The following is a 72,089-nucleotide window of genomic DNA, read 5'->3' as shown; positions in this document are numbered from 1 at the left end:
CAAGATGTATTTAATTAGTCATCATATGATGTATAAGACAAGTGCTAGCGATTACAAAGATTCTAGCATCTTCCCACCAGTATCAGATAATGCCATACAAATTTCAGTTTTATTAAAGCTTAAACTTTCAATCGTAGGCTTTTTGGGATTATTTGTAGTGATATGGGCACTACGTTCTAGAACCTAGACGAGCTTATGTGTGTTTGGAATTCAAGGTCCAAATGAATTACAGCTATAGATTAAAGTGCCAGTAAAGATATGAAAACAAAGCTTAGACTCAATACACAAATTAACATAAATCTCATTGTTTTGAAAATATGAGAAAATATCTGACAAAATGATTCCTCAGGCACCTGGGATTTTAAAATGAAACCACTTAACATGTCATAATTTAATAATATATGTTTGAAAATTATTTCTCCACCACAATGGCAGTCTGAGGATAATGCTTACTGATTATCTCCACACTGAACACATAAATTAAGAAATGTTTGTGGATATTATACTTAATAAATATTGAAATGTCATTTTTCTTTCAAATGCCTTTTTTTGCTTTCCCCAGATGTGATAACTTTTCTTCAATTTACCACCATCAATTTGCTCAACTCCGTGGATACTTGAACCTAGGCAGGCCTTAGTGACTCATTTGATTAATAGAATATTTTGAAAAGTATCTTCAGAACTTCTGAAGCTAGGTTATAATAAGACTTGCAGATTCTGCCTGGGTCTCTTGAAACACTCACTCTTGGACCTCTGAGCCACCATGCAAGGAAGTTTAGTCCCTGCCAGAGTGACCTCATGGAGAGGCTCTGAGTCTGTATGGAGAGGGAGACAGGCCCAGCTGAGCCTACCTCCTCCCTGTGCCCACTAAAGCATCAGACATGTGAGTTTGGTTATTTTGACCACCCCAGATTAGGTCATCTGTGACTTGAGTACCATTGAAGAGTGACTCCAGTTACAGCCACATTGACCAAAAGAATCAACCAGCTAGATTTTTGCTTGAATTCCTAAATTTCAGAAATTGTCATTTTAAGCCACTAAGTTTTAAGGTGGTTTGTTATGTTATAATAGATAATTAGAACACTGAAGAATAATCTGAGATAACAAGGTAAGCTATTAGAAAATTATTACCACTTCCAACGATTTATCTTGTAAATCAGGCAACAGAAATGGAGAATACAATATACAGAAATAAACTGGGCGTCCTGTCTGGTTTAAAACTACATGTCTGATTTAAGACTATAGCTCACACTAATAACTTCTAATTTTCAATTGCTCTGCATTTATAAAACAGTCTATCATCATTGGTCACTTGTATAATTAATACATATTATACATTTGAATTAAGAATAAAATGTTGGCCGGGCGCGGTGGCTCACGCCTGTAATCCTAGCACTTTGGGAGGCTGAGGTGGGTGGATTACCTGAGGTCAGGAGATCAAGACCAGCCTGGCCATGATGGTGAAACCTCATCTTTATATATATATAAAAAAAGAATAAAATGTTGTTAACATCATATCATTTTTAATCCATGCCTATGTTGGGGGTCTCTAATAATATTCTATTTGGAATATTCTATTTGGGAAATAGTATTTGAGCTTAAAAAAGTCTGAAAACCACTGAAGAAATATTCTTAGTGTTTCCTTCTAGCTCTAATATTTACAAAATGTGTCACAGTGGGCATGGTGAATTTTGAGTCACAATCTCTATCAGGGGCATGAAACACATTTTTTCTTTGTGCTTAGGCAGGGTATTTGTCTTAGAAAGGAAAGTAGAATCATTTAAAAATGGCACCTGCCCCAACAGTGGTGAAATCACTTCCATTTTATGTGCAGTCATAGCTGGTTTAAATCTTAGTCCACAGAAGAAATTATGTAAGAAATGTACATTTATTTTTCAATAACCCAATTTAATTTCTATTTTAACACCTGCTCCTCCAGCATGGTGAAAACTTAATCGTGGTCAGTTTCCCCATGTCTTTTACCTCCCCTTTCCTTGGATTGCATTTAAGACCTGTGTGCTTGCTTAGTTCTAAGCCTTTATGACTGAAGAGGACATTTGATCACACATGCATTTCTAGATTATCATCCCATTATCTACCCATTATCCTGTCTTGTCCACGTATGTTATGAACTAAACATTTATCCCAAAATTCTTATGTTGAAGTGCTAACCCAATGTGATGGCATTTACAGGTAGAACCTTTGGGAGGTAATTAGATTTAGATGAAGTCATGAGGGTGGGGCCCCATGATGGGATTAATGTCCTTATCAGAAGAATAAGAGAAACTAGAGCTCACTCTTTCTCTTTCCACCATGTGAAGGTGTACTGAGTAGGTGGCCATTCGCAGCCCAAGGAGACAGCCCTCACCAGATACCGACCCTGCTGGCACCTTGATCTTGGACTTCAAGGCTCCAGAACTGTAAGAAATAAATTCCTATTGTTTAAGCCACACAGTCTGTGGTATTTTGTTATGGGAGCCAAAGCTGACCAAGACAGTGTACATTGTCATGGGTGCATTCTTCATTCCTGTCTGAATGAGGTCTTCTGGGCTCTCAGCTACTTTCATGCCTTTCTAGGGCTCATGGGAGTGACATTTTAGTCCCGTGTCATGCTGATATCTGTAAAGTTTGGGGAAGGCTAAGACCCTCTTTTGCCAATTTCTAAGAAGCTACTAAGAAAATAGGGCTCAAGTCTCCTTTGCTCTAAGATCCCACATACTCATCTGGGTTTTTTTTAAATGTCAAAGAAGTGGGCTCTAGGGAAAAGTCCTGGGCTCCTCTCTTCTGGGTCCACTCATTCCTCCCTTTGCTTCCTCCACCTCTCTGTGCCAAGGAATCTTGTGGTAGTCAGGGGCCCAGGTGAAGGGCAAGCCTTGCTCTTACTCTATGTTTTCTCCTAAATTTTTTCTGTGCCATGAGTCCCTACTATTCTACAAAGGTTCCCTGCCTTTCCAGGCTCATAGTGTCCTTACTATGTCAATCTTTTTCAGAGAATCCTTAAACTAAGGCAAAGAAAGAAAGAAACGGTAAGTAAACAAACAAAATGCCAAAACCCTAATGGTTTCATTTATTAAATAGGTTCAAACAACTTAATAGTAGTAGTTTGTGTGCTGTCTGATAGTTCAACAATTTAAATATCCCACAACACTCCTGTGAGTTCATGATGGCATCTAGCAAACGGTGGGTTTACGCTACTGAGACAAAAAACCCAAAACGAGTTCTCTCTTTGCTGTTATATGCCTTAGCTTTTTTGTTTTGTTTTGTTTTGTTTTTTGAGACAGGGTATTGCGTTATTGGGCAGGTTGGAGTGCAGCGATGTGATCATAGCTCACTGCAGCCTCAATGCCCTGGGTTTAAGCCTCAGTCTCAGCCTTCTAAGTAGCTGGGACTATAAGCTTATACCACTATACTTTGCTAATTTTTAAGTTTTTTGTAGAGTTGGGGTCTCACTATTTGGCCCAGGTTGGTCTTGTTTTTTTTTTTTTTTTTTTTTTTTTTTTTTGAGATGAAGTCTCACTCTGTCACCCAGGCTGGAGTGCAGTGGCATGATCTTGGCACACTGCAACCTCTGCCTCCCAGGTTCAGGCAATTCTCCTGCTTCAGCCTCCTGAGTAGCTGGGATTACAGGCGTGTGCCACCACGCCCAGCTAATTTTTGTATTTTTAATAGAGACGAGGTTTCACCATGTTGGTCAGGCTGGTCTCGAACTCCTGACCTCGTGATCCACCTGCCTCGGCCTCCCAAAGTATTGGGATTACAGGTATGACAGGTTGGTCTTTAACTCCTGGGCTCAAGAGATCCTCTTGCCTTGGCCTCTCAAAGTGGTGGAATTAAAGGCATGAGCCACTGAGCCTGGCACGCTATATGCCTTCTTATGCAAAAAAGTTCAGAAGGGTCTGCTTTTGAGTACCACTTGGCAGTAGTGAATGGTGTGGTTGTGGGAGGAGAACAGGATATCATGGAAAGTAAATGCCATACAAACAAATGGTTTGGTTGGGGAATCAGAGCCATTATAAGTATTGCTGGAACAAGAGATGTATTATAGAAAGGGAAAGGAGCTTGGATTTATTACAGAAAAAAGAAAGTACTGCCGGGGCGTGGTGGCTCACGCCTGTAATCCTAACGCCTTGGGAGGCAGAAGTGGGTGGATTGCCTGAGCTCAGGAGTTTGAGAACAGCCTGGGCAACACAGTGAAATCCTGTCTCTACTAAATTCCAAAAAGTAGCTGGGTGTGGCATCGGGCGCCTCCCAGCTACTCGGGAGGCTGAGGCAGGAGAATTGCTAGAACCTGGGAGGCAGAGGTTGCAGTCAGCAGAGATTGTACCACTGCCCTCCAGCCTGGGCAACAGAGTGAGCCTCCGTCTCTTTAAAAAAAACAGAGAGAAAGAAAAGAAAAAAGAAAACGTGGTGAAGTGAAGTTTTGGAAGGGGTAATGAGAATGATGGAGAGTCACTGGTCAATCTGTTGCATGGGTGACAAGTCAAAGACTGCAGAAAAGCTCAGGAAGCCCAGCATGCAGCTAACGAGGGTGAGCTCATGGAGAGGTCTATGGATACCTGTCAGCCCTGTGGGTCCACTGTCAACTGTCTGGGGCCACTGCTAGCAAGCGAGACCAAACTAGAGGAAAAATATATCTACATGCATGCAGTGTTAGCGCTGGGGAGAAGTAGGAGGAGAACTGAACAAATAAAGAAGAGTTTTATTTAGGAAGATTAGGAGATGACAGCTTTCTCAAGTAGCTAAGCAAATAAGCCCAAAAGAGAATTTAAAACATTAGATTCTAAGGCTAGAGAGTGTTTTAGGGAAAATAATTAAACAAACAAAAAACAAAAAAAGAAAGAAAAAAACCTCTCGCCATCATTTGTACCTCTTTTAATTGTCATTTATTAATGTCCTCAACAGGAATGATTGGCATGTCAGTTGTGATGAATGAGGGAAATAAATGAGAGAATAAATGGTGTAAGCACATTACTTTCCTCCAGTTTATTCACATAAAAAGAAAACTTCAAATGCTCTGGTAGTCATGGCAAAGGCAGTTGGTTGCGATACTGTCACATTTTCAGACAAATGAGTCTATGAGTTCTATTTAAAACTGTAAAAGCCATTGCGCATAGAAATACCTTGGCTTCTGACCTTAATTACATAGAGTCATATTGTAGTGTAAATATGAATTAGGCATTTGTACTTTTTTTTTTTAAGACAGCCTCGCTCTGTTGCCCAGGCTGGAGGGCAGCGGCAGGCGATCTCGGCTCACTGCAACCTCCGTGCCCCAGGTTCAAGTCGTTCTCCTGCCTCAGCCACTTGAGTAGCTGGAACTACAAGCACGCGCCACCACGCCTGGATAATTTTTGTATTTTTAGTAGAGATGGGATTTCAACACATTGGCCAGGCTGGTCTCGAATTCCTGACCTCAGGTGATCCACCTGCCTCGGCCTCCCAAAGTGCTGGGATTATAGCATGAGCCAGCACACCCAGCCAAGCATTTGTATCTTTAAGCCACTTTACCGTTACTAAAATGTTGGTAATCTAATGGTTTGATGCTATAGTGAATTGTAGTGATGATTTTCTGGGTTGAAAACCATAGCCTGTACTTCTCAATGCCTAAAATCCTGACTAATTTTAACGGAGTCTGCAGAAGATGTACATTAGTCAGCTAATGCTGGATGACAATCACAAAATCTAGTGACTTAAAATTGTAAGTATTTATTTCTTGTGCATTCATTTGTGTGTCAGTTCTAGTTCAGCTTCTTCAAGCTCTGGCTGAGGGTTGGGCTTGAGTGGCCTTCATGAATATTCCTTCTGGGACTTGGTCTACGAAGTAATAGCTATTCAACAGAAGTTTTTTTCATGGCACTAGGAAGGAGAGCAGGAGGGCAAACTCAGTCACACAGACACAGTTCTGGCCTTGGCGCATGTCATGTATGCTAACATCTTATTGGTTAAAGGAAGTCACATGGCTAAATCTATCAGTAGGGAAGTGTGTTCCTTCTACAGAAAGGGGAAGAATGAACATTTCCTTAGCAACAATCTAATTTAACTGTAAGACGCTTTATATATTGCTATTATTCCTAAAATTTCTTTGGCTTCTTAACTTTTCAAATTATATAAGTTTGAATTTAGTTGCAAGTGACAGAAAACCCAAGATAACAGGAACTTAAATAATGTAAACTTTTATTTAATACCTATAAATAGAATCCACAGGAAAGCAACCTAAAATGGCATAGTATCTTTATAATCTTCGAGAATGCAGCACCTTCTCTTCAGCTCTGTCCCTATTCCCAGGCTACCTCCTGATCCAAAAAGGCTGATCAAGTTCCAGCCATCACGTTCACATTCCAGACAGCAAGGTGAAGAATGAGATGAAGAAAGTCACATCTCTTCTCTTTCTAGAAGTCGCACACAGAAGTTTGCTTATGTTTTATTGGCCACAAATTATTCACATAATTACACTAGCAAGGAAAGTTAGAAACTTAGACTGTGTTCCTGGAAGTCTCGAGGTACCTATATTTGCTGTCAAAAATAATGGATTTTATAATGTTAATATACTATTAGAGAAGAACAGCTGTTGGTGTAAACAATTGATAGTTTTTGCCACAAATTCCAAAGAAACTACATTCTCAGCACTACCTAGCCTTACAGTGAGATATTTTATTTCTTCTTCTAAGTTCTTATAATAAAAATATGATTGTTAGCAGATAAAGACACCATAGATATCATCCCTTAAATTAGCATTCTGAGTTATTTTTAGTTATGACTGGCAAGCTGCCAAAAAGAAAAAGGGCGAGAGAATGAAGTTTCTAATGTGGACGTCAATTTTCAGTGGAATTATCCACCTCTACTACCTTCCAAGTTGATCCTGAGAATGAATTCTAGGGACAGCCATTACTTTATCTTTACTACTGTAATATGTAATTTCAGTACATGAGTTCTTGAAAGACTTCAGAAAAGAGAACATTTCCTGTTATGAATAAATGGTTACCATTTGAATTAACCCACAGACACTGATGGATTACTGCTTTTTGTCATCATCATTAACCTGTAATCAAGGTTATCCAAGATCTCTTCCCAATATGCCTTTCTAGGTCTGTCTCCCACTACTCTTTTTCATGTATCTTTATAAAATTTATAACATGCTGAAAAAAATGTCAAGTATTATAGATGACTTTCTCAAACAAATTAGATTAATTGTGCCACCCAAATATATACTGTATCTTACTTTTTTCCTATGCTTGAGCCATCTCTGTAGAGTGACCCTCATCATACCCACTATAAGCAAATTCATTAGTTTAAGACTTAAACCAAAATCTTTCCTAAAAAAGTGTCTCTAGAATCCCACAATCAGAAGTGATTTTCTCTAAAGTCCAACCAATATAACTGTACATTATATTCCCTCCTTCCTTTATTAATTCATAATTAATATTTATTAAAACCTATTATGTGTCACTGTGTTAGGTTTCATTCATAGCATTTATAGTCTAGTGGAAGGCATTAATCAAATAATATATTTGTTTTGTATAGCCCATGACCTATCTCACATTATACTGCTATTGTTCATCTTGCTCACTTCCCCAAGCACTGAAAACAAATGGAAAAGCTGCGTCTCACTATGTGACTACCCTTTTGACATCTAGGACTGTGCCTTGCACTGTGAGTTAAATGTTCAGCAGCAGCATTTAATGAATATTTCATTTATTGCCTTACTCTTCAGCCCGAGGGCAGCATTTCAAAGGATGTGAGTTACCATTAACTGCTATAGAAAAATTCATTTGAAATTGAAACAGACATTAAAAAATATATACATGTATCTTCATAACTGGAGTGTTGAGGATGGAGAAGAACCTATAAGATGAAAATCCAGTGTGTTTGCCTTATTAGAAATGCGAATGTGTACTAATATATGACTATGAGAATATCACGTGTCCAATGTCCAGATGTACAAAAATCACATAGATAAAAACAAATCTCTATCTCATCTTTCTTTGCCTTGCATGATTAAAAGACGGAAAGAGCAAACGATAAACAAATGACATTCAGGCATTTTTAGAAATACTTGCATCCTGGTACAAGCACTGCTATAGTATTATGTTTTCTAGGCTCTGCAGCCTTTTCCTTGCTTCCTACTTATTCAGGCTTCAGATCTATGGAGTAGATCGTAATTAGGAATCTGCTGGTTCTTTCTCTAACTTTGATTCAATTAGCCATATGTTGCAGGCAGCAAACACAGTGGCTGTCAAACTTTCGCAATTACCAAGGGGGAAAGTCTGTGAGGTCAAAACTATGAACTTATAGAAAACTCTTGAAGTGAAGGCGAATCTTAATTGTGGAGCATTAATCAGAATTTTGTCTGACCATTCATTAATCATCTCACATGGACCAGCTCTGGAAATAGCAGCCTTCCATACACGTGGGACAGAAGCGCTGAACTCTCAGAGCAAAGGTATCAGAAAAGGCCATGAGTAAATACGCAATTCTGTTTACATTCTTCATCCCAACAATGAAGAAAAATCAATAGGCTTACAGAACATGGCAACTGTCCTTTGAAATAAAGGCTCTGTGAAGGGTAGTTTTTCTAGCTCATAAGGGCTGATTCCGCATAAGTGATTTACTCTTTGTGGAGTGCCACATGCTTAACGAGGGCTGTGCTGGGTTACCTGGAGGTGGAAAATCCTTAGAGGGTCACTGTTAAATTCACTTTATCAAAAAGGCAGAGCATTTACATTTAAACGTTTGAGATTCAAAGCTGTATTAGTTCAGAACTTCTCTGTTACATGCTGATTTGTTGGAGAAAGGGGGTTGGAAGTCCTGGGGAGTAGATAACATTAAAAAAATACTTGAAAGAAAATGAGCATTGAAGCATGTCATTCTTGAGGAAAAACTCACATAATTAGGTAGGCTTTGTGAAGAAATCTACTGCTTTAAAAAAAACCTATTAATTTTTTGGCTAACCTACCCATTCATGCTCTTCTCCATAGAAGGAGGAACTGAGTTACAATACAGCCACACTCCACTTAAAATAACATTTATTCAATAGCGGGTCTGCCTCGTAGGCTTACCTCCTCATAGAAAAGGCCTATTATAAATCCTGGTAATTTTCCCATGAGTTCTACAAAGAGTGTTTCTTTGTGGTGGGTTTGAGTACTTTATCCACTATAATTTGAATGTCTCAAATGATGTCACTTCAAACTGTTTCCCTCAGGAGGTTGTTCTAGTCTGAAAAATATCTTCATTAAGAGATTTCTCTAGTATTTAACCTGGAATTTAAAAACTCTGCTTTATCTGTTATCAGAAATAGGTCCTTCCCCCTCAGCTTTAACCACTGAACTTTGTTCAAGAAGCCAGTGTGTTCTAGCATGAGAAAGATTGTTATCTTTTCTTCATAAAATAAGTGACTTTTAGCTCAACTGTAGTGAGTGCATTAAAATTCCCATTTGATTTATTTGGCTCTAGGTATGTATCATTGTCTACGGACACTAGTGGAGATTTTAGCCCAGGAAAAGTTAAGGTTTGGTTGGGGGAGGGTAAAGGTGAGTGGAGAGGATTTTAAAGTATAAATGTTTACTCTCTCATATCAAATAGAAATTAAAAAAATATATTGAGAGAGTAAACATTCATCTAGTGGAATAGAAACTGGGGAAATCAATGAAGCCACATGAATATAGGTGTGACCTTTAGACTGTTTTCTTTTTGAGGTTAACAAAGTAGAAAAGCGTCTTGCTAAGAAGTCAGGGCACAAATTTCTGACCCCTTGAAGAACATCTACCATAGCAGTTTAGCTTTAACTACTTCTACTTATTTATTTAGAGACAGGGTCTCACCCTGTCACCTAGACTGGAGTACAGTGGCACTATCAAAACTCCCGGGCTCACGTGATCTTCCTGACTCAGCCTCTCCAGTAGCTGGGACTACAGGCATACTCCTGGCTAATTAAAAAAAACTTTTTTTTCTTTTGTAGAGACAGGGTCTCTCTGTATGTTGCCCTGGATGGTCTTGAACTCCTGGGCTAAATGCTTCTTCCTCCTTAGCCTCCCAAGTAGCTAGGACTTCTGCGTTAATTTTACTAGCTTAATTGGAATGACAAGGGAAGTGAGGGTTGCTAGAGCCAACACGTTAAATGCCTGTCTTGGGTGGCAGGCTGCTCCACAGTGAAGAGAGGACTCACTGGGCTCCTTCCTGTGATGAGCTGCCGCACAGGGTGAGGATCTTTGCCACCGTCTCTCATCGGTTTCAAGTGTGCGTGCACATTGACAGTTCTCCTAAGGAAAGCAGAACACTCCTCCAGAGGTCCTCGAGGGTACGTACAGCAGTTGATAACTTTTTTTTTCTACTAGGAGAGCTTTAATTAAAACTACATGTGGTTTGAAATGTTTGCTGTTCTTTCTCTTCTGAAAATCCTTACAATTCACTTTGCATAAAAAGAAAAATTCTGAATTTCATTTAAATTAGTGAGATGATAGCTTCTGTAAGAATTGCTGTGTTGTGAAAATTAGCTGGGTGTGATGACAGGTGCCTGTAATCCCAGCTACTTGGGAGGCTGAGGCAGGAGAATTACTTGAACCTGGGAGGCGAAGGTTGCAGTGAGCCGAGATTGCTCCATTGCACTCCAGCCTGGGAGACAAGAGTGAAACTTCGTCTCAAAAAAAAGGAATTGCTGTCTTGTGCTTTAATGTATGATTATTGAAGGCACAATGCAAAGGCCAGGGCTGAATTTAAGAAGCCGTTTGCTGCAAGTAGCAGTGTCACTGGATACCACCAACAGGTTCTTGTTGAAGGTTTTTGTTTTTTTAAAGCTTTTAGATTTTGCAATTAAAACATATACAGGCCAGGCACAGTGGTTCACGCTTGTAATCCCAGCACTTTTTGAGAGGCCAAGGTGGTTGGATCATTTGAGGTCAGGTGTTTGAGACCAGCCTGACCTACAATGTGAAACCCCACCTCTTAGCTTGGCATGATGACAGGTGCCTGCAATCCCAGCTACTCGGGAGGCTGAGGTAGGAGAATCACTTGAACCTGGGAGGCGGAGGTTGCAGAGATCTGAGATTACGCCCCTGCATTCCAGTTTGGATGACCTCCGTCTCAAAAAAAAAAAAAACCCCAAAAAACAAAAACAAAACAAAAAAATGTGTGGCCTAACAATTTATCATCAGGCGTGTAACCACCACCCAGAGCAAGAAATAAAATCTTCATTGCAGCATTATTCACAATAGGAAAGCTATGGACTCAATCTAAATGCCCATCAATGACAGATTGGATAAAGAAAAATGTGGTACATATGCACCATGTAATACTATGCAGTCATGAAAAAGAACAAGATCCACTTTGGGAGGCCGAGGTGGGTGGATCATGAGGTCAAGAGATCGAGATCATCCTGGCCAACATGGTGAAACCCCATCTCTACTAAAAATACAAAAATTAGCTGGGCATGGTGGTGTGCACCCATAGTCCTAGCTACTCAGGAGGCTGAGGCAGGAGAATTCCTTGAACCCAGGTGGCAGAGGTTGCAGTGAGCCAAGATTATGCCACTGCACTCCAGCCTGGTGACAGAGCGAGACTCCGTGTCAAAACAAACAAACAAAAAACAAAACAAGATCATGTTCTTTGTGGGAACATGGATGGAGCTGGAGGCTATTATCTTTAACAAACTAACACAGGAACAGAAAACCAAATACCACATGTTCTCATCTATAAGTGGCAGCTAAATGGTAAGAACTTATGAACACAATGAAGGAAACACAGTAGACATTGGGGTCTACTTGAGGGAGTGAGGAGGAAGAGGAGCAGAAAAGGTCACTATTGGGTACTGAGCTTAATACCTGGGTGATGAAATAACACGTACAACAAACCCTCGTGTCACACGTTTACCCATGTAACGAACCTTCACATGTACCCCCAAACCTAAATTAAAAGTAACAAAAAAGAAACAAAATCCTGTCAGCACCCTAGAAGTCCAACTTATGTTCCCTTCATCTTCCCTTGGCCATTACTGTAATCACTTCCTGTCTTGCGTCATAGATTTATCTCTAGGCATGTGTTGCCAAACTCTATAGTTTAGTTTTGTCTGTTTTGAATTTTATAGCAAGAAGTTACACAATATAAATGCCTTCATGGCTGGCTTCTTTTGCTCAACGTATTTGTGAAATTTACCCAGGATTTTATTTTAACTGTGATTTTTATTTTTCAGTATTTTAAAATCTTCCATTATAGAATTACACCTACAATTCATTTATCAATTTTATTGTTAATGGGCATTTGGGTACTTTTGGTTTGCGGCAAGAACAAATAGTAGTGCTAAGAACATGCTTCTACATGACACTTGGTGCACACATGTACACATTTCTGTTGTATCTGTTCCTAGGAGTGGAAGTGCCAGATCCTATAGCGTGCTTGTATTCAGTCTTTAGATACTGCTAAACTCCTTGCTAAGCAGATTGTACTAATTTTATATGCCAAACGACAGAGAATGCCTCAACGACTGGTATTTTCGGTCTTAAGTTTTAGCCACACTGATGGGTTTGTAGTGGTACTTTATTTACTTTTGTTTACATTTTCCCTGAGTTTACATTAACCAATGAATTCAGTACCTTTCATATGTTCATACATTCATTGACTATTTGGATATCATCTTTTGTGAGGTGGCTGTTCAAATCTCTTGCACATTTTTCTATTTGTTCGCCTTTATTATTATTATTGGTTTGTAGGATTGTTTCTATGTATTAAAAATATTGTCTCCTACTTGTGTTTTACGTTTTACTGTCTTATCGGTGTCTCCGTAAACTTGATATAGTAACATTAATTAGTCTTTCTTTTTATGATTTTGCTTTTCGTGTACTGTTTATGAAGTCTTTTCCAATTCTATCTAGGTCATGAAGAAATTCTACTAACATCTAGAAGCTTCAGAATTTTGGTTTTTTCACACTTAAATTTGCAATCTCTCTGGCACTGGTTTCTCTGAATGGTGTGTGATTGAGTTTAAAGTCCATTTTTTTTCACCTCTGGGGAGATCCAATGTTATCAGCAACACTTACTGTAAAGTTTTGCTCTCCCTACTATTCTGAAGTGCCACGTTAGCTGTAATTCAGGATCTAGGTATGAACAGGTTTATTTCTAGCATTTTGTTTTCATTTCACTGTTTTATTGTCTGTTCTTTAATCAATACGATATTGTCTTAATTATTTTTACATTTAGGGTGTATCAATGTCCTGTTAGAGTAAGTCCTTGCATTATGTACTTTTTCAAGAGTATCTTTACTATTCTGAAACTATTGCATTTCCATATATTTCCATTTTGGAATCAGATTGGCCCAATTGCATTTTAATGCATTTTCATTTTAGGACCAGCTTTTCCAATTCCATTAACAACAACAACAAGACAACTATACATGCACATAAATATAAACACACACATAACATATATAAACACACACACATATAAGACAAATTTTAAAATGGGTTAAGATTTTAGCCGGGATTGTACTGACTCTATACAGCAGTTTGAAAAAATTGACATTACATTATTGAGTCTTCAAACTCATGAACGTGGTATGTCTCTCCTTTCGTTTTAGTCTTCTTTAATGTCTCCCAGTGTTTTGTAGTTTTCTGTTTAGAGGTCTTACATGTCTTTTGTTAGATTTAATATTTAATAATTTAACATTTTTGGTTTATAATAAATGGTATCATTTAAAACTTTTATTTTCTGTTTATTGCTGGCATAGGGTAATATATTTAGGAGCCTCTGGAGCTTCTGGATGGTATCAGGAGAATATTCTTCCTGACCTAAAGTGGGAAAAGGAATACATTTATTTACTTACGTAGCAATTTTGATGAACTTATTAATGCTAATTTTCTGACATTCTTTTGGCACTTCCGTGAACGCATGCACATATCATCTGGGTTTTATTTCTTCTTTCTTTCTTTCTAGTCTTTTCCCCCATTCCCTATTCCTCGTCTTCTTTCCCTTTTGTTTTTCTGTATTAGCTGGGCTCCCTTTCTGTACTGGTGGCTATCTTCTTCCAGTGTTGAAAGGAAGTGGTGATGACAGACATATTCATCTTTTTCCAGATCTCAGTAGAAAGCTTTCACCATTTCACCGTTAAGCGTAATGCTTGCTGTATCTTTCCTTTACATACTCTTTATCAAAATAAGAAAATTACCTTCTATTGCTAGTTTGATGCAAATTTTTATAATGAATAGATTTTGAATTTTATCACAGTATTTTCTCCATCTATTTAAATGATCATATGAATTTTCTCTTTTCCACTAATGTGATAAATTGCACTGACTGATTTTTAAATCTTTAACCAATCTTGCACTCCTGGAATGAACTCAGATTTTTATATTTTGCTAAATTTGATTTGTTAGAATTTTGTTTAGGATTTTTTTCAATCTGTGCTCTGGCTTAGACTTTTGCTTTCTTGTAGCATTTTTGTCATGGTTTCATATCAACATTATCATAATAACTTCAAAAATAAAGTGAAATAGTGCCTCTCATTTGCTGTTCTCTAGAAAAGTCTGTTTAAACGTTTGGTAGAATTTACCAGCAAACCATCTGGGCCTGTCATTTTCTCTGTGGGAAGAATTTAAATTGAGAATCCAGTATCTTTAACAGGCCATTTAGACTTTTTATTCTTGTCTTAGTTTTGGTGGCTTGTGCTTTGTCCATGTCATCTAAATTTTATTTTATTTATTTTTGAGACAGAATCTCACTCTGTTGCTCAGGCTGGAGTGCAGTGGTGTGATCTTGGCTCATGGAAACCTCTGCCTCCCGGGTTCAAGTGATTCTTGTGCCTCAGCCTCTCAACTAGCTGGGATTACAGGTGTGCACCACCATGCCCAGATAATTTTTATATTTTTAGTAGAGATGGGGTTTTGCCATGTTGCCCAGGCTGGTTTCAAACTCCTGGCCTCAAGTGATCTGCTTGCTTCGGCCTCCCAAAGTGCTGGATTTCAGGCGTGAGCCACCATGCCCAGCCATGTCATCTAAATTTTAAAATTGATTGACACAAAATTTTTAAAATAATATCTTCTTCTTCTTTTATTCTTTTGTAGAGATGAGTCTCATTATGCTGTCCAGACTGGTCTTGAACTCTTGTGTCCAAGTAATCCTCCCGCTTTGGCCTCCCAAAGTGCTGGGATTACAGGTGTGAGCCATTGTGTCTGGCCTAAAGTATGTTGTTACGATCATTTTAATGTCTGTATGATCTAAAGCAGGAGTTGGCAAACTGTAGTTCTCACGCCAAACCTGGCGCATGGCCTGTTTTTGTTTGGGCCAGTGAGCAAAGAATGGTTTTTAGATTTTGAAAGAGTTATTAAAAACAGAACAACAACACCCAAAACACAAGAATATGTGACAGAAACCAATTTCTGCTCTTAGCTTTAATATTTCCTTAGTTTAAATTTGTGACTTAATTTCCTGTTCTTCTTTTAATTTCTTGAGAACCCAGTTTTCACAAATACTATATTCTGTGTGTACTAGAAAAGGACAGGTTTGCTATACTGTTATTCAAATCTTCCATATCCTTACTGATTTTTTGTCTTTTCATTCTATTGGTTAGTAAGAGCTGTGTTACAATCTGCCCCTTTTATTGTGGATTTATATATTTCTTTTTGTAGTTCTGATGTATTATTGCTCTACATTTTTTGAGGCCATCGCATTAGACACATATAAATTTAGAGTTGTTATAACTTCCTGGTGAATAAAATCTTTTATCACTATTAATTGGGATGGAAGGGAAGTACATTTTAAGCAGTAGCAACATTCTAACAACGCATAGATAAAAGAAAATGTAAAACATATTTTGGAAGAGGAAGTAATACTATTTAATTATATTGTGAGGTCTGTTTAGGGGAATAGAAAAAAGGCTATAAAAATAAAGGGGGGCTTTATTTTGGTTTGCTTCAAGCGACAGAGTGAGAAGTTTGTATCTAAGCCATCCATACATTTTTGAATCCAGTTTTTTTCACCAAAATTCAAGTTTGTCACAATCGTAACCAGTAAGAAAGACTTTGACTTAAACTTTTCTACATTGTTATCTAAAATAAGTTATCTTAACCACTTATTCTTTAACATCCAATTTTAGTAATTATTCTACCATCTTATTTCATTTTTCCCAAGAAAGGAGAGTAGGTTTTTACAAACAAAAATAATGAATGAGTGCTCATTTATTATCCTTTCCTGAAAATATCCATGCTAGGTTTTCCGTTGTTTTCTTCCAAACAGTGACTTTCAAAAGAAAAGAACTGATGGAAAAACAAAGTGAAAGTCTTGTCTCAGAATTTAGCTCAGTGTCAGAGTGATGTATGCTCCAGTTTTACCTTAGACAGAGAGAGTGGCTGCAGTGCGATTCTGATTTGGTGGGTGGCTTAGGTTAGAATTCAGAACCCAGTCAGCTGAGCTGAAGTTGCAGTGTGACTTGCTCGGCCACTCTGGGCTCGAGGCTGGCTAAAGGCAGGAATGGGGGAAGGCGCAGTAGAGCAGACTTTAGAGCACACAGATGTTCACCTAATGGACAGAAAACTGCTCTGTCCTTTAGCCTCAACTTCTGGCTCACCTAGCAGCCACCAAATCCACAGCAAGCTTATCAGCAATGATTTATCAGAGACTGAACTGTTCATTTTTATTTCTCTGAATAGGACCCTCCATCTTTCCAGTCTTCTGTTAGTCTGTACTGAGGATTCAGAAAAAGGCAGGTGCTAGCTGGGATGGGATGCTGATGTCCTTATCTGACAGGAGAGGTATCTATTACATGACTGGCTCTGTTCCCTGCTCAACCACTTACGTGTAGTGAGGGCACAGATAAATTATTTTATCTGTCTCTGCTTTCGTTTCTGTATCTGTAATCTGCAGATAATAGAGTTATACGTACTCCTTACACACTTTAGTGACACACTTGTGAAGATAAATTGAGGTTGAATTGTAACGTGTCTGCAAAGTCCCAAGAGAATAAAGGCTATCTATAAATAAAAATTGTATTATGAATGCTTGAATTTTAATAAAAGCTTTTATATTTTACCCTCATGGCACTTTAGAAAGTCATAACTGTTGAATATTGAACAGATCTTTTTTTTTCCTCTCTCCACCCTGCCTGAAATAACACTTTCTCAACTAAGTTAGATCCTGGGAGATATTCATAAAGAAGATAAACTTTGTTTCCGTGCTTCCCGGCTTCCCATTTTGCCCTGTTTTCCTTCTCAGGATGACACATTTATACCACTATTCCAAATGGGTTCAGGACTTTCAATGACTTTTTACCCCCATTGAAATACACTCTCAGTCAAAAATTTAATAAACTTATCGATTGGGGCATACATAACTGACTGACAAGCCTAATGTGTTATCTTTCAGTGTTTTTAATCTTTTAAACCAGGACATTCTTTAGCCAAAGGATTTAATCTAAAGTGGGAAGTTTGGGTTTGAATCTAAGAATGGAGTGGAGGCGTTGATGCTGACAGGGACAAGGAAAGACGGCAAGTAAGTTGAAGCTTCTTCTGTTTTTTCTTTTCTTTTCTTTTTTTTTGGAAATGAGGTCTTGCTCTGTCACCCAGTCTGGAGTTCAGTGGTATGATCTTGGCTGTCTGCAGCCTCCGCCTGTCGGGTTCCAGTGATTCTCCTGCCTCAGCCTCCCAGGTAGCTGGGATTACACGCATGTGCTACCACGCCTGGCTAATTTTTTTTGTATTTTAGTAGAGATGGGTTTTCACCATGTTGGCCAGGCTAGTCTCGAACTCCTGATCTCAGGTGATCCGCCCAAAAGTGCTGGGATTACAAGCATGAGCCACCACACCCAGCCATAAGTTGGAGCTTCTGAAATCTTACCAGATAGATACAGGCATTAAAAAATAACTCCAATATCAAACACTTTATATATAATCAGGCACGATGAAGAACACTAGGGAATGCAACCCTCACTGAAGTAGATATTATTTGTTACATTTTATAGATGAGGGTACTGAGGCTTGAAGAAGTTAAATAAGTGAGATCCCACACTTAGAAAGTAGCTGAGCTGAGCTCAAACAAGCTTGCTTGAGTCCAAAGTAGTTTTCTTGCCATGTAGAATAACAAAACAAATCATAAATATGTAGAACTATGTCTGGGATTAACTTGACTCAACTTGTTTTGATCTTTTGATGCTAGCCAAGCACACTTATTTTTGGTGCCAGCAGTCTCGATGTCCCTGACTAATTTTTTTTGGTGGGGGACGGAGTTTCACTCTTGTTGCCCAGGCTGGAGTGCAATGGCGAGATCTCGGCTCACTGCAAACTCCTCCTCCTGGTCAAGTGATTGTCCTACCTCAGCCTCCCAAGTAGATGGGATTACAGGCATGCACAACCACGCCCAGCTAATTTTGGATTTTTAGTAGAGATGGGTTTTCACCATGTTTGTCAGGCTGGTCTCAAACTCCTGACCTCAAATCATCTTCCTGCCTTGGCCTCTTAAAGTGCTGGGATTACAGGTGTGAGCCACCGTACCTGGCCCTTGACTGTCATTTTTGCCACTAAAATACACATACGTGTTCTCTGGAAACAATTATATTGTGGTAAAATATCAAAATAGATCTTTGGTATATTCCAAATGCTTTTCAGTATATTACCAAGTTTAGCAATAAATGTATTTTAATTAAAAATCAGAAAAACATTGCCAATGCTGTAATAATAGATTTATGCACAACCCAATCTGGAGGCCTTTCTTTATCAGCAATTTCTTTGATGTGTGCAGCATTTCTCTTGAATAGTGTATTTTCTTAGTTCCCTTGATACTTCTTCAGCCAGTTTCCCTGATATTTTTTTTTTGCTGCCTTTTCTTTCTCTTTAACGTGCATGTCTCTCAGAACTCTTATATCAGAATTCTGCTATTTTTTCTATTCCCAGTACTCCTTAAGTATGCATCATTTCTTATAGTCTCAACTACAGCCTTTATGTTGGTTTCGTTTCTCTCCAGCATGAATCTTGATTCAGGCAATTCAAGCTTAGGTTTCCATTCATTCGTCTTGCTTTTCTGTATATTTATGTTCAAAACACACGCACACACACTCACCTGCTCAGTCCAAGCTCTGTGTTGCCCATGATACAGTACATTACTATAACACAGAATTCCTCATCTTTGCATTTTTTCCCTATCATTTCAAAAAATTAAAATATCAGGCATATACATGAAAAGTAATTTCCTAATAAAGTCGGTGATACCTACATACTGAAGTTTATCAGTAAAAATTAATAACTAGCACTAACTAAGTGGAGCCATTATCAAGCTAGGAGTGTATCATTTGGTTTTCTTATGCTGTCTTCTCCTACTCATGGATTCTCTTCTCATTTACAGTTCTTTGTTCACTGTCATTTAATGACTCAGCTGCCTGTCAACAAGAGCATTAATTGGGGCCATTGATGACATGTCCTCTTGTCACATCTGCTCACTCCACTGCCATGACTCTGGTCATTTGATCTTTGATCCAGCACTCTCCCTAATCTAGATAAATTTTAGAATTTTTCAGGCTTCACTCTGTCAAGTTTAAAATCTCTGGTATTATTTATTAATATCCTCCTCCCTAACTCTGTCATAAAGTGGAGGGACAGTCCTTACATCATTAACTGCCTCCTTTTCTTTTAAAATTTGATGGCTTCCATTTTCCCAGGACATACTAAAATTATTTAAAAGAGAAAATAGTTTAAAAATGTTTAAAGTTGGGTGGTCTGTTTCTCCACATAGCAAATACCTTATCAAATTTTCCCTTCACAAGTAGTTTGTTTCAATAAAAAATAGTTTGCAAATTATCTTTTGTCATTTCACTTTCATCTCTAGAATATTCTATTAGTTACCTTAATTGTGATCAACAGAAACTGACTACTGTTAGCTTAAACCAAAGTACATTTATTTGGGAACTTCGTTGTACGGGAAGGGATGGATATGGTGCTTGTGTATGTGGGGATAACAGGATAGGAGGCTGCAAGACAAGGCTTGTGAACAGAGAGGAGCAAAAGAGGATTTAGAACACCAGGAAGCAGGAAGAACAGAACCATCTCATGGCAAAACTTGTCTGGATAGCACACCTCTTCTTTTTTATTGCCACTGAAACGAAATCAACTCTGCAATGTTTATTTCATTCTTGTATCATTCGCTCAATATTCATAGTCCCAGAAGAGAGAGAACTGATTGGCTGGGGTTAAGTCACACAACTGACCCTTGGGACTACCAGAAAAAGGATCTGGAACACTTGGTTTCCAAAGACAGGCAATTGCCTTCACTGCCATGACCACACACAATGAGGAAGGGGCATTTTCCCAAAAGGAAATCAGGGGAAGGTGAATGGATTGGACAACCGGTAAAGACTAACATCCATGAAGGAACTAATATTTTTTGGTTGAGTTTTTCACCAGCTGAAATATTGTAGGGAAGGCTAAATAGAACTTTATAAATCATAGGAAATAATAATTTGGTTTTTTTTTTTTTTGAGACAATGTCTTGCTCTGTCATGTAGGCTGGAGTTCAGTGGTGGCATCATGGCTTGCTGTGGACTCAAACTCCTGGGCTCAAACCATCCTCCTCCCTCAGCCTACCAACCATGCCCAGCTAATTTTTCTTTCCTTTAAGATTTTTGTACAGATGGTTTTGCTATGTTGCCCAGGCTGGGTTTAAACTCCTGGCATCAAGCAATTCCCCAAATCCTGGGATTACAGGTGTCACCCACTGCCTCCAGCTTTGAGGAAACAATCAAGGAAATAATTTTAAATAACAGTATGTCTGCCCAACAAGAATTTACAATAGTATACATAAGTAATTCCCAAATGAGCATAAGAGATAGTTTCTTTGGTTTTTTTTCATTGTCTTTTATATTACATATAGGGTGCTGTTGAGATGTAGAAAAGGAAGAGAGAGGAGAGGGAATAAATTTGAATGGGAGAAAAAGACAAGAGAGGCAATATGGGGAACAGATACGGGTGCGTCAGCATTTTACATGTGTCATCTGCAGGTCTATTCCTAGTTCTGTGGACACTTAGAATTGCTTTTCAAACCTTTCAGAGCATCTGCTTTATCTTTTCTCTGTCCGACTTCCATCTTTCTCTCTAGCAGCTAGGGTTTTCTGCATATTGGTTCAAGCATGCATATTGGTGAAAAAGCCACATATTTTTACTCTCCACTCTTCTCGTAAGCAATCTTTCTCCCCATCAGAGCCATTTTGTACATGCTGCTCATGGGTTCCAGTGGTAATAAAGATTCATTTTTCATAAAGGAACATCAAAATTAAGAGAATTGTAAAACCATTCAGCATCCATCATTCTTTTTTATAGTTAGCAAGAATGGGCTGAGGGCAAGATAAAGCACATGTATTTCTGACATCTTTTCTTTGAATTCCTTTTTTTTTTTGGATACAGATGACAAGGCAGATTTGGCTGTTTCTGGTCTAATTTGACAAGCTGAGTATTGTCAGGCAGATGTCTTCATTAAGTCTGTGTAGGAAGAGGGAAGAGAATCAAAGGCAAGAAGTAGTGAGCTTTCCTTATGGTACTCTGGATAGGGGTCAGATATCTTGCAGGCTGATTTGTGAGTATAAGGGTAGTGTATAGTGTTTTGTGTAAAATAATATTTTTAGGATTAAAAACACCCATGGCAATCATCTGTTGGGTCCTAACACCTCATTCTGTAGTCTTGGAATACGCAGTGTTATGACCCACTTTAGGAAGCAGTAACAAATGCAGTATTTAGGTCGTGAAGTATAGCAGAGGGGTATATGGTGAGCTTACTCACGGTTGGGGAAGGCTGAAAATGAGTGGTGTAACATCTTCACTTGTAGTGAGGTTTGATCTAAAAGACATCTACCAGTTAAGTTATTTCTGTAAACAATACCTATTTAATTTCAACCTCGTCCATTCCATGCAGAGGAGATAACTATCTGATGGCGAGCTCTTTAGCCATTTAGTATTCCTCTTTTCCCTTTCTCCAGCTCTACTCCCAGTTGGAAGCTCAGAAAAATCTTCCCTCTGTAATTTCTTACATTGCTTCTTTTACGTTCCTAAAAGCTTTCAAATCCCCCTTCTCAGGATTTATTCTTATTTTTGGTTTTTTGGTTGTTTTCAACTTATCTCACATCCCTCACATAGATCATATTATAATGATTTCTTTAAGCAGCAAAGCATCTTAGCAACTCCTGAGTCAGTTTTCTTTCTGTAAGCAGCTAGGTTACCTCAGCAAGACTGGATGAGAAAATGGCATCACAGCAAGAAGCTTATATTGTGCTAGCTAAGTACCAGCAATGACCAGTAGCATGCAATCAGAGACGGGAGATGAAACAACAGTGCAGCTATTTTGGACAAATTTCTGCTCTATTAATTCAGTTATACATTGTGCTAACCACGATGCATCCTTGACAATCGACTGCAGGTGATCAAATTATGCCTCCCAATCATCATGATAATGGAAGACATTATAAAAGCAGCAGCTATAAAATGCCATGTGCTATCTGAGAAACCAGAGAATCAGGGTTAAGAAAATAGTGCTGCCAGGAAGAGCTATTTTTCTTTTCTTTCCTCCTTTCTTCTACGTTTTTAGTGTTGGTTCCTTCCCAAGCTACTAGAAAAATGCCTACTGTACATTCTGAGCACTGTGCATCTGACCCTTCTTCCTCTCCCCAGGTAGTACGAATTTTGAGAAATGAAGTAGAGAAAATGGCATAACACTTTGGAATAGCACAAGGATATGGATCAGGGAGCATTGTCACATTTAAAAATGAGTGACTGATAGGAGGGCTGAGGGAGGGAAGAAGTAATAGACAATGACACCTCATGTTAAAACACAGCACATACAAATATGGAACAAAATAAATGTAATGTAAAGGGTCCTCACTTAAAATTACTTGTAATATGTCAGAAAACATTTATCAATTTGTCAAAAGGTTAAAGATTAACTTATTGTTAATAAAGATGCACTTATTAATGCATCCAATCAAAAAGAATTTATTGAACGTCCATATGCCAGGTACTAAATTTAGTTGCTGGGAGATACAGCAGTGGACAAAGCAAAGTTCTTACTCTTATGGTGCCTATATTGCGGTGGTGGTAAGGAAAAACAGACAATAAAGAAATAAGTAAGGGCCGGGCACAGTGGTTCACACCTATAATTCCAGTACTTTGGGAGGTTGAGGCGGACAGATCACCTGAAGTCAGGAGTTTGAGACCAGCCTGACCAACATGGAGAAACCCCTTCTCTACTAAACAAATACAAAATTAGCTGGGCGTGGTGGTGCCTACCTGTAGTCCCAGCTACTCAGGAGGCTGAGGCAGAAGAATTGCTTGAAGCTGGGAGGTGGAGGTTGCAGTGAGCCGAGATCGTGCTATTGGACTCCAGCCTGGGCAACAAGGGCAAAACTCTGTCTCAAAAAAAAAAAAAAAAGTAAATAGATAGTATGTTAGATGGTGAGGAATATTACAGAGAAATAAATCAAGGAGGGGCACCAGGAGTAATGGTAGTGGTGAGAAGCTAGTTATTTTACATAGAATTGTTCAAAAGAACCCCTAATGAGAAGATAGCAGAGATCTGAGGGAAGTGAAGGAGCCATCTATGTGGATATGTGGGCAAAGAGTGTGCAGCCAGAGGAAATGGCAAGTGCGAAATCCCCAAGGAAAGAGCATGCTTGGTGTATTTGAGGAAGAGCAATGAGATCCTGTGGCTGAGCCTGATGAATGTAAAGGAGCGTGGTAGGAGATGATGTTGGTAGATAGGTGGGTGGGTGAAGCAGGGCAGATCAGATCATGTAAGTACTCAGGTAAAACTTGATGCTTTAGAAAATCTGGCTGCTATTTTGAGATTACACCGTTGGGGCTGGGGACCGGACAGAAGTAGGGAGATAGTATAATAATTGAAGCCAGAGATGATGTGATTTGAACTGGATGTCACATGAATTGAGGTAGTGGAAAATGGCTGTTATAAATGAAATTACTGTGAACATTTATGGACAAGTCTCTGTAAGAACATAGGCTTATAGTTCTCTTGGGTGAATACTGTGGAGTGGAATGGCTGGATCACATGATAAGTTTATATTTAAGATTTTAAAAAATTCCCAGTTTCCAAAGTGGTTGATCCAGTTTGCATTCTCATTACTAGTGTGTGAGAGTTCTAGTAGCTCCATATCCTTACTATCACTTCTTATAATCTTTTTTATTTTGGCAGTGCTAATAGGTATGCAGTGGTACCTCATTGTGGCTTTAATTTCCATTTCTCTAACAACTACAGAAGTGGAGCATTATTCCATGTGCTTATTTGTCATCCACACATCTTCTCTGGTGAAACGCTGTTCAAATCTTTTGCCCATTAAGAAAAATTGGGTTGTTTGTTTTCTTACTGTTTCTTTTTGAGAGTTCTTTATGTAATCTGGATACACATTCTTATTAGATGTGTAACTTACAAACATTTCCTCTCAGTCTTTTGCTTTTTAAAAAATTCTTTAAACAGTGACTTTTGAGGAGCTGTAGTTTTAAATTTTGAAATAAAAATTAAAAAAGAAAAAATTGGTAACTGAGCTTAACAACCAAGTGATGTAATAATCTGTACAACAAACCCCTGTGACATGTGTTTATCTGTGTAACAAACTTTCACATGTACCCCTAAACCTAAAATAAAAATTTAAAAAAAGGAGAAACTTAAAAAAAAAAACAAAGAAAAAAGCTGGGTCCGGTACCCAATCTAGGATCACATGCTGTACTTAGCTGTCATATTTCTTTAGTCTCATTCTATCTGGAATCATTCTTCAATTCGCAGTAGTCACTCATGTCCTTGACATTTTAAGGCCAGTTATTTTGTAGAATGTTTCTCAGTTTGAGATTAATGATGTTTCCTTATGCTTAGATTTGGGTTATGCATTTTTGGCTGGAATACTGTAATACAAAAGGGATATTGTTTACTTCTCAGTGCATTGTATCATGAGACACATGAATTTGATTTGTCTTAATACTGGTGATGTTAACTTTGATTACTCAGTGAAAGGGTTCTCCATTGCAAGCTTTTTATTTTTCTCCTTTTAATTAGCAAGTATTTTCTGGGGAGATAGTGTACTGTAGGACTATGTAGATCTCTAATTCACCCACCAGTTTAAGTATTATTGATGACTTTTGCCTAAGTCAATTATCAGATTTGTCGCATAAAAGCTTTTTTTCTTTTATTTTTCTGAGACAATCTTACCCTGTCACTCGGGCTGAAGTGCAGTGGCACAAACATGGCTCACTGCAGCTTTGACCTCCTGGGTTCAAGCAACACTCTCATCTCAGCCTCCCAGGTAGCTGGGACAACAGGCATGCACTACCACACCCCAGTAATTAAACAAATTTTTTTGTAAAGACAGAGTCTCACTGTGTCTCCCAAGTTCTTTTTGCTTTCTATATTAGTATGAATTCATGCATTTATATTTCCTTTAATGGGCTTTCATTTAATATAATTATTTCCTGCTGAAATTATTCCAGATTTGGACACATAAGACATCTTCAAACTGGCTCCTGTGGTTTTTTTTTTATATCCTCATCACTTTTGAACCAATTCCTTACTTTCCGCCACAATAAGATACGATTCATTTTATATTTTCTGGGTCCCAGGCTAGAATTAGTCATTTCTCCAAAGAACTGGTTCTTTTCAGTGAAAATTATAGTTAGAAGTCAAAATCTAGGCACATTTTCATTGCTTTAGGGAAGTGATTACTGCTAGGATTTCCCAGAATACAGTGCTGAGAAATATGTATGTATGCACATATATGCACACCTATACCCCTTATGTATTTCTTTACTGCTCTCCCTCTTTAAAAATATATACATTAAATATCTAACTACAGCTCATTGTCTTTAGAATGAAGGTGTCGTGTCAAAATGCCGTGTTAAAAAGTTCTAAGTATAGCTTGTCTCTTGCAGGTTTTGTTCTAGAACACCACAATAAAATGAATATCACAATAAAGAGAGTCATGTAAAGTTTTTGTTTTCCCAGTGCATATATGAGTTATGTTTACACTATACTGTAGTCTCTTAAGTGTGTAATAACATTATGTCCATAAAAAGCCAACGTAAATATTTTCATTAAAAAACACTTTATCGGCCAGGCGTGGTGGCTCATGCCTGGAATCCCAGCACTTTGGGAGGCTGAGGCGGGTTGATCATTTGAGGTCAGGAGTTTGAGACCAGCCTGTCCAATATGATGAAACCCTGCTTCTACTAAAAATACAAAAATTAGCTAGGTATGGTGGTGGGCACTTGTAATCCCAGCTACTGGGAGGCTGAGGCAGGAGAATCACTGGAGCCTGGCAGGGGAGGTTGCAGTGAGCCGAGATTGTGCCTGTGCATTCCAGCCTTGGTGACACAGTGAGACTCCATCTCAAAAAACAAAAAAACCAACCAAACAAAAAACCAAAAACGCTTCATTGCTAAAAAATGCTGGCAATCATCTGAACCTTTAGCAAGTCATAGTCTTTTTGTTGGATGAGGGTCTTGCCTCAGCGTTGATGGCTGCAGACTGATCAGGGTGGTGGTTGCTGAAGATTGGGGTGGCTTTGGCAATATCTTAACAGGACAACAATGAAGTTTGCCACATTGATTGACTGTTTTTTTCACAAAAGGAAAATACCCTTCTGCGGCTTTATCAACTAAGTTTATGTAATCTTTTACACTTTCTATTGTCATTTCAATAATGCTCACACAACTTTACCAGGAGTAGATCTATCTCCAGAAATCACTTTCTTTGCTCATCCATAAGAAGCAACTCTTATCCATTCGAGTTTTATCATGAAATTGCAAAAATTCAGTCGCATCTTCAGGTTCTACTTCTAATTCTAGTTCTCTTGCTATTTCCACCACATCTGTAGTTACTTCCTCCACTTGTCTTGAGTGCCTCAAACTCATCTATGAGGACTGGAATAAACTTATTCCAAACTCCTTTTAATGTTGATTTTTTTTGACTTTCTTCCTTGCATCACAAATTGCTCTTAATGGCATCCTAGAATGATGAATCCTTTCCAAAACGTTTTCAATTTACTTTGTCCAGATCCATTAGAGGAATCACAAATCCATGACAGCTATGGGCTTATGATATATATTTCTTTCTTTTATAAAAAAATTTTCAACTTTTATTTAAGTTCTGGGGTACATGTGCAGGACGTGAAGGTTTGTTACGTAGGTAAACGTGTGCCGTGGTGGTTTGCTGCACAGATTATCCCATCACCTAGGTAGTAAGCCCAGCATTCATTAACTATTCTTCCTGATGCTCTCCCTTTTCCTGCCATCCTAAGACAGGCCCCAGTGTGTGTTGTTTCCCCCATGTGTCCATGTGTTCTCATCATTCAGCTCCTACTCATAAGTGAGAACCTGAGGTATTTGATATTCTGTTACTGCATTAGTTTGGTAAGGATAATGGCTTTTAGCTCCATCCACATTCCTTCAAAGGATATGATCTTGCTCCTTTTTATGGTTGCATAGAATTCCATGGTGTATATGTACAACATTTTCTTTATCCAGTCTATCATTGATGGGTGTTTAGGTTGATTCATGTTTTTGCTATTGTGAATAGTGCTGCAATAAATAAAGACATGTATGTGCCTTTATAATAGAATAATTTTTTCTTTCGAGGGGTATATATCCAGTAACAGGATTGCTGGGTCAAATAGTATTTCTGTCTCCAGGTTTTTGAGAAATTACCATACTGTCTTCCACAATGGTTGAACTAATTTATACTCCCACCAACAGTGTAAACGCATTCCTATTTCTCCACAACCTTGCCAGCATCTTTTGTTTTTTGACTTTTTAATAATAGCTATGCTGACTGGCGTGAGATGGTATCTCATTGTGATTTTGATTTGCATTTCTCTAATGATCAGTGATGTTGAGCTTTTTTTCATGACATATATTTCTTAAATAACAAAACTTGAAAGTCACAATGACTTCTTGATCGTGGACTGTAGAATGGATGTTGGGTTAGCCAGCATGAAAACATTAATCTCCTTGTATGTCTCCATGAGAGCTTTGGGTAACCAGGCATATTGTCAATGAGCAGTAATATTTTGAAAGCAGACTCTATTTGAGCAGTAGGTCTCAACAATGGACTTTACTATTCAGTAAACCATGCTATAGACAGATGTGCTGCCATCCAGACTTCGTTGTTCCATTTGCAAGAGTAATTCTTAAGGATTTCCAGAACAATAAATGAACACTGGTTGCAACTTAAAGTCATCAGCTTCTTTATCTCCTAACAAGAGTCAGACTGTTCTTTGAGGCTTTGAAGCCAGGCATTGACATCCCTCCATCTATGAAAGTCCGAGATGGCATCTTCTTCCAATAGAAGGCTGTTTTATCTATACTGAAAAATCTGTTGTTGAGTGTAGTCTCCACCAATGATCTTAGTAAGATCTTCTGAATTACTAGCTGTAGCTTCTCCATCAGCACTTTCTGCTTTACCTTGTGCTATTATGTTATGAAGACAGCTGCTTTTCTTAAAACTCATAAACCAACATCTGCTAGCTTCAAACTTTCCTCTGGATCTTCCTCACTTCTCTCAGCCTTCATGGGATTGAAGAGAGTTGGGGCCTGGCCCCAGATTAGGCTTTGGCTTAAGGGAATGTTTTAGCTGGTTTGATCTTCTCTCCAGACCACTAAAACTTTCTCCATCTCAATAAGGCTATTTTGTTTTCTTATCATTCATGTGTTCACTGGAGTAGTACTTTTAATTTCCTTCAAGAATTTTTCCTTTGCATTCCCAGCTTGGCTAGCTGTTTGGCACAAGAGGCTGAGCTTTTGGTCTGTCTTGGCTTTTGTCAGGCCTTCCTCACTGAGCTTAACCATTTCTAGCTTTTGATTTAAAGTGAGACACAGGGGACTCTTCTTTTCATTTGAGCACTTGGAGGCCATAGTAGGGTTATTACTTGACCTAGTTTCAATATTGTCCTGTCTCAGGGAGTAGAGAGGCCTGAGGAGATGGAGAAAGACAGGGAATGGCTGGCCAGTGGAGCCATCAAAACACACACATTTATTGATTAAATTCACTTCTTATATGGGCACAGCTCATGGTGCCCCCAAACCTCTACAGTAGTTACATCAAAGGTTACTGATCACAGATCACCGTGACGGATATAATAATACTGAAGAATTTTAAAATATTGCAAGAGTTACTGAAGTGTGCTACAGGGACATAAAGTGAGTGAGTACATGGTGTTGGAAAAATGGTGCTGGATAGACTTGCTTGACGCAGGGTTGCCACAAACCTTCTATTTGTAAAGAACACAGCATCTGGAAGCGCAATAAAGGGAAGCACAATAAAATGAGTGTGCCTGTACTTGAATTGCCCTTTCCTGCCCCACACCCTCCCGCGTGTTCATGTTATTCTTTTGAAACATAATAAGGTTCATTTGTTTTCGTTTGCATTCCCTCTTAGGAATCAAATGTATTCATTGTGATTTTATAAATATTAAAACATGATCATGTGTAATTGTCCAACTGATAAAGATGATAAGGAAGTATCACTTCTCCCAAATTTTCTGTCTTGGTTCTATCTCAGGAGTATTTTTTTTTAAAGGTTTAAATCAGACTGTGCTGCCTTTTGTTTAAAATGCTGTAATCACTTGTCCCAAATCCTGGAAGTGTCTGCAAGATGTGACCTGCCTGATTTCTAGCTCTGTCCTGTGCTGTGCCCCTCCTTGCTCCTTGTGCACACAAGCTTTCTTTTAGTTCTTTGAGTGATTCTACTCTTTGCTTTCCTATGACCTTTTCACATACTATACCCTCTACCTGCAATACCTATTTCCTCCTCTTATTAACTATGTTAATAACAATTCATACTTTAGGCCCAAATTAAATGCCATTTTCTCAAGGAAATCTTCTCTGTCCTTGTCTCTTCTTGCCCCAGTGAAAAATAAAGCCAGTTAGATCTCCCTGTTATTTTATCCTCACAATGTTTCCTGCATAGCAAAGATCACAGTTTGCCATTATAATGTTTATTTGTTTGATTCCTTTTTTTTTTTTGAGATAGAGTCTTGCTCTGTTACCCAGGCTGGAGTGTAGTGACGAGGTCTCGGCTCACTGCAACCTCCGCCTCCCAGGTTCAAGCAAGTCTCCTGCCTCAGCCTCCTGAGTACCTGGGATTATAGGTACACGCCACCACACCCAGCTAATTTTTGTATTTTTAGTAGAGATGGGGTTTCATCATGTTGGCCACGGCTGGTCTCAAACTCCTGACCTCAAGCGATCTTCACACCTTGGCCTCCCAAAATGCTGGGATTATAGGCATGAGCCACTGTGCCCAGACTGTTTATTACTTGAATCACAGCTATCTGATCTACCATGCCGTGGGTTTCATATATAGCAAATATTTGTTGAATTGATAAATGAGGAGTAGAAAAAACTGTGAAGTTTAAGTTAGTATGTCGTTTCAGAAAACAGATGACTTTTTATCTGTAGATATTTGAAATGACTCACAGATATTTTAGTTTTGTTCACAAATTTGTATTTATTTGTCCCACCCTAGTTGTATGAAATGTTTGTGGTCTTGCATAATACACCATAGAAAGTTGGGGTCTGATTGGCACATTCTAAACCATACCTTTTACATAACAAAATTATAGGAAAAAGAGATACTTAAGAACAGAGGGGTAGATAAGCGAAATAGTTACAGTATTTTCTTATTGCTAAGTATAGGAGGCAGACGGAACAAAGTGGGTAGAAAGCCATTATTTGTCATAACACAAATCAGCTACTTTGCTATATGACTGAAATTCTTTTTCATTGTTTTTTCTGTTTTCAATATGTTTGCAAATATACTTATAGATTTTGTTTTTTGTTTTGTTTTGTTTTTTTGTTTGAGATGGAGTTTTGCTCTTGTTGCTCAAGCTGGAGTTCAGTGGTATGATCTTGGCTCACTGCAACCTCCACCTACTGGGTTCAAGCGATTCTCTTACCTCAAACTCCTGAGTAGCTGGGATTACAGGCGCCCACCACCATGCCCTGCTAATTTTTTGTATCTTTAGTAGAGATGGGATTTCACCCTGTTGGCCAGGCTGGTTTTGAACTCCTGACCTCAGGTGATCTGCCCTCCTCAGCCTTCCAAAATGCTACAATTACAGGTGCGAGCCACTGCGCACGGCCCTTATAGACGTTAAGGCAGAATAAATGCCTTTAATTAATATGATTAATATGTAGATTTAATCCATGATAAATCAAAGCAATCATTGTATTTTAAAAGGTCAAGTTAGGTTAAGAATTTACCAGAAGATTCTATACATTTTGAGTGTGAATTTAGCTTCCGGTTATGTTGTATATATTTGAATTATAAATGAACAGAAATTGGACTATAACAAAAAGGAAGAACTTTTAACTACCCCATCCTTCCACAATGGGTCTTCTGGAATTTCCTTTGCCAAAGGTAGGCAGCATCCTCTGGAAGAGAAGTCAGAGCTTTAAGCCAGCTTGGAAAAACAGGGAGATGGCGTGGGATCAAGGACTCAGATGGAATAAGTGAACATTGGGAGAATCCTACATTATAGAAACAGATAACTATCAGTATTAGTTTAAAAAAATATAGCTAGATAACACTGTGCCTGTAGGATATAAAAGACAAATACATAGCTAGAGCTTATCAGATGCCTAGGAATAACCCAATGAATATAAAAAAGCAAAAAACCCCAAAAAACAAAAATCACTGACTTTTGTTTGAGAAATTATGAGAGCCAGAGGCTTAAGCATCTGTGTAAAATAAACAAAGGAAATAAAAATAATAGAAGACAAAAGATGAACTGAATGGAGGGCACATCATTAGGTGGGAAGCTCTCTTGGAAATTATTTGAAAAGAACAATTGATTCTCTCCTGACAAATGTGCCATGGGAAGCTGAAGCCTCTGGTACTGCTCCTGTTTTTCTCTAGCCTCAGATTTTGGTCTCCCTGACACGATGCTCATATATCTAGTGAGCAGAAACATTGTTCTTCCATAATTCCCACAGAGGCTTTGCCACTGGATCTCTTTGAGGCTACTACTCACCTCTCCTTTTGGGACTTACTTATTTCTGCTTAGGTAGAGCTGGGAGTTGCAATTTCCAACTGGCAGCCCAAGTGTCTGAAGATCTTTGACTTTTACATCATTGCCAAAATATTAAACTAATCTACAGATTATGAAATACATGCTAGAAGAGCACTTAGGAGAAAAGATAAAGAAAAATTCCTAACTGAGGACAGTACAAAGTGCTAAAGTAGTCAAGTGCTGTTGGGAACTCTAAAACAGCGTAAAGGTCTCCCAAATAAAAACTCCTGAAACTTCATCATTCACTCTTATACATCTTTTTACTATCATTTGGAACTTAAAAAATAATGATTGTTTAGCGTTTTTGACAGCCACTAAGTTAGCAGAATAAAATGTAAAACTAGTGTTTCAAAAAATTGATAATTCTGAGCTGCATTCAAAAAAAGTATTTTAGCAAAACATCCCCAAGTCTTTGCTCTACAAGTTACCTCCTCTGGAGAGCTGTAATAATATGACCTGTTCTGCTGAGTGTCACATGATGCTTGTTTTGAAAATATTTTGCATTTCTTAGATGAAGGGCACGCTTTAACACTTCAGATTATGACAACATGGGGTTACATTTCAGCTACTTCAATTCACATCAGTCTCACAATTTGGCAGAAACATTTTTCACCCAATCTGCATTTGTTCTGGTCATGTTGAGAATTCTATTTTTAGAAAAAGGTCTTTAAAAAAGAAGCACAAGCACAGATTTTTAAAAGATATTATCTTGAAACTTATTGATGTTTTTCATATTTCTGTCGTATGAGATTCTAGTTAATTTTTATGGAGAGTCCTATCTTGCCTGAGCTGGAAAAGCAAAAACAGAAATAAAAGAAAAAGCAACATAGACCAGTGAACTTAGGGAAAACTTTTCTCCTCTAACTCCTTTCTTGCAGGAGTAAAGAAAAAGTAGGGGTGGAGAATTATTTGTAGAATTATATTTCATATTTTGATTTAAATTTTGTTTATAGAGAAACAAAAAAAGACCCTGACTACCCAGAAATGCTTATTAAATCTAACAGCACACCTGCTACAGATTAAATGCCAGCAGCTCCTTGACTCATAACACTTTTGACATCCCAATATCTTTCTGCACTGAAGTGTTTCACTTTTACTGCAAGAAATCAGACAAATATGGGAGTTAGACACACAGGTCTGTTAAAAGCAAACAAACCGAAACAATTAAATATTTTTTTGAGAAAAAGCTTTGAGCTTGCAAAGCTAACAACACTTGCCATAAAACACAACCCTGATTCTTTTGATAACTGTGTGCATCAGCGCTTGAAGAGCACTGGAATGGTACTTTCAGTGGAATTTAAAGAAATCTTACCTGGTGACGTCAAAAGAGTAGGAAAGCTCTCTTTTGTTACGGGGAAGGTCTTCTAGACAGATACTTCACCATGGTAAGGTATTTATTGTAGTCTATTTTTATGAATCCAGCAGCCTCAGCTCAGAGGCATTTTTGGAGAGTCTTGAAGAGGGCCCAGTTAAGGACTCTGACATGAGGCAGAGGGGAGAACAGTGAAGGAATTAACAACTGAAGGCGCAGCAGCTGGGGAAAGGGCTCTATTTGGGAAGGCACCGTTCTCCTGGGAGGCCAGTCTGGCTTATGGTGAATGACTATGGAATTTAGGGGCCTGTGAAGGTGGGCGGGCATCAAGGCAGGTTTCAGAAAAGGGCTCCAGTCCCGTGTCGTGAATGGAGGGCAAAAGGGAACCCTGAAACAGTAGCCAGAACTTGGCCCTGGGCAACAGCTGCAGTGGGCAAGTCTGTGATCTAGCGACCTGGGACATGCCAGGCAGAGGACATCAAACTCAGAGCAGGAAGATTCATTTCACACTCTGCTGCCTGGTACATCTAAGCCCAAGCCTAGTTCTGTATAGAACCTGCTCAGGCTAGATTTATCTCTGGAACTTAAGTTGTTGGTGTGGTGTCAGGGCGTGCAATTGAGAAACTGGGGGAAGTTTCTGATACATCCACTTGTTTGGTCTCTCTCAATCCACTTCTATATTATTCCCATCTGTTTTTCACCAAGAAGTCAGAGAGGTCTTTCAAAATACGCCTCATCATTTGACCCCAAACCTGTTCAGATTCTGTTAATGTATTCCTTAGGACTTTAGGCTAACACCAAATCTCAGCGTGGCCTAACCAATCAGTACAAGATTGAGCTTTCCTAACCCATCTGGCCACTTTCCCTGTTAATTTCTGCCCTTCAGCCACAGGGGCCTTTTCCTAGCTGTTCAGTGCCCATGCTCCAGCTTTACAGTGTCTACTCTGCCTGAATTTCTTTTCCCCATTCATTTGCAGAAGAAACTTGTCCTGAAACTCTCAATCCAAAAGTTAATTTCTCATGGAAGTGGAGACTGGGTCAAGTAGCATATCTTTAATTTTCATCCAGTTATCACAACAGCGATCAAAGAATTAAGTGTAGGCTGGGCGCGGTGGCTCACGCCTGTAATCCCAGCACTTTGGGAGGCCGAGGCAGGTGGATCATGAGGTTAGGAGTTCAAGACCAGCCTGACCAACATGGTGAAACCTTGTCTTTACTAAAAATATAAAAATTAGCTGGGCGTGGTGGCACACACCTGTAATCCCAGCTACTCAGGAGGCTGAGGCAGGAGAATTGCCTGAACCTGGGAGGTGGAGGTTGCAGTGAGCCAAGATTGTGCCACTGCACTCCAGCCTGGGCCACAGAGTGAGACTTTGTCTCAAAAAAAAAAAAAAAAAAAAAAAAAGAATTAAGTGTATAATTAGTTGCTTAACGTTTGTCGCTCCTGCTAAGACTGAAAACTCTGCTAGACTAAGGCCACTTTGATGGTGCATTCCACAGTACACTCAGTGCCTACCGGTTTATAAGACCTTTTGCAAACTAGGCACTTAGAAAATAGTTACTGAATAATCGAGTGTATGAAATAAGGGATGAGCATCTCACCATCACATCTTAAATCACAGTGGGATCCTCTCTGCACATTCACAAAGCTGGCCCCCTGTAAGGATCAGTCTTGGGCAAGCATTCTATCACATGACATTACAACAAAGAGTGTAGCATAACAACAGAATAAATCATATAGATGGCTTACTTCATTTACTAAATTTTTATTTTTCCCCAATTCTTTTCTTAGAGTTGAACTAACATATTATTTTTAGAGAATGAGGGAAAGAGACAATAAAATACCATGTCAGTCTTCAGGAATGGATATATCAAAGTGAAACCAGCCCAATTTCCCATAGAGCTGACATTTTTGGATTTTTTGAATAACCGTAGAAGTCGGACCTCCAGGTCTTAAAACCTGAAACTTACATTTGTCTTATCTGTGTTCCATCCTAACCCTCAGGCAAGGGACTGAAACTCACCAAACACTACATCCAGACAAGGAGATGCCACACCCCTCATTAGCCAGGATTGTTTCCTTTCCCTTTCCTAATTTCTGTTTTCCAGTGTGTAGTTACATTCCCCCCAATACAGAAAGTCCCCAATTTTAGTTGGTAGGGGAGACGGATTTGAGACTGATCTCCCATTTTCCTTGGCTGACATTGTGCGAATAAAAAGCTTTCTTCCTTGGCAATACTTGTCTCAGTGATTGGCTTTCTGTGTGGCAAGCAACGACCTAACTCCTGGTGTTTGGGTAACAAAATGAACACTCTGTGTTGGTGGCTTTTTCCATGTTCAATCACGAGCTGCTAAATTTAAAGCAGCTTCTCACAAAATCACATCAGTCAACAAACTGTTACTCTCATCAACCTAGAAGCTTTGGAATGTTACAAGAGGCCCTTATCTCACCTCCCTGTGGTAATATTGGAGTTGAAGTGCAGCAGCTGACATTACACTGATCCACAAATGGAAAAGGAAAGTGTGGGCAGGGTTTCCTGACTCTGCTCAAACATTGTCAAAAACGACTGCATGTGTTGAAGGAGTTGTAAATGGCTATCAATTCAAACTCTAAAATATCTCTTAAATCTGTTCTCTCTCCCTACTTCTGTTCATATCCCTACTTTCACTATCTTGATTTGGACCCTTTGTCTCTCCTTGTCTGGGTTATTTTTAACAGTCACATGGTTTTTCTACCTGTTATGTTTCCTTTCTCTAACCGTTTCCCCACCTTGCAGCCAGAATTAGCTTTATAAAATATGAAAGCAGTCATTTAACTTACTTAAACGTTTATGACTCTTGTTTACATGAGTGATTTGAAAACTTAAAAAATAACAACTAAGCCCTTCTTCCACGTTAAAAATCTAAAAGAGATATATAAGAGAGATGAAGTGCAGTGAGGTAGAATAGAGGGGGCCAGAGACCTGGCCTTTTGACTCACCCTGTGCTTCCATTAGGTCACTTTTGGCAACCTAAAGGCCTATTGAATGAAAAATAGCTGGCCTCATGAAAGCCAGTCTCTTTGGGCAAGCATTCATGAGTCTTCATAATCTGACCACACTTTATCTTTCCAACACAACCCCTTACTAGGGGTTACATAATCCACCCACTCACCATTCTTCAATATTCCAATATTCCATGTGTTTTCATTTATTTCTATCTTGGCATATTCTGTTAGTGCTGCTTGGAAAGGTCATACTCTGTTGGACAATTTCAGACTTGATTTGAATGAAATCCCTTCTGGAAGTCTTTTCAGACTTCCCCAATCAGAACTGGGCTCTCTCCACCACTCAATATTGACTCTGCACTTAACCCCATCACAGCACTTAGCACATTGTGTTAGGTCTGTCTTCCTACTTGATGTCAGAAAGTATTTTAATTCATCTTGATAAAACCAGTGTCTTCCTAACACAATGCCTGGCTTATAGTTACGCGTTTGCTGAATGCAAGTTGATTCTATCAGCTTCTCTCAGGAAATAAAATTCCTAGAAGTGAATTCAACATAACTTTTTCCTCATCACCAAATCCCTTCCTATCACAAAACATACCTATACACTTAAGATATTAATTTTTTTTCTCCCTGATTTTTAGTGTGCTATTGCGATTTATGATAAGAAGTGTATATTTGGTCTTTGACTGTAGTTTCCTAGCACAGAGCTCCTATAAGTCTTGGAATTTCTGAAGCGGTTGGTGTCTTTTTGTGTGCTAATGAGATGGCTGGTGGCTGGGGCTCCTAAAGAGTGTCCAGTGGGGGCTGGTTGCCAGGGTGAACCAACCACGTGATTACAGAGTTGAAACTTTTAGCCCCACCTCCTGACATAAGGGAGGTGAGCAGGGCTGGAGGTTGATGTAATAGTCAATGACCAATGATTTAATTAACGATGCCCAATGAAGCCTCTCGAAAACCTCAAAAGGAGAAGGTTTGGAGAGCTTCCAGGTAGGTAAACACATAAAAGTGCTCAAAGGGTGACACATCTGGTGGGGCGTGGAAGTTCTACGTCCCTTCACACATACCTGAGCCTATGCATCCCTTCTATTTGGCTTCCTGAGTTGGATCCTTTTACAATAAATGGGTTATAGTAAGTAAAGTACTTTCCTGAGTTCTGTGAGGCACTATAGCAAATGATTAAACCTGAGAAAGGGGTCATGGGAATCTCTGATTTACAGCCAGTTTGTCAAATTACAGGTGATAACCTGGAGTATCAGGTGGTGGTGAGGGGCAGTCTTGTGGAAGTGGGCCCTTAAAACTGTGGATCTAACACTGTATCTCCAGATAGGTAGTTACAGAATTGAGTGAAACTGTAGGATGCCAGCTGGGTCTGCAGAGAGCTGGAGTATTGCTTGGAAAACCCCACTCATCTGGTGTCAGAAGTGAAGAGAGTTTTTTCTATAAAACAGACATTTGAATACAATTATTGTGTATCAATTTTAAAAAGACACCCTTTCTAAAAAGAAAAGAAGATGATGTGGTTTAGCTTCGTGTCCTCATGGAAATCTCATCTCGAATTGTAATCCCCATGTGTTGAGGGAGGAACCTGGTGGGAGGTGATTGGATTATGGGATGGTTTCCCCCATGCTATTCTCATGATAGCAAGTGAGTTCTCATGAAATCTGACAGTTTAAAGTGTTTGGCAGCTTCCCCTTCCTTATGCTGCCATGTAAGACATGGTGGTTAGTTTCCTGAGGCCTCCTTAGCCAATTAAACCTCTTTTCTTTATAACTTACCCAGTCTCAAGTAGTTCTTTATAGCAGTGTGAAAATAGACTCATACAGAAAATTGGTACTGAGAGAAGTGAGGTACTGCTATAAAGATACCTGAAAATGTGGAAGTGACTTTGGAACTGGGTAATGGGCAGAGGTTGGGGCAATTTGGAGGACTCAGAAGATTACAGGAAGATGTGGGAAAGTTTGGAACTTCCTAGAGACTTGTTGAATGGTTTTGACCAAAATTCTGATGGTGATATGGACAATGAAGCCCAGGCTGAGGTGGTCTCAGATGGTGTATTAGATCATTTTTACAGTGGTATAAAGAAATACCCAAGACTGGGTGATTTATAAAGAAAGGAGATTTAATTGACTCGCAGTTCCACATGGTTGGGGAGGCCTTAGGAAACTTACAGACATGGCAGAAGTGGAAACAGACATGTTTTACATGGTGGCAGGTGAGAGAAGCGAAGTGCAAGCACAAGAAAAACTGACGCTTTTAAAACCGTCAGACCTTGTGAGACTCATGAGAACAGCATGAAGGAAACTTCCCCCACAATTCAACAACATTCCATCAGCTTTCTCTCTTGACACATGGGGATTACAATTCAAGATTAGATTTGGGTGAGGACACAGAGCCGAACCATATCTGACAGAGATGAGGAATTTATTGGGAACTGGAGCAAAGGTTACTTTTGCTATACTTTAGCAAAGAGACTGGTGCTTTTTGCTCCTGCCTTAGAGATCTGTGGAACTTTGAACTTGAGAGAGATGATTTAGGGTATCTGGTGGAAGAAATTTCTAAGCAGCAAAGATTCAAGATGTGACCTGGCTTTTTCTGAAAGCATTAACTCATATGTGTTCACAAGGAGATGTTCTGGAATTAGAACTTATGTTTAAAAAAGAAGCAGGGCATAAAAGTCTAGAAAATTTGCAGCCTGACCAGGTGGTAGAGAAGGAAAACCCATTTTCTAGGGAGAAATTCAAGCCACCAGGTATAGAAATTTGCATAAAAGAAGCTGAACGTAAATAGCCAAGACAATGGGAAAAAATGTCTCCAGGGAATTTCAAAGATCTTCATGGCAGCTCTGCCCATCACAGACCCAGTGGCCTAGGAGGGAAAATTTGTTTGGTGGGCCAGGCCCAGGGCCCTGCTTCTCTGTGCAGCCTTGAGACATGGCACCCTGCATCTCAGTCATTCCAGTTCCAGCTGTGGTTAAAATGGGCCAAGGTATAGTTTGGATCATTGCTTCAGAGGGTGCAAACCCCAAGCCTTAGTGGCTTCCAGGTGTATTGGGTACATGAGTGTGCAGAAGACAAGAGTTGAGCTTTGGGAGCCTCCACCTAGATTTCAGAGGATGTATGGAAATGCCTGGAAGTTCAGGCAGAAGTCTGTTATAGGAGCGGAGCCCTCATAGAAAGCCTCTACTAGGGCAATGCAGAGGGGAAATGTGGAATTGGAGACCCCACACAGAATCCCCACTGGGGCACTGCCTAGTGGATCTGTGAGAAGGGGGCCATCAACTGCCAGACCCCCAAATGGTAAATCCACTAACAGCTTGCACTGTACACCTGGAAAAGCCACAAGCACTCAACACCAGCCCATGAAAGCAGTCTCAGAGGCTGTACCCTGCAGAACCACAGGAACAGAGCTGCCCCAGGCCTTGGGAGCCCATCTCTTCTATCAATTGCCCTGGGTGTGAGACATGGAGTTAAAAGGAGATTATTTTGGATCTTTAAGATTTAATGACTGCCCTGTTGGGTTTCTGACTTGCACAGAGCCTATAGCTCCTTTGTTTTGGCCAATTCCTCCCATTTGGAATGGGAGCATTTACCCAATGCCTATGCCCCCATTTTATCTTGGTAGCAACTAACTTGCTTTTGATTTTACGGGCTCACATGTGGAAGGAACTTCCCTTGTCTCAGATGAGACTTTGGACTTGGACTTTTGGGTTAATGCTGGAATGAGTTAGGACTTTGGGTGACTGTTGGAAAGGTATCATTGTGTTTTGAAATGTGAGAAGGATATGAGATCTGGGAGGCACGAGGGGTGGAATGATGCGGTTTGGCTCCATGCCCTCATCCAAATCTCATCTTGAACTGTTGTCCCCAGGCATTGAGAAAGGGACCTGGTAGGAGGTGATTTGATCATAGGGGCAGTTTCCCCCATGCTATTCTCATGATAGTGAGTGAGTTCTCACGAGATCTGATGGTTTAAAGGTGTTTGACAGTTCCCCCACTGCCTCCTGCTGCCATGTAAGATGTGCTTGCTTCTTCTTTGCCTTCCCCCATGATCGTAAGTTTCCTGAGGCCTCCCTAGCCATGCAGAACTGTAATTCAATGAAATCTCTTTTCTTTATAAATTACCCAGTCTCAGGTAGTTCTTTAAAGCAGTGTAAAAATGGACTAATACACAAGACATTAATATTCTCTTGATTGTTGGACCAGACTTTGGACACTAAGAGGAGTCTCATGAAGTCACTTCTGAAGAGCTACTGGAGGATAAAATGTAATAGTTTGTGTTAAGCCTTAAAATAAAAGGTATATCAGATAAAGATGAAGAGAGACAGAATTTTTCTTCCTTACATGGAATATAGTGAGTATGAATTTTTCAAAATCCAAGACTTAGATGTGTAAGAAAGGAAAAATTTTGAATTCCTTTTAAAATTCCAATTTGATATATCCCTAGAGACCCTGTTCTTCCTAATGGAAGTAACCATAATTTTAGTCAATTTCTGGCAGTCATTCACTTCATTTTACCTCACTGTATTTAACTAGCCTCATGGCCCCAGGGAAGGAGGAAGTACGTGGGCCATGGTCAGTAGTTATACATGCTGTCATCTGTGAAGTGTCCTGTATAGTTTCGAGACTTAGTCCTTGCTTTCCAGTAGCTTCCAACAAAATACTTATGTTCTTACTAATCTCCCCATATGACTTAAGGTCCTTATGGAGCACCATTCCCTTGTCATGACCACAAAATTCCTTCAGAAGTCTTCACTCTGTCAACTAACTCTGTGCCTTCCATGGGGGCTGTTGTAAACCTAAACCAGTTTAGTCTTGTACAACCTTAGATTATTTTAGTATATAGTAGTAACAACCATGAAATTGAGTTACTCTCCAAAAATTATGCCACAAATACAGATCTTATTGAAAAAAATATTTAATAGTGAGCAGACCCAAAAATATTTATACTAACTGTTCTGTAAGATTAATGAAGTCCTAGCTCTCTGTTATTTTGGGTGCTTAACTACTTCTTTGCATGAAAAGTTTATATGAAGTGTTTACTTGAATGCAACAATATCCAGAGGCAGCAGAATCCTGTGCTCGTAAGTTGGGATCAGGAAAGCCAGAATTTTCTGACTCAGTGATTGGACACAGGTTCATTTAAGGGTGAAGTTATCAGGTGTTATCCTTAAGGAGACAGGTTGTAAATTTGGGTGGATTTTCTCATTCTATTCATTGAACAAGTTATCTTGAAGTTCACTGATTTCCATAATGACACCCCATTTTTAACATTTATTATGCCAATTAGAAAAGCTTCTAGTATTGATGGAGACGTGGATAGCAGAAAGTGTATGTTCATATGGACTGTCTCTGGAGTGTGGGCTTTCTGATTGGAATGCCAGATGGCCAGTCCTGGGATTTTAGTTTGTGATACCCATAACTAACCGAATCTTGACTTATAAGTGAAACCAACACCTATATAATATTACATTGGTTATGCCGAAGGATTTTAAAATATGTTGTAGACACACAACAGCACAGGAAAACTGGAAGCTCTTCCACACAATTCTGCCCAACGGTTTTGCCTCAGGCCCCCTCTTCTCTTGGCATCCCAAACAACCCTCTGTCTTGCTGCCCTCCTGTCAGAAGTGCAGAGAGCTTCTGCAAGATTGCACCTCCCAAAGTTTTAGGGAGAAAATTTGCACAGGATTTCTTTGCTCTGATCTCTAAGTAGGGAAATTATGCATAGCAGAAAAATAATTTTAAGAGATGCAATAGTAAGCATCTGGCACATAGTAGGAGCTCATTTAAGATTATTGTTTGGATGAATGAATGATTGAATAAATGAAAGTGTGATATCAAAAGAGCTCATGTTTGTGGATAATAAGACACAGGCAAAGGCATGGCAACCTTATGCATACTAAAAATGTCTAGGTGATTGACAGAATTTGTTTCTGTAGAAATGATCATAGAGAAAACAACACACTGCCAGAATCTGATGAGACAATTAAGATGAAGGGTCTCCAGTGAACTGCTTCCCATCTGTTCTTTTAAATATGAAGTCCAGAATCTCCGAGGGATCCTGATGGGGACAGAGAACTGCTATTCTGACAACAGAGATGGAGAGAAAGCCCCTTAGAAGGCTTTTGTCCTGAGACTCAGAAAACAGAAAGGCAGAAGCTGTTTGCCAGAAGAAATTCAGAAATATTTACTGAATTTTGACTTTTATATTGGAGTAAATTTATTCTTTAATTTGATTTTATTTTTGTGAAACTATTCTAGGAATAAGTGGTCAAATTACATTAGAATGCTTATAACAACAGAAAGTTTCCTCTCTCTCTCTCTCTTTTTTTAAAGCATCCTATTTTTATTTCATTGATGTGATAATGTATCTCTATAAGGAAACTAAAGTTTTTTTTCAGTTTGTTTGTTTTGACACTTTCTTCTGCTTCTTGTGTTATAGAAAGCAGAGATCATCCACTTTGCTGCCTTCTTTTTTGGCCATTAGTTTTATATCAAGGCTTTTGACATACTTAACGATTCTTAGCTGTCATATACATATATAATATAACATCAGGTTGGAGACCCAGGAGAACCAATGTTCCAGTTCCAATCTGAAGACAGATTGGAACTGGAATCTGAAGGCAGATTGGAACTGGAACATTGGTTCTCCTGGGTCTTCAACCTAATAGCTCATTCTACAGATTTTAGACTTGTCAGACTCCATAATTGTAAGCTATTTCTTTGTAATAAATCTCTCTATCTCCATATATGGGTATATACACAGCATTTATATACACACACATATTAATTTTGTTTCTCTTGAGAACTCTAATTAGTGCAGCTTCCTTTCTTACTTTAATTTCACCTTTATTCTCATTCATTCTCCAAATTGCAACACCCAGTTGTCTTCTAAAACTCAAATAGGATAATTTCACTTCCCTGTACAAAAGATCTACAGCACCTGCCCTAAAGTCTTGCAAGGTTCCAAGCTATTTTTAAAACTTTATCATTGGCTGGGCACAGTGGCTCATGCCTGTAATCCCAGCACTTTGGGAGGCTGAGGTGGGCAAATCATGAGGTCAGGAGTTCGAAACCAGCCTGGCCAACATGGTGAAACCCCATCTCTACTAAAAGTATAAAAAATTAGCTGGGCATGATAGTGAGCACCTGTAATCCCAGCTACTTGGGAGGCTGAGGCAGAAGAGGTGCTTGAATCTGGGAGGGGGAGGTTGCAGAGCAGAGACTGCATCACTGCACTCCAGCCAGGGTGACAGAGTGAGACTCCATCATCTCAGAACAAAACAAAACAAACAAACAAAAAACCAACTTTATTTTCAACCCAGCAGTTTCTTGAAATACTATTGTCTTTTTCCTTCTGTTCTTTTGCAGGTGTGGTTTCTTTGGGGAATATTTTTCTTCTTTTCCCTCTGGAAAATTGATCTGCATCCTTTAAGTCCCAGCCCTAATGTCACTCTTACATGACATGTCACTAATGCTTTTTCTCTCTCTTCCAACTGAGTTAAGGGCTTTTTTTCCCCAGCCTTTTAAAGCCTCTACTATAGTACTTATGGAAAGAAATGCAACTGAAATTGATCATATTACATTGGGATTATTTATTCATGTTCCTCTTTCTCATTAAATTCTGAGATCCTTCAAGGGAGCCTAGTGCATAGAAAGTGTTCCACAAACATTCATGAAACATATTACTAGAGCTGTAGCTGCAATTTCATCAGTACTTTTTTATTGTAGCTGGAAGATGAGTGAAAAAATTTGAACTGAATTCATTGCAGTTGAATTCAAATTTTAGTTCTGCACATCACAGTTGGCAGAGCAAAAAAGGAAGACTGCTTTTATATTTTCTAGTACAATTATTCCCCCTTGCCACCCGCAAGGGAGGAGTACCCCCATTAGGTCCTGCCATCTTGTTCTCTTGCTCCTGATTTAATGTTCTAATTGTTTTAGTGTTTTAAGAGTTTCTATTGTGTGGATGCCTCAATCTCTTTTAGAAATTGATAGTTTGTTTATAAATAATAAATAGCGTAAGCCAGCTTATTGCTTCTTTTCCCAAGAGGCATTACTTGTAAAACATTAGTTACCTTCTCTTTTTTGAGACTTTAAATATTATTAAAAAAATAAAAGGCCAGAAAAGTATGCTTAAGAGGAGAACGAGTACAAACTACCACCTTCTGACTTTCTCAGATCCCACCTTTCTCCTCCTGATGGAGATTCGCTGTAGGGTGGACTCCAGAAGTTAGACGAAGTAATATCAGGTAGGCTGTTTCTTGAAATTATTCCTCTCTTGACACCAGGCTTTCATAGTGAGAACCAAATTGATCTCCGGCTGCTGAGCTCTGAAGAAATTGATGCCTTTCCACCCCACAGCCCTGGGCAATGGATTTCTCCCTGCTGTCCCGATCATCACTGCAGCAGCTGTGTGGGATAGGGACTTCCGGAGCTCTGCTTCCCTGTCTTTTCTCAGACTCTGATTTCCAACAGTCAGGCTGAGTTTTCTTCAATCTCACAAGAAGTTTACACTTCACAGTCTCTTGCTGCTTCTCTTTCTTCCCAGATATTAGTGATTTTTGGTGCCAGTTGTCTTTTTTTCAAATTCAAGTTAAAGTTTCAGCCCTTTGTTTGTTGATTCTTAAGGCAACAGCTGTGCAAACAAAGCCTTTTCTCTGTTATTAGTGACAGCGTTTGCAACAGAGAGGGAGAAGCTGTCAACTACTTTATTAAGGCAGATTCTTAATAAAGTAGTTTGTTTATTTTAGGGAGCCATTCAATCTCTTTGTATGTTTGATTTTTTTTTTCTTTTAAAGTTCTCAGGTTATTGGATTCAGTGAGCTTTAAAATTCTTTGTTAATCCCAACATCTACCTCCTAATCTTTTCAAAAGGTTTGTTATGAGATAGGTCACCTGAGAAACCAGGAACAAATGCAAAGTATGGCAGGGCACTGCCATAGAATTCTTTCATGTAGCGATCCCAAGACCTCCTTTTCCTTTGCTGGTAGGTATGCAGGATAAAGCTTTTCTCTTAAAACAAGACTGAATGGAAGCGATACAAACTACCTAACAAAGGAAAATAGCAGCAGCAGCAACAAAAAACACTTCTTTTTATAGTTTCCAGAAAAAGAAAAGAGCCAAAGCTTCTGAGAGAATATTAGAGTCTATTATTTTGCATCCGTTGTGGTCAAAGTTGATAGCAACCAGTTTCTCCCCAGTTCAATTTGTACAATATCGCCATTCAGGATCATCCTGAGAAACAATAAAATGCAGCCCCATGGCTGGGTGAAAAATAATCAAAGGGAACTTGACATTTAGTTTGCTTTTGGTTTAATTATTGCTCTAAGATGAAACAGGAAGTAAAAGTTTTGGTTCCAATTTATTTCTTCAGCTTGAGCAACAGTAGTGAGACCCTATCTATCTCTACAAAAAATAATAATAAAAAAATTATCTGGGTGCAGTGTTTCACACCCGTAGTCTCGGCTACTTGAGAGGCTGAGGACGAGGATCACTTGAGCCCAGGAGTTTGAGGTTACCATGAGCTGTGGTCACACTACAGGACAGAGTGAGATTTGGTTTCTAAAATATATATGTATTTTATCTTACACTTCCTCTAACATTTTCAGTCAGGCTCTGCTGGTATTTTACAAACTGCTTCATTTGGCATTAGTTTTTCCTGTGAACTGAAATTTAAGTCCTTATTTAGAGAAAGAAAAGCGATTAACTTAATGCAACACCCTGTAAATGGTACTTTTATTGGATATAAGTAAAGTTGGTAAATAGTTTTATGTTCCTTTTTTGTTGTGTAATTTAGTGCTGGGAGAAAAAAATTGCTTTGGGCAGAACTCTGTAAATCTTTTCTTTCTCCTGCTCAAAGGGAGATTCAATAGGCGGAGTAACAAAAGCCACGCAGGTGGCCTCATGAAGAGGCCAAGCAGAATCAAGATCAGGGTTGCAGAAGTAACATGACAAAACAATGAAGGTGGCAGTGAAGAGGGGCGGGATGGTCAGTGTTAAAACATGAACTGAGAAACAGTAACGTTTTATAGAGTTTATTTGAGCAGGCAGTGATTCATGAATTGGGTAGCTCCAAACCAGAAGTGGTCCAGAAACTCCAGTTAGGGAATGCAGAGGAGAGGGTTTTATCCAAGATGCTGAAGTAAAGCAAAGAAAATATCTGATTGGTTACAATTATCCAGTTGCCTTACAGTAATTCCCCCTTATCCTTGGACGATACATTCTAAGACCCCCAGCAGGTATCTGAAACCATGGATAGTACTAAAACTGATATATACTCTGTTTTTTCCTATATATAAATTGAACAATAAAGTTCAATTTATGAATTAGGCACAATAAGCGATTAGCCACAACAATAAGAAACACCAGTTATAACAATATATTGTAATAAAAATTATGTGAATGTGGTTTGCCTCTCAAAATATCTTGTGCTCGCTGGGCGCGGTGGCTCACGCCTGTAATCCCAGCACTTTGGGAGGCCGAGGCGGGTGGGTCACGAGGTCAAGAGATCGAGACCATCCTGGTCAACATGGTGAAACCCCGTCTCTACTAAAAATACAAAAAATTAGCTGGGCATGGTGGCGCGTGCCTGTAATCCCAGCTACTCAGGAGGCTGAGGCAGGAGAATTGCCTGAACCCAGGAGGCGGAGGTTGCAGTGAGCCCAGATCGCGCCATTGCACTCCAGCCTGGGTAACAAGAGCGAAACTCCGTCTCAAAATAATAATAATAAAAAAAATCTTGTGCTCTACTCATCTCTTTTTGAACTGTGATTGACCAAAAGAAACTGAAATTGTTGAAAGCAAAACTGTGGATAAAGGGGAATACTCTATTCGATTGACCCTTTTGGGAAATTTCTAGTTACATAATTTAGAGTTTGTTGGTTGTTTCCGATTGGTTGAGCGTACGTTCTTTTTTCCTTTAATATAGGCGTTTAAAAGAAATAGCTCAAGTTAAGTTTTGCTTACGTTTGCAAATCAAGCAAGGCTTAGCTCACTTATGAGGCCTAACTGGCTTTGTCTGCTCAGGGATTTTTACACGTCTGTCCATTTTAATTTACTTTAACATCTGTGAGGTCAAGGTAAGAATTCAGCTGTTTTCTGGCGAGGTATTGGGCTCTTTTCTACTCTATCCTTCTAAAAAGAAGGAGCGAAGGAAAAGTTTATTTATACATAAAATGAAAATTTCATGCTTATTATAAAAATATTTGCTACTTTTCCTTAGAATCAGACAAGTGTCATCAGATAGAAAAAACTTTCCCTTTTACGCATGAGAAACGAAATAATCATTACCGTCTAATGCATATCTACCATGTGCTTGGTACACTGATAGGTACAATGTATATATTACCTGATTTATTTTTCATAATTTTTATTAATTTCATTTTATAAAAGAGAATGTAATCTCACTGAAATTATAAAACTTGCCTAATGTGGTGCAGCTAATTAAAAATATTCACATCCCCTCAACATTCACTGTAGATTGAAATGCTCTTTTATATGAACTTAATGTAGCAATAAATCTTGTATTTCCTTCACTTACTTGAAAACCAGTTGTTGAAGAGAATAGGCATTTTAAACTAAGGGATACATGTAACCCTTGTAGACTCCAAAGGAAAAAACAAACTGTTTTTCCTCTCTTCTCTGACACTCAACATACAGAACACTTCTGTGACCAGAAGGGTTGCAGTTCCCTCCCTGCCCACCAAGCAATTCTTCCGAGGAAACCAGTTGAACGTCCTGTAATCCAGTTCATTTCTGACACTATCTACCTGGACATAGCATCAGATCCTGTAGGATAAGGGCATAATCTCACAAGATCACATGTCCCCACTTCACATGCCAATCACAAGTCCCAGGTTGTGACCTGTGCTTCCTACTGACCTGCCATAAATCTGGGTTCTCAAGACTCCTCATTTTGCATTCAAGAATTTGTAGGATGGCTCACAGAACTCAGAGAAACGTTTTCTTATGTAAACATACAGATGGATAGCCAGATGAAGATATGGATAGGGCAAGGGGGAGCATGGGGTAGCAAGGACTTCCAGAGGGTTCCCTGTCTGGGCATCCTCCCAGCACCTCCACATGTTCGGCAACCTGGAAGTTCATCAAATCTTGTTCAAGAGTTTTTATAGAACTTAAGCTCCCCAGCTTGCACCTCCACTTCCCAGAGTTTGGCAGAAGGGGCTAGAAGTTCCAATCGTCTAATGACTTGGTCTTTCTGGTGACCAGCCCCTTCCTGAGGCTATTTAGGGGAACCACCCTAAATCATCTCATTAGCATAAACTCAGGTCCGATCAAAAAGGGCCCATTATTATAACAAATCTCCTATCACTTAGGAAATTCCCCAGTTTTTAAGTGCTCTGTGACAGGAACAAAGGACAAAGACCAAAATACGTGTTATATTATACTACTAAGGCCAAGCATTCTTTCACTTTAATCATTATTTATCAAGTGTCTACTATGTCATGCTCTGTAAATACAGATACTAAGGATACGGCAGTTAATAACTAATATACTGTGCAGCTTTGTCACATAGTCCTGAAAAATTATTCCATTATGCGCAATGCAACATTTGACTTTATAACCTTACTTTCTGAACAACATGAACAAAGGATCTTCAAATTGTTATCTAGCCAATTGCATTTCACATTACATTCCAAATCCAGAATAATAAGAATCATAATATCTAAGAATGGCATTGGTATGTACTTAACTCAAATTATGTGCACATTTCCATAAGATTTTTTTCTTTTGGAATGGTAGACCTAGTAGATTACAAAGTAAAAATATAGGAAGTTGATTTAAAAAAAAAATAAAAAGCATTTTCCTTTAGCCTCTTACCTTTGGTTCTTGGGGGCCTGAAAATTAAACTGGTAAAAGCCAGATTAACAGGAGAAAAAATATTTAATTCTGTAAGATAGTTCACAAAGAAATGTAACTCTGTGGCCGGGAGTGGTGGCTCATACCTGTAATCCCAGCACTTTGGGAAACCGAGGTGGGTGGATCACCCGAGGTCAGGAGTTTGAGACCAGCCTGGCCAACATAGTGAAACCCCCTCTCTGCTAAAAACTACAAGAATTAGCCAGGCATGGTGGTGCACACCTGTAGTCCCAGCTAGTCGGAGGCTGAGGCAGGAGAATTGCGTGAACCTGGGAAATGGAAGTTGTAGTGAGCCGAGATTGCATCACTGCACTCCAGCCTGGTGACAGAGTGAGATTCTGTCTCAAAAAAGAAAAAAAAAGGAAACGTGACTCTGTGAGGTGGTTAGAATTTGGAGGTTATATACTATCTTAACAAGAAATGAGGAGGGGAAGAGGGGCACTTCTGGAAGAACAAATGACTTTTAGGAAATATAAATGGGTCCTTAGGAGACTAGATTGGAGATATGGTAGTTTTATGACAATGTCGATTTGGGTGATTTCAAATTCGGGTGGTGTCTTCTCATCTTTGGGTAGTCTTTGGTGATAAGCATCTTCCCTGGCTGTGAAACTCCTAGCGGGGTGTGGGGAGAATTTATGAGAGTTTGGGAGACTTTGCTTTAAGGAAGCTAAAGGGAGTTCAGAAAAAGCCTCTTCCTGCAGCTGTTGATTCTTAAATGTCTTTAGCTTAAAATAATCCTTATGTCACTGTGGCGTATTCTGGACCCCCTCAGTATATGTATTAGTCACCTTAATAAACACTGCTTTTGTTAATCTTTGTAAAGGATTTACAGAAGTGTCTACATATTTATTCATTAGCTAATTCAGTCTAATGATAGGTAATCATTAGAAATGGAAAATAAAACTTTTTAATGAATTTGTTACAGCTTCGCTCATGCCCTTTTCCTTTGTTTGTACCATAGTACAAAAAAGATGACCTTTTTGGCCAGGCGCAGTGGCTCACGCTTGTAATCCCTGCACTTTGGGAGGCCGAGGCGGGCGGTTCACGAGGTCAAGAGATCGAGACCATCCTGCCCAACATGGTGAAACCCTGTCTCTACTAAAAATACAAAAATTAGCTGGGCATCATGGCGCGTGCCTGTCTGTAGTCCCAGTTACTTGGAAGGCTGAGGCAGGAGAATTGCTTGAACCCGGGAGGCAGAGGTTGCAGTGAGCCGAGATCACGCCACTGCACTCCAGACTGGCGCCTGGTGACCAAGTAAGACTGTCTCAAAAAAAAAAAAAAAAAAAAAAAAGATGACCTTTTCTAGTCATGTTTTGCATCAGCAAGAAACACCAAATCTTTTGGAAGTGAGGTTGTTTTTAACATGTAAAAGATTTTGAATTTTTCAGAGAATGCAAGAGCTGAAGCAGAGAGAAGTTCTTAATTGATAATACACCCAGTGGAGAGCTTATCCTTTTAAGTATAACATTTCAGAAGCTATTGGCAGAGGTCAGGGAGGGGAGTGTGGGAGAAGAAAGAATGCTTTTAAATTTCTGAGTACGTACTTGAAAAATGATGTCATATGTTTGGTTGTGTTGAAGCTGTCCTCACAGGGTTAACAAGAATCCTGGACAGAAATACAGTTATAATTAAACATTAACCAGGCTGCACTTGACCCACTTCCTTGTAACCAAAAGTCATGTTGCACTAAACATTGATTGCATCCCCGTTGTTCCTACAGATAGGATTTCTCGCATTAGAGTCATAAGACTTTTATTTAATATAGACAGAATTTCTGATGTTAGAATCATAAGACTTTTGTTTAAGAATTGCATAAAATGTTTTTTAGATCCCAAATTCCAGGGAAAAAGCAGACACCAACCGGTTTGAAGACCCCCACAGAGGAAGGCAAATAGCATGAGAATGCAGTTTTTTGTCTCCCTGTCTAGGACTTCAGTCTTCGATCTTTGACCAATCAACAATCTCTACACTTCAGCCCACTCCAAAATCCTTAACAACCTTAGCCCCAAAGTCCCAGGGAGATGGAATAGCAGTTTCCCCCCGTCTTCTCCATCTGCAGCTCACCCGGTGTCTCAGTGCATTGACTTGCTCCGCATATTGGACAATGGACCTATTTTAGTCCTAGTATGCCTCATATATCTCCTTGAACCTGTTTTTAAAATGGGACAATGTACAATCGAAATTGGGAATAATTTTGCAACATAATAATGGCACAGATAAAAAGCAGACAAGATGCAGGGAATTAAAACTTACCATAAAGCCTCATTTTTTTTTTCTAGAATGGGTAACTTCTCCAAAATGTATTTGAAAATCATTAAGACTCAACTGAGACAGTGAATTCAATGATCCAGTGAATCAAAGAGGCCACAGTGATTAGTTTTAACTAATTCTTTGTTTAGATCAAATTGAACAGCCTTCCCATGCAGTTTTGATATTGAACTATTTTTTTCACTGTAGGAATGCAGAACAATCATATCTCATATTTAAATTATTAGAACTGCTTGAGAAATTTGAATATTAAAGGAAAGACCTTTGGAATATGAAGAGCGATGCACTAATGATAGACATACACACAGTTGTCCACTTAGCAAAGTACGCTACATTTGGGAGGAATTTGATGGGTGCATTACGATGTCTGACTAAAAGCAATACATATTTGGTGGTGATGTTAGTTCTTTTAATCACTCCTGGTTGAACATCCATATCTTCCTATATCCATATGTCCAATGCAGAGGAGAAAATATTATTTTCCTCACCCATGACTAGGTTTATCGCTGAGACCCCTAGAATGAAAGACAGACTAACAGGTGAAAAGCATACACATTTAAGATTTATGTGATATGGGAGCTTTCAGAAATGAACAGTAACTTGAAGAACTGTTTATTTAATGGACAGTCATGCAGAAGTGTGATTGGAAGATAAAAGGATATGATTTAATGGTAATAAATTGAGGGAACAAGCAAGACCTGTTTTTCAGATTCTTCTTGATATCTTTCTGCCTTTGAGGACAAGGATTTTTCTCTCTTTGGGGCATATGGAGGACCCCTCTAGAATGAAAGTCTTATGACCTACTTTAGAGAAAGACCAGAGAATTTCTGCTTCAGGGAAGAAGGCACAAGAGAAAGGTGAGAATGACCTTCCTGCTTCTGCTTTGTCTTCAAATGCCAAGGTGTCACATTTTTGGGTAGCATGTCTCTAACCCTGTCACTGATAAAGAAGGCTATTACTGATTTAAAGACGATTTGAATCAAATTGTAGGACATTTTGCCATTTAGTAACTTTTTAGGAGCCCCAGTAATACCACAAACAAATGCGTACATTAACATACATTACCTAATCAGTAATAAGTACATACCACCCTACTATTTTCCTTTACTTTGTGTTCCAATGCCACCTAAAATGGAAAATTTTTAATGCATTTTAAGAGCTGAAACAGAGTTCTGCTTTCTGTGTGATACAGAAAAATAAGAGCAAAATTGAGCTTTTGATGCTTCAGGCAATTATAGATTAATGAGAATGTGAGTTCTTGGCACTAGGAAGGAGCGTTGCATTTAATATTATCTCTCGTATTTGAAGATGATGCTTGACAGCTTGACCATGATACCAAATACAAACAAAAACTTCCCTGTCTGCAGAGACAATGTGTTCTTTAGGGTACTAGCTAAGTGGCTATAATTTGAAGACCTCAAATAAAGTGGTATAAACGAGACAAAAAGTTTATTTTTCTCTTACCTAATAATCCAGAGGTAGGTGAGCTGTCCAAGGCAAGCAGAGCTGTGTTCCTGTCACCCAGGGACCCAGGGACCCAGGCTCCTCCCATCTTTAGGTTGTATCATCCTTTAGGATGTCTCATGGCCACTGCATTTAAGTTCCAACCAGTAGAAGGGGAAAGAAGGACAGGGCAAGCAGATTCCTTTTAAGGTTATGATAATGTCAAACTTTACGTGAGCCCTGTGATCCTGGAAAACAGCAATGGTTAAAGAAATCCTGCCACCCATTGTGTTCTGGGAAACAGCAGCTTGCTGCAAAGAACTTCCTTACCCTTGACTTTGGTAAGAATTAAGGATGCCCAATATGGTTTGGATTTGTGCCCCTCCCCAAATCTCATGTTGAATTGTAATCCTCAGTGTTGAAGGAAGGAGGGTGATTGGATAATGGGGGTGGATTTGCTAATGGGGGTGATTGAAGGTGGAGGGTGATTGGATAATGGGAGTGGATTTCCCCCTTGCTGTTCTCAAGATAGTGAATTCTCACAAGATCTGATTGTTTAAAAAAGCGTAGCACCTCTGCCTTCTCTCTCTACCTCCTGCTCCAGCCATGTACGATGTGCCAGCCTCCCCTTTGCATTCTGCCATGATTTTAAGTTTCCTGAGGTCTCCCAACCATGCTTCTTGTAGTGCCTGCAAAAACTGTGAGCCAATTAAGCCTCTTTTCTTTATAAATTACCCAGTTTCACATATTTTTTTAATATAGCAGTATGAGAACAGAGTAATACAATGCCCCTCTTATTCACCTATGAGAAGACCAGACACAGACGTTCCAAATTCCTATTCTTTGCCTTCTAAATGATCAGCTGAACCGTTCTGTCACCACTGATTAGTGGGAACAAAATGCTTATTAACCAAACCTTTGTTAAGATTTTCTCTTCCCTCTAGTCCCCTGAACTTTGGCCTGCTTTCAGCCCACGTCAGCCATACAACCCTTCCTTAGGATCTCTCTGCCAGAAGAAGAGACTGGTCTTAGGGTAAAACAGTCCTGGATGTGCCATCTGATCCTGCCATCTTTTCATTCCACTTCTCCACATCTACATCTTTCTGGTCTTGTTCACTTCTTTTTAGACAAAAAAGACCCTTTTTACCTAAAGCTTGCAGATCTCATAGTCAAAATGTTTTCCTTATCGCAATAGTCTCTCCCCTACTCTTTGCAAAAGCACTGTTGAATAAAGTCCAGATTTGTTTTTAATTTGACAGATATGAACCAGAAGTTGCATTGGTTGGAGCCTAGTTACAAAGGGGTCTAGGACGTACACTGTCTAGCTGGACAGCTAAACCCAGGTAAAACTCAAGGGTTCTGTTATTAAATGAAAGAATCAGGTAACAGATTTTAGAAGACAATTGCCAGTATCTGCCACTCTCTTCTCATAGTAAGATACTGTTTGTACTTTTGTGTTTCTTCTCTCAGACTGGTACTTTTGGACAAAATAGGTAACTCAGAATCTGGCTGTTCCTTGTCACTTTGGTCTTTCTGTTAGAGTTTCCTTGCCCTTGACTACTCTGCCATGTTTCTGAAAATGTGTCAGGGTGGTCTTTCCAGCAAAATGCTTAGGGCTTCTTAAATTCAGCTTAGGACTATGTTTGTGACTTAAGGCTTCTAAACTTCTGTGTTTAAAGCCTCATCAAACTTTGGAAAGTACGTTTTTTGTGTGGAAGCAGCTGGGCTTTAGCAGGACTATTCTATACAATTATAGAGGCTGAACAATCCTACCAGGCAGTCCTGGTTTTTGGAGATGGATGGCTCTGATATCAAATTCTGGCTCTGCCAGTTACTAGCTGAAGAACCTTAAGTGTGGTATATAACCTCATAAAGATTTGTTTTCTTCTCTGTAAAATAAGAGTACTGAAATCTGTATTGCATATTTATTGCAAGAATTAGAGATAAAATTCATAAAGTGTTCAGCATAATGCCTGGCTTTGGCATATGCTCAAAAAATGGCAGATGCTATTTTAACTATTAGATACAATTTTCCTTTGGAATTCTTCCATTGCGTATATTCTAGGTGCCTCATTATTGTGCATTGCTCTCCCTAGTCTGGTTCCACACCCACATCTCATATTTCCAGACGTCACTTTTTGCGGTCCTCAGCATTTTTGCTTGTCCTCTTTACTATCAAAATTACCTAATTTGGGTTTAATTCTTTCAAGACTGTAATTTCTGATTTTAGATATACAATTTCTTTTTAAAAAAGGAATTCTGCCAGGCTGGGCAATATGGCAAGATCCCATCTCTACAAAACTAAATAAATTAGCTGAGTGTTGTGCCATGCACCTGTAGTCCCAGCTCATTGGGAGGCTGAGGCAGGAGGATCCTTTGAGTTCAGGATGTTGAGGCTGCAGTGAGCCATATTCACATGACTGCACTCCAGTCTGGACAACAGAGTGAGACCCTGTCTCTAAAAGAAAAAAAAAATTCAATTCTGGTATTGTTGGGATTACAACAAATAGGAAGGATGAGTTGGACCTTTGGTAGTTTTTGAATTGCATCATGCTGGGCTTCTGGCCATCAGAATTACCCTATGATATTTTCTTGAGAATCCACTTATCTATTTTCTGCACATATTAGGAGCAGTAGAATTTCATTGCTCTCACTTATTGAGAAAACTCCCACAAAAATGCTTAAATGGTCAAAATTGATTGCATACCTTGGTAGCCTGCATTTTGATGGAATATGCACAAAGTAGTGATTGATATTAGTTGTAGAATCCACTTCCTGAAAGGGAGGAAAATGGAATCATTCATATTCTTTCATGGTGCTGAGATAGTATCTGTGAGTGAATGCATGAGATTCTTATTTCAGGTATACATGGCTTTAAATTTATATCTACAAGTCATAGTGTGGACTTTCTTATGTGTTTGTTTGGTATAGATTATTAGAAGTGTTAAAGTCCTGTCAGTGAACTTATATTTCTAAGTATAACCCTTAATATTTGAGTTCTTGCCAAATTCAGCCTTAATCATTATGCAACAAAATATTCTATGTCATCTGTTTGTATTGTTTACAAGAGAATGAGCATAAGCACATATGTATTTACAAGCAACAAATTAGCCTTAAAAAAAGTAATCGTAAGTTAAGGGGAATTCTTGAAGCTTCCAAGTAAGCCAAAAGACAAATTTCAAGTGAGGTGGTTCAGTAATTTTTGTTGCATTTGATGAGAATAAAACAAGACTTCACATATTACTAGCAGCTCAGCTTGGTGCTAAAACTAAAGTTTTCCTGATGACGAAGTCTTAGTGCAGGATTTGAGGAGTAGGGATATAAATAAGAAAATGTGTTGAGTAAGTTTCTGAGATGGTGGAGAAGGTTGTAAGAGAATAACTGAATGGTTATCAGGCAATACTTAACGTCAATGTCTAAAAATTATTCCTCTGCCACATTCCCTTTTGGGGAGCCTACAGGCTAACTGATGATAGTTCCAAGAGTGAATACATTCAGGAGTAAGTTTATTTCAACCACAAAAATGCCCCTTTCCTCCAGTCAGTATCTTAATATCTTGATGAGATTAATTTTTTTTTGAGACAAGGTGTCACTGTCACCCAGGCTGGAATGCAGTGGTGTGATCTTGGTTTACTGTAGGCTTGATCTCCTATGCTCAAACATTCCTCTTGCCTCAGTCCCCTAAGTAGCTGGGACTATAGGCGCATGCCAATATGCCCAGCTAATTTTGTGTATTTTTTATAAAGTTGGGGTTTCGCTATGATGCCCAGGCTGGTCTTGAACTCCTGAGCTCAAGTTGCTTGCCTTAGTCTCCCAAAGTGCTGAGATTACAGGCATGAGCCACAGTACACAGCTGAGATTTGATTTTGTAAAATCTTCATAATATACTAAAAATTCTTCCTTCTGTCCATCACCCTTGCCACTAAGTCCAAGTCACCATCATCTCTGGCTTGGATTATTGCAATGGCTTCCTAACTTGTCTATCCACTTTTGTATTTTTCCAAATTATCGCATGATAGCCAGAGTCATTTCCTAAAAACAGAAATCAAATCATGACACTCTTCTCTTTAAAATCCCTCAATGGTTTCTCACTGGACTTAGAGGAAAACGCAAACTTTTTCCCATGTCCTATGAGACTGAATGTTCTGGCTTCCGAAGGTCTTTCAGTCTTGGCAGCGTTTCTTATTGAGCATTGCTCTAGACCCGTGGGCTTCTTCATCACTGTGTTTTCTGAGTGCTTTCCTGCTCCACCTCTGCTCTCTGCTTTCTCCCAGTTGTCACAGGGCATTTTCCTCATTGCAGTTTAAACATGAGCTTCTCAAAGAGGCATTTTCTGGTTATCCTTTCTAAAGTAGGCTCTCCTTTCTTTGGTGAGAGGGTGCTTCAATTGCAGCACCCTGTCTCTTTTGTAGCTTTTATCATTATCTGTAATTATATACTGATTTATTTGTTTATTGTATGTCTTGTCTCCCCTACAAACATATAAGCTCCCTAAAATGCAAAGACTTATATATCTTATTCACCACTCATTATTCAACCCTTAGAACATGCCAAGAACATAGCAGGCGCTCAATAAGTAGTTGTTGAATGAATGGAATGAACAATAATTACAAGAACAAATAGCTATTGCACCTTTATTATGTGTTGGGCACTTGCTTACCATGATAATAATGTTTTACATTTATGAGAAGCCTGTGATGTCTCTGGTTTACCGATGAAGAACTGGAGGTTTAGAGAATTTAAATAACTTGTCCAAAGTTTCACAGCTAATAAGTGACAGAGATAGGATTCAAACTTAGTTCAAACTTAAGATTAATGCTACCGTATTAACTGTTATTGTCTATCATTTATTTTGCAAACATTTATTGAGGATATAAAATGAATAAAACTACTGGGAAATAAGGAGCAGTAGTAGTAATAGTTATATGTTAATTGGCATTTGAAACACACTTATAGATGAAATTACCAGATGATATTTGCAAAGCAACCTGGAATCAACCACAGCACTACAATGTACTATACAGAGGGATTACAGAGTCAAGATATAATTGAGAGTGTCCAGTGACTGATGGAAGGCTCTTCCATGAAGAGTCGTGAACGTGGTTTGGAGGCGTCTCTGGCTGAGCCTGATCCGTTACTGGAGAGAAGACAATGGTGCATCCTAACAAATGGCAATGCTGCTTCTGGTGTGATAGCAGCAGACTCAAATCCGGTTTTCAATCTACTTTTAAGGAAACTAATGGTAATGCTTACCTTATAAATGCTTGCAGGCTTTGTGGATAAAATGTCCTTTCCAGCCATTTGAAAATGTCCCACAGATCTATGTTGTTATGGTGATGCAATGGAGCAGCTGTAGAATAAGATTTGTAAAGAGAAAACAAAATCCAATTCTTAAGGCTTACAGCCTGTCCTAGCCTAATTTATTTCTCTTTGAAAACGTGGCGGGATTCTTGGGGAATTAGAAAATGTGAAAACATTGAGAAACTGCTCGAGCCTTTAGAAAGCCACAGGGCAGACTATACTAATGCACAATCAAATTAAAGCATGGAGATCCCTTCTAAATTTATCAGTATTAAAGAGGCGGCTTCAGAGGTTTTCTCTAAGAAAGAGCCATATACTAATTAAATAGCAGAAAGTTTTGCTTGAGCAAAAGGTCAAGATGCTTAAATATATACTTTTCCATGTATCTCCGAAAATCTTGGATAAAATAATTATTGTTTGTGTCAATCATTTATTTGCTCTTAAATTCTTTTTATTACATTCAGGTTGAGAAATGCTTCATACAAAAGCATATTTCAATTAAGTTTATTTTAACACCTCCATTTAGGTGTTTATTTGTAAATAGAAATAGGACATTTCAGTCACTGATTGGACTGATTAATGGTGCTCATCAGGAAGAACCAAGGGATCATAATTAAACACCAAAAGTACATGGTCTGATGATTTTATGTTGTATAAATTATGCATGAGTTTGGCATTTATATTTCATGGAAAAATTACAGTGCTGTTTCCTTGATGCATTGTCTACATAAAGAATATTATATGTGTGTGAATATGAATATGAATCTGTAATCCCTGATGTACTTTTTTTTAATAATCAAAAATTTCAAGCAAAGATTCAATAGTTTCAGCTCAAGGATGCAGGAGGTTTCACTTCTCCTCTCTACTGGATGCTCTACACTACTGACCCTTTCAGAATAGCCAACTAATTTTTTTTTTTTTTTTTTTTACAGTCCAGAGGTCTTTTTTTTTTTTTTTAACACCCATTATGCCATGAATTCATAGGGAATAGGTTCCAGCAGCTCAGGCTCCTTCCCATTGGTTCTCACAAAGTGTGCTTCTCTGAGTGGGGCAGGCTGGCGCTTCAGTTGGACCCAGGTACCTTTCTCTTTGGCTTCCTTCTTTTTCTGATCATTTTCCTTCACACGTTTTAGGAAGCTATCTCGGCTCTTAGAGTGCTTGATGTGCTCAATACGCACATTAATTCTCTTGGCAAGAATCTTGCCCTTAACTTGTTTGTTTACAACAATGCCAGCAGCATGCTGGGTAACATTGTAGACTCTTCCAGTTTTGCCATGATAACATTTGTGGGGTCTTCCTTTTTGAACAGTACCCATTCCCTTGCTGTCCACAATATCACCTTTCGTATAGATTCGCATATACGTGGCCAAAGGAACAACTCCCATGTTTTCTAAAAGGCCTAGAGAACATGTATCGAGTGCCTCTCCTCTTTCCCTTTGTGTCATTTTGGCGGATTACTGGAAGATGGCGGTTCCGGCCGAAAGGAAGCAATAGCCAACTGTTTAACATAAGAATGAATCTAGACACTGTTACCTTTAGAGGCAATTGTTCCCAGAATTGTGGATTTCACAGAATATAAAGAGACAGCCAAAGTCAGGTGAAAATAGCTCCTTTTGGAGTGCAAAAGAGTAGCTACCTTTTGATTTTTCTAGATACAAATATGGAAAATAAAACAAACCGTTATTACTATTATTTCATGTAAGGACATAATTATAAAATTCGAAATGGAATATATTTTGCTTTATTAAGAACTCTCTACATTGTACCTCACCTCCAAGCTCTAAAACTTATTATTCACAGCATGACACCAACCCGTGGGCCAGCCTTTGGAAATGATTGCTTCACGGGTCATTAGCCTTTACTTCTTAGGTAATATTTACATATCACTGGCAATTGGTAACACCAGGGTCATACCACTTTTATGCCCAGCCCCTTAGGATGTAGGTTCTAGGTTAGCTATTAAAAACATGAGACAAGGTCTCTCTCCTTTGTATGACTCTCCTACTTGCTAACCAGGCCCAAGCCACAGTGGCCTTCTTTCAGCTCTTTGAATGTGTAAGACGTCCATGCTTCAGAGTCTCGGATACTGTTCCTTCTGTCCATACCATTCTTTCCAGTGTTCTTCACCTGGTGAATAACTCCTTATCCTTTAGGACTCAGTTTAAATGTATTCATAGAGACCAGCCCAAACAACCCATCTCAAATAGGTATCCTCATTAGGCTTTCTAACAAAACCTGTAGCTTTGCTCTGCTGAACTTACAATTAGTAGACTTTAAGAGCCCTGAAAGCATAGTACTGGATAAGCTTGTCTTTGTATTCCCACCACCTACCATATGCCTGTCACATAGCTGATGCTCCATAAACACTTGATGAATGATTAATAATTAATTATAACAAATTGATAATAATAATTGCTATTATTAGTTATTGAATGCAGACTTTATTTCAAGTACTTTATGTGGAATCACTGTTTTTAATCTTCACAGTAAGTCTGACAGGTAGTTCTTTCTATGCTTATTGTATGAATGAACACAACAATAACAAATTTGCTCCTAAGTTCCTTTTATTATATGTAGGTTCACAGGTTGGGATTTTTGTCCATCGTTGGGTTGCCCAGGCAGTAAGTGACAGGGCTAGAGGTTTTTTTTTTTTCCCTAAGTAGTATTTGGCTGAGTGTGGTGGCTTACACCTGTAATCCCAGCTCTTTGGGAGGCCGAGGTAGGTGGATTGCTTTTGAGCCCAGGAGTTTGGGACAAGCCTGGGCAACATGGCGAAATTCTATCTCTACAAAAATACAAAAATTAGCTGGGTGTGGTGGTGCATGCTTGTAGTCCCAGCTACTCAGGAGGCTGAGGTAGGAGGGTCACTTGAGCCTAGTAGGTCAAGTCTGCAGTGACTGGTAATAGTGCCACTGTGCTCCAGCTTGGGCTACAGACTGAGACCTTGTCTTCCAAACAGAACAAAACAAAATAAAAACATTATTTGTATAAATTTAAGGGGTACGGTACAAGTGTAGTTTTGTTGCATGGATATATTGTGTGGTGGTAAAATCTGGGCTTTTAGTGAAATCATCACTTGAATAAAATACATTATACCCATTAAGTCTTATCCTTCACTTCCCTCCCACCCTCCCACCCTCCCAAATGAAGTCTCCAATGTCTATTATTCCAAACTCTATGTCCATGTGTATACATTGTTTGAGAGCTAGAGGTTTAACATAACTATGCCTTGTTTCAGAGCTGATGATCTTGGCTCTATCATGCTAAGGTTTTTTTTTACCGAAAAACAAGGAATTATTAATACACAAAAGTAATTTCTTATTTTCCAGCTAATTATTATAAAAAACATCTATTGATTGTTTTGGCTTTCCATTGCTACTTTAAAAAATAACCAATTAGTGTCTTAAAATAGCAAGAGTAATGTGTTTGTTTTTAAATCTGCAATTTGAAGGGGGCTTGATGGGATAGTTCATTTCTACCTCACATGTCATCAGTTCTGGAAGCTTGATTGTATCTAAGGATCTAGTTCCTAGAAGGCTCACTCATATGGCTGAAGTTGGTGCTTGCCAGAACATCAGGCAGGGTCTTGATGGCCCTGAAGGTGGCCTCTCCACGTGGCTAGGGTGGGCTTCTCACAACTCGGTCTCTGGTTTTCAAGAGGGAATGTTCCAAGAACAAGCATTGCAAAAAGAAAAGCACTGATATGCCAGTCTCTATTTTCATCATGCCAACGAATATACTGTTGGCCAAAGCCAGTCAAATGGCCAATCCCAAAGTCAGGGTCAGAAGGGGCTACCCAGGAAGGTATGGTGCACTCGGAGCGAGGGGTACCGAAGGGACAATCTGCCACATTGCTGGTCAAAGCAGAATGGTAGAAACAAAGCTCCTTTGGTCTCACGTGTTTTTAGTATTTTTCATCTTTGTTTATTAAAATATGAAGTGATAGCTGAGTCACAGGTGGACACTTCCCCAATTAATACTCTTTTGAGAAAAAACACAATTGAAACTGGAGAATTTCCTTATCTCCCTTGTAGGACATGCGACATGGGTGTGGGCTCGCTTCTTCTATCGCCCTACTGCTCAAACTCCTAGGGGCAACTTGCAGACAGGAAGGTGTAGAGGCCGTGGGAACGCTTTTGGGCCCCGGCCAAACGGCAGCAGTGGGTGTCTGCGACTCCTGAAGCCCCAGAGGGCGTGTGCTCTTTCAGCTTTGCCGGCTGCAGACGGCTTGTGTTTATCAGCTCAGTAGACCCTCTCTGCCTTATGGCAAGGGCAGAGGGCCAGTGCGACAGCTTTCTGTATTCTGAGTTCTTGCCCAGTGTACCGGAAGAATTGGATCACATGTGGGTTTAACGGATGCGTGGAAGCTTTTAGTGAGTGGTAGAGGTGGCTCTCAGCAAGATGGATGGGGAGCCGGAAGCGGGGGTATGGAGTGGGAAGGTGATCTTCCCCGGAGTCCCGCTGTTCTCGCGGATGTTCAGACGCCCGGTCCGTCCTTCGCTGCTGGACCTCCCCGACACTCTCCGCTGCTCTCCCCTCCTCTGCTCCTCTGGTTGTACTGAATAGGAATGGGCCCTAATCTAATCTGACCGGGTTCCTTATGAAAAAGCGAAAGTTGAACACAGATATGCATATAAGAGAACACTATGTGAAGATGAAGACAGAGATGGTGGTTACGCAGCAGAAGCTACAGAACGCCAGGTTGCCAGCATGCCACCAGCAACGTGGAGAGCAGCATGGAGCAAAGTTCCCCTCTCAGTCCTCAGACGAAAGCAACCCTGCTGACGCTTTGATCTTCGGAGCTGTGAGACAAGACAGTCCTGTTGTCTGAGCCACCCAGTTTCTGATACTTGGTTACAGCAGCCTGAGTAAACGAATGCAAGCAGTTAATGACTGTCACCATCTCTAGCGTCTCTTATACTTTCCTTTAAAACTACTTTTTTCCTTTTAAGTTTTCCTTTTTGTTTTCACCCTGCACATATTGTATACTTAATATTAGAGACAACCTATTTTTTCCCCCAATTTAAGACTGGTTATTTGCAACTCCTTTTTTTCCTTCTAATTAGATCCAGTTTCTGAAAATATTTCCTTATAGCATCTCTTGCATTTTCTTTTCTCTCTTTCGTAATTTAAGCCTGTCTCCTCTTGCATGGCAGAGTGATAGGTTTTTACTAAGTTTCTTGGCCTCAAGTCATGCCCTGCTGCTATTCATTTTACGTATTCTTTTCAAAACAGTCAACTTCAAACACCAATTTCTATACATCATTTCTCTACTTGGATCTACTATGTCCTATGATTTTCTAGCCTATTTTTCCTATCTCTGGGTTTATTGCCTCTCTTCCTCTCTCCTTCCATACCTCCTTCTGAATTTTCATTATGATTAGGCATGGCCTGTCTGACCTAGCCAAAAATACCTGATGGTTGCCCATTACTCTGCTCATCTTGGTAATTTTTCCTCAGTGCTTTTGCATGACATTTCTAGACAGAATGTTCTCCCCAATAATTTCTTTAGTGGTTATCTGAGAAATCCTTTTCCAGGGAGCCTTAATGGATAACGCCATCCCTGCTACTCTTAACCCTCTCAGCAGTTATTTAGTTTACATTATTATTATTCTTACTATGAGCCAGGCATTGTGTTAAATGGTCTATATGAATTATTTAATTTACTTCTCTTGCCAGTACAGGAAATTAGATAGTATTATTCATATTTTTTAAGATAAAGGTTCAGTGAGGTTAAAACCCATTGAATCTTTTATAGCTAGTGAGAGTGATGACGATTTCAAAGAAAAATTACTTTGTGTATAATATATAAAAAATAAAGTGCACCGATTTTAAGAGTCCTTGATGAACTTTGACGTATATACATAGTGTGAGTGTGTGTCTGTGCACATGTGTATATATATAATATCCCTATAATCATCATCTCAGCAAGATATGGAATATTTCTATAACACCAGAAGCTTTTCCACACCTCTTTACAGTGAATCCTCCACTCACAGGCTCCTGACCTGATTTCTGTCACTGTAGATTAGTTTTGCTCGTTTAAAAATTTTGCATAAGGCCAGACGTGGTGGCTCACGCCTGTAATCCCAGCACTTTGGGAGGCTGAGGCAGGTGGATTATCTGAGGTCAGGAGTTCAAGACCAGCCTGGGCAATATGGTGAAACCCCATCTCTTTTAAAAATACAGAAAAATTAGCTTGGTGTGCTGGTGTGTGCCTGTAATTTCAGCTACTTGGGAGGCTGAGGCAGGAGAATCACTTGAACCCGGGAGGCAGAAGTTGCAGTGAGCTGAGATCGCACCATTGCACTCCAGCCCAGGCAGTAAGAGCAAAACTCCATCTCTAAATAAGTAAATAAATAAATAAACAATTTTGTGTAAATGGAACCATACAATACGTTCACTTTGGTTTCCTAAGGTGCAGGAAGGGTGATCATGGCTTTGAGATTTATTCATGCAGCATGTACGTCAGGAGTTCTTTCATTTTACTGCTAAATAGTATTTCATCATATGGATATAGCTCAATTTGTCTACCTATTCATCTTTCAATGTTCTTTAGTTTTCATTGTTTGGCTATTTTGAATAAGGCTGCTATAAAAAATTTTGTAGAAGTTTACATGTTTACATACATTTTTATTTCTCTTGGGAAAATTCCTAGGAGTAGAAATTCTGAGTCATATGGTAAGTATACATTTAACCCTTAGAAGAAACCACCAAACTATTTTTCTAAGTGAGTATAGCATTTCACATTTCCGTAAAAAATTTATCAGAGTTCCTGTTGCTTCACATTCTTATCAACATTTGGTATTGTCAGTCGTTTCAATTTTAATCATTGTAGGGAAATGTAGTTATAGCTCAGTATGGTTTTATTTTTCATTTCCTTGATGGTTAATGATGTAGGGAATATTTTCATGTGCTTCTTAGGCATTCATAGATCTTTTTGTAAGTTTTTATTTAAATATTCAGCCATTACAAAAGTTGAATTGTTTTGACTTCATGCTCAGCTGGAAGTGTTCTTTGTACATTCTGGGTAAAGTGTTTTGTGAGACATTCGTTACGAATCTTTTCTCCCAGTGTGTGGCTTGCCCTTTCATTTTCTTGATGATGTCTTTCAAATAGCAAAAATCATAATTTTTAAAGTCTAATTTATTTATTTTTCCTCTTCAGGGCAGTGTTTTTTTGTGGCCTGTTCAAGAAAAATCTGCTTTTTCCAGTGTCATGAAGAAATCTGGTAGGCTGTATCTTTCAAGAAGTTTGTTGATTTTATCTAAGTTGTGTAACGTATTGGCATACATTTGCTTATAATATACTCTTAGAATTGTCAAGAATGTGAAGGGCTGAGATTTTACCCTACCTGCAAGTTAAGTTTATCTGCTATAGTTTCATGGATGCTGCAGAAGACACAACTCTCAGTCCGAGATGGAGGGTTCATTACTCACAGCAATAGCAGTAACTAGAGTATCAGCATTTTCCCAGCAGTCACCCAAACTCTAGTTACCACAGGGTGACACTAAGAGGGCCAACAACATCTGCATATGCAGGGGGTTGTATTACAGAAGAGGAACACTTATCTTGGAAAACCTAGAATTTCATAGTGATCAGTAATCATACCTTCCCTTTCCTCTACATAGAGTCACTGTCTATATCCTATAATGCTGAAGGAAAACCTGATATCACTATCAGAATCATTTCTAGAGAGTTCACCAATTAGCATAAAGGTTGCTTATTTAATATATTATAAGTACTCACAGAACAACTTATTATATGCCAGACACTGATCTAAGCACTTTAATTATAACTGTACCTACAAATTGCAGGATGGGTTTTAAAAATCCTTAATCCTTTTGAGTGAAGTGCTTACTTTCCCCTCCTGGAGTTCTGACTTATTCCAAATTTGGACAGAAATGGTAAAGTGCAGATAAGAGACTGAGGTTCCTTGGAATAATGTGTCAGCACTATGCAGTCAGATAAAGATGCTTCATCTGGCTCTGGGCAGAGAGAGGCAGTTTCCTTTTGTCCTTCTTTCTGCAAAACAGACCCTGGCTGAGAGGAGTGAGAAGTAACTACAAGGTAGGTATTGTTATAATTAAAGTGCCTAGATTATTATTTAATTCTCATAATAATTCTGCAAGGTAGGTGTAGTTATGATTCCTATTTTACTGATGAGAGAAAAGAGGCATCAAGAGTTTAAATAACTTTTTCAAGGTTATGTGCCTAGATTTGAACCCAGACAATCTGACTGCAGAGACTATATTCTTTATTATCATCTGTGCTGCCTCTGTTAGAAATCATTGTTTGTTGGTGAAATAAGTGGTATTTAAAATATGTTTGTTGACTCAAAACCATAGACACCTCTATAAATGTTGCATAACAATATTGCATCATATTATTACATATTAATAAGAACTAAGGAACCCATCAGCCTAAAACTCTTTGAAGAAGCACTCAGGCCAAGGATTCCATTTGGTCCATCTACGACTCAATGGAAAATGCTGTTGTATAATCCAAGTAGAAGATTAGCTGATTCTACTGATGAACAATTTCCACATCTGCCATTCTTGCAAGACAAATGTCTGAATGCCTAACATCTGCGATTAGACTTCACCAACCTTAGAGGTTGTATGTCATTTTTAGTGTCTGCTTCCTAATAAAAATTTGGATGTGCCATCATATTTGGTCAGAGATTCGCCTTTATTATAACATCCTGTTTGTTGGTAGGACTGTGGATAGAGTTCTCATCTACTGTCAAGTGCCAGCAATCACAGAGATTTACCGAGAGAACCAGGGAATTCTGAAAGGCTTAATTGGCTTAGGTCAGTTAACAGTGTCATGTTTGTCAATGCTTTTGTTCAGGTTACAACTAGGTTTTAATAATCTTCCATTTTGTACTTTAGAAAAATACAATTCAATTATTTTTTTTCTTGAAAGAGCATGGCAAAAAAGTTCCAATTGTGCAAAGAAGAGAAAGTTTCACTAAGAGTGAAAAGAAAACGTTTCACGTCCACCTGGTCTTAAAGTCTTCTTCTGCAGACAAAACCACTGTACTTATGAATTCTTCCAGAAGTATTTTATGTCCATATAAACATATGTTTTTAATCTATTTTTAATTGTCTTTTATGTGTCATCTTGTTTCCCCAAATACACTTTGTGTTCATTGAGGGAACATTGTTTATTCCTTTTTTGTTCTTCTACACTGCTCAATGTTGTTTCTCAAAAAGAGAGCTGTCAATAAATGTGTTTTGCTGTTTTCAGTTTGGGTAGATGAATAATCAAGAAAGGAGAGATTTGTTTCCTATTAAAGTTGACATTCTGGGGTCCAAATACCTGAAAGCTTCAGACTCTTAAGTGAAATTGCACACACACCAATTAGCACAGTTAACTTTGAATCAGAAGTGCTTTTGTTTACATATTTATGACTGTATTCTAAATATCCCCAAATTTTGGTGGATTTGGTTACAAATGAGGCCATGTTAGCATGTATCTTTATTTGGTTAGCTGGTTGATTACCACTTTTACGACCTCTAAAACTCCCCAGCCCTTCCTGGGATTCACATGTGTTCATAAAATCACTCTAATGCTATTGCATTTAAGTCTTCTTTTTGAGAGCTGCTGGCCACAAGCGACCTTAGAGTGACCTCTGTGGAAATGTCACTTCTCTATGCAGCAGGCTTTCTTACAGTGCTCCCCAAGCTGCAAAATCTCCAAATTGCCAAAGACTACTGGATTCCTCTCCATTTTTACTGCAACACTGGAGCCATGCTATGTTGTTTGTAGAAATGATAAAATACCCTTTCCTCAGCTCTGCCTTGAATCTTGTTAATCTGGTGCTAATCTCACAAAGTTCTCTGTGTAAACAGGCACGTCAGCCTTTCTCTGCAACCTTTTTTTCTGTATTATGGTTCAGAATGAGTCCCTGGGGCAGGGTAGTAAATGAACTAGATAATGTGTTTTGCGTTTTTTTTTTTCTGGACCCAAGAATTCACACACAAAACTGTTCTTTTCTGTCCCCATTTGGCCCCTACAAATGGTTGCTGAAGGAGGGATGGGTGTTGCCAACCAAACAAATCTAATCTCAGCTGTGTAACAGTTACCCTAATTGGTTTATCCAGTGGAAATATAGAATGTGGTTTACCAAAATGCCTGGTATAATATAAGGCTTTATATCCTATTTGATGACATTTAGAACTCTATATTTCAGACTATCTTTAAAACATCAGCATTTTTCTTAATCTTCTCAAGTGAGGAATCTTTGAGCACTGGGTTGTAAATAACCGTGTTTTGGTAGTTCACATATAAAGCATTATGCTGAAATCAATGGACACTCACTCTGAATACTGATTTGATAGAAATGCTTCATTGATTTTACTAGAGCTAAGCCAAATTCATTAACAACTTAGATTCATTAGGAAGGCACCATTAATTCAAGGAAAAATGATTAAATTCTTTTATTGTATTTTACAAAGCATTACACATTAATTAGAATTTCGTATATTTGGTTTTTAGACTCTTTCCATTTCTTCTATGGATCTTTGCAGAGAACATATTTGTTAGTTTACTGATCAAATATTTATTTGTGTTAGTCACTATGTTAAATTTTGTGAGACTACGTGAATTGCAGGATGGGTTTTAAAAATCCTTAACCCTTTTGGGTGAAGTGCTTACTCTCCCCTCCTGGAGTTCTGACATTTCAAATTTGGACAGCAGAAAATGGTAAAGTGAAGATAAGAGACTGAGGTTCCTTAGAATAATATGTCAGCACTATGCAGTCAGATGAAGATGCTTCATCTGGTTCTGGGCAGAGAGAGGCAGTTTCCCTTTGTCTCTTCTTTCTGCAAAACAGACCCTGGCTGAGAGGAGTGAGAAGTGGAAGTAGGGCAAAGAGAGCAAGTAGGTAAGAGAACTGTGAGAGGAAGAAAGAAAGGGAGAAGGAGACAAAGGAGAGCTTGACATCACTTTGAGCTGGGCTCAGTAGGGACTGGCTGTGCCTCTAGGAAAACAAAAACGGCTCCTTTTACCATCTTTGGAAGCAGGATTTATCCCTGAGCTTCTCTTAATAAAATTTACTTCTGGGCAATGGGCTGCCCAGCTGAGGCAGTGCTAAGAGATCTAGGGTTTTTGTAGCTCTCAAAATCTTCACCAGAGTCCCAAAGCCACCCACATAGCCCAGGTGAAAATGGTGTGCTAGCCATGCAATGTCTTTTAAATGAAATCTCCAATGCCTTTCCTTCCCCCCCGGCCAGATTTCGACCTCTAAGCCCCTTCTTTACAGAAATTCTGGAGCCTACTGCCCTTCCAGCATGTAATGGCACAGCCAAAGGATTACCCTGTGTGCAAAAAACACCAGCCCTTCCTTTCTAGAGCATATACTTTTGAAAAAAAGAAAAGGAATTACACCAATCACTAAAATAAAATAAGAAAAAACCCTTTTCAGGAATAGTGTTAGAAAGAAGACAGAGATTGGAAACATACTGTGAACCTGACTGATTTGAAGCAGGGGTCAAGGAAGGAAGCATCAAAATCACTCTGCAGCTTTGTGTCAGATTGACTGGAAAGTTAGTATATCATTAACAGAAATGGATCATGTGGATTAGGCGTCTGAGGGGAGAATAGGAGGATTCCCACTAGGGAAATGTTGAGTCAAAGGAGCAGAAGGGACAGACTGGGGAAGAAATAAGGCAGGCACCCAGATATTTGGATCTGGATATTAAGAGTGGTCTTGGCTAGAGACAGATTTGGTGCCACTCTGGATGCAGGTGAAACCTGAAGCTCTAATAAGATAATTTGTTTATCTGGTTAAGGGAGAAAGAAAAGATACAAATACAACATGAAAGAACAAGGATAGTAAAATTTTACTGAAGCCAAAGGGGAAGAGAGAGAAGGAAAGAATCAGTTGTATAAAATGTGGCTGAGAAAATAAAAGGCTGAGTTCTGAGTAAAGCCTGAAAGTGACCCTAAGTGATGATAAGGAAGTTATTGGGTGGGAAATGGAACCAGATTGTGTTGGATTAAGGAGTGAACGAGTAAAGAGGAAGTAGAAGCAGTGAATGCTAATTTCTTTTCTTTTCTTTTTTTTTTTTTTTATTGAGACAGAGTCCCCGGGGTTGGCGCAGTGGTGTGATCTTAGCTCACTGCAATCTTTGCCTTTCGGGTTCAAGCAATTCTTCTGCCTCAGCCTCCCGAGTAGCTCAGATTACAGATGCCCGCCACCATGGCCAGTTAACTGTCTGTATTTTTAGTAGAGATGGGGTTTCACCATGTTGGCTAGGTTGGTCTCAAACTCCTGACCTTGCGATTCATCCGCCTTGGCCTCCCAAAGTGCTGGGATCACAGGCGTGAGCCACTGTGCCCGGACACTAATTTCTAAATGACTGAACAAATGCCTTGCATGAATCAATGTATTTAAAAGTTTATGTGATTTATATTTCAAAGTTCAACAATGGTGAACAAAAGGAGACATTTAAAAGGTTTTCAGATGCAGTGAAACAATAATTATTCAAAGGTTTTCAGATGTAGTGAGATAATTGTCTATGAGAAGATAGTTGGTGTCAGAATTCTTTTTGTGGAGAAAGGTTAAATCATCTACATAAAGTTAAGCAATAATCCATAAATGCAGAATAATTTTTTTTATGAGGCGGTGGTCTCTATTCTTTGTGTGCACTATTTAGATTTCTCTGAAATCCCTAAGATACAGCTTATATCTTTAAAGGAGAATAATTTTATATCGTTGTATAACAGAATTTAAAAAGGTAGTTTTTATTTCTAGTTCCTTAATCCAAAATTAGCTAACTAGATCATTTATTTTCCAGTATCATCTTGTAGAGAGTAGGTTTCCAAGGTCTTAATACTTATTAAGTAATAGACCTTGGTGTTAACGAAGATTTGGAAACATCTTAGATTTCTGGAAACAATCGGAAGATTAATGTAAAAGAAACTTAATTAAAAAAGAAAAAAGTTCTAAATATTTAGCTGCTCTTCTGTGTCTTTGAGTTGAATTGCAAATATACCATGATGAGAAGAATCTAATTTCTCATAATTAGTTAGAAGACATTTAACATAGCTCTAGGAAAAATATAAACTAATTTAAAGCATAAGAACATGTCCACCTGATACATAGGGAAACTTGATTTTAGTGAAATCGTTTTGGTGTGTTTGAAATCCTTCTCTTTAGTATCACACTGTCTAATGTGTTCTGCATTAAGAATTGCAGAGGGCAGGATTATTTTTCCAGCCAGACATCACATGGATAGAGAACCTAGCTGGAAACAGTATGAGAATTCTTTTAAAAGAATTTAAGCAAAAATAGTCTCACTCTTGATCTTTGTAGCATGGAAGGTAGCTACTGTGCTCATCTTAATCTTTTTTTTTCTCTAAGGCATAATTCAAAATACTGAATAGATATGAAAAATGTCACTTCCCATGTATATACTGAATAGGATCTATAGGATTTTGTGTGTGCTAAGTTAGGAAAAATTTACTTTGCCTGAAAGACATCTGAAAAGATCAATTACTTAGTTATTTTTTGAATAATGATTAATTTTATTAATCATATTGGCACGTTTTACGATCATTGACCGAACCTCCCACTAATACAGAACACATAGCTTTACATGTTTTGGGGGAAACAGAGCAACTTGATCAACTGAATCTGGTGCTCTCCAAGCTGGGGTCTGTTTTTACAGGGAGGCAATTATTAGCTTTCTCCTTCAATATGGCACACGGGGGCAGGAAACAATGAAGGCATCAGATTTGTTTCTATCCCAACTCCCCTCATTACTACTGTGTAACCTGGCAAGGTTTTTTTTTGACCATCAGTTTCTACATGTCAAAAATGAGGAAATATGTATCTTACAGGATTTTTGAGAGGATTCAATAACAGATGTG

The sequence above is a fragment of the Aotus nancymaae genome, unplaced genomic scaffold (assembly GCF_030222135.1).
Source record: "Aotus nancymaae isolate 86718 unplaced genomic scaffold, 86718_ANA_hifiasm-v0.15.2.pri h1tg000016l, whole genome shotgun sequence".
In the NCBI taxonomy this organism is placed as follows: Eukaryota; Metazoa; Chordata; class Mammalia; order Primates; family Aotidae; genus Aotus; species Aotus nancymaae.
Note: the sequence above shows the minus strand (reverse complement) of the source record.